Here is a 72089-nt window from a genome sequence, read left to right on the forward strand (position 1 = left end):
GAAGGTGGTATATTTCCATCACGAAGAACAGAGTACATGTTAGTGCCATTTTTGCTCATGTTTCTATGGTAATCTCTTTCCTTTTCTTCATACTTTGAGAACAAAGCATATTTCTGTTTGGGGGTAGTATAGTAACATTTTGTAAAAACTAGACATTTATTATATAGCAATTTTTATATTAGGTATATTATTATATTTCTTTCTTTCTTAAAATAATTTCGAAAAGACCAAAAATATTTTCCTGTTTAGTACTAAAAGTCTTGTTTTCCTTTTTCTATGTTGAACAAATGGTTTAGAAGTCTCATTATAGCAATAGAGTAAAGATTCACTCTTCGAACTCAAACTAATATACATACAATAGTTTTTGCATATTTGAATGAATGGCATGCATTAGCATTTGACTGTATATAGCAATAAGTTTTCGAAGCCGAGGTTAGAACAATTAAGTTCCGTATCCTGTGAGAATCTAGCCAAAAGCCTCATCTGAATGATTATTGAGTGATGACACAAAGGATGTCTGGATAGAAAGATAACACGTCCACTTGCTTGATCACCACGCCATATCCTAGGAGAGAATTTAGGCCCTTTTTGGATCGATATAGCCAAATAAACATTAAAAACTCAAAAAGATAGTTTTTCCTCTAGTTACCCCCTTGAGCCTTCACCAATTTCTAAAAACCTTTTTATTTCTTCGCCATCAATCCTTGAACCGTTACTACACATAATAAAAAGCGTACCCAGCTGACGAGTTGAGAATTGAATAAACAATAAAAAGAGAAGAGAAGGCCTTGTACAAAAACAGAATAGTTAGAAGCTTCAAAAAGAAAAGAAAGAAAAAGAAAGAAAAGATTCAAAAATCGAAATCTCCCAAAAGTTCAAAATCAAAAGGAGTCGATTTCAAAAGAAACAAAAAGGTTAGAACTCCCAAAAATCAAAATATATATGGAGTCACAAAGCCAAATGGCTAAAGAATGAATCACAAATTCATAAGCAAAAGAACAAAACGAGGTTCTACTCTAATTACAAATATCATGAATACTCAATTTCTCAACTTATCAGAGTTTGTTTTCCATTCCCTTTATTTCTAAACCACTACCTTATTCCTAATAAAAGACCTCTAGCTCAACTAGGAATAGGACCCCGATTTCTTTGGACGTCATTCGTGTATGTGAGGAATATAAGTGCCCTCTGCACTTGAGAAAATGAAACTTGAGTGAATCTATCAGAGAGTTATGATTGGAACACACCCTTGTGAGAACCCACCTTAAGGATGCTCTCCAAAAGTTTCAAAAACGACTCTGCTTTTGCATTTCACCGCTCATGTTTTGTATATTTATCTTTAGATGATTAAATTACTGTGTATATATTATTCTGAGTTCAAAGGAGCTTTTCTTTATTCCACCGCTAATGAGATGTATAAACTTCTGAGAATAACAAGGAAACAAGACCCTTTGTACTAGATAGAGAAAGTTTGTGAGTACCTTCTATGGAAAACTCTCACTAGGCTTAAGCTCATCCACTAGGAAATTCCTAGTGTTTTAAGGCCTTGTTGCATATGGTCAATGCAATCACACTCCGTAAAACCAGACTAGTATAATAAATCACACATTTGTGATCTTAGTTTTTCTCTCTCATTTTTTCTTGAGGACAAGCAAAATACTGTTTGGGGGTAGTTGATCAGTCCCCAAATGTGTGTATTATTCCCTTTACATTATTATAATTATGCCCTTCTTATACTCAATGAACAAATAACTTATGGCTTTTACTGCCTTTTGCAGGTTATAGGCCATTTATCATGAAGGATGCATTCTAGCACCTAAATGTACGTTATTGACGCTTCTTATAAGGATTCAAGATGATATGGAAAGTCCAAGGAAAAGTCAACGGTCCAAATCAACTGTCAAAGTCAACTTTGAAGGACTCAAAGCAAAAAGCTGAAGACTCAAGGACTTAAAGCCAAATCAAGAATTCAATTAGATGGGATTAAGTCAAAAGCCCACAAAGCATAATCTTATCCTCAAGAAGGGGCAAATATGTAATTAGTGTCCTATATAAACCAAAGAGATGTAGAGAATTAGTTATCCAATGTATTTAGGATCCAAACCATTTGGTTTGTAGCTTTATTTTTCATACCCTAGAATTAATTTTTGATTATTATGAGTAGATAATATGTTTTAAATTAATAGTGTAATTTGTTATTTACTTGTTTTCCATTTTTATGTTCTTGAAGTTTTAGTTGTTAAATCAAGTTCTTATTATCTTCAATACAAGTTTTCAATCTTGTCTTCAATACAAAGTTTTCATTACTTTTCTAATATTTGATTCAACCCCAAAACACTAGTCATACTCATTTGACAAGTTCAAATGAGTATAACTTTGTGAGCAAGATATCCATCAAAACCATTTTCATACATGTTTTTTCTATCAAATCAATAGTTTATTTAAGACTTCAACCCATTATAGGTAAAGAACTAGTGTTTCCACCATTAAAACATCAAGAACAAGAAAGAAAAGAAAGACTAGAAAGTTTAGAAATAGATTTTTCAACCATCAAACCATTCCTCCAAACAAAGGATTTAAGATGAACAACAAAAACCCCAACACACCACTATTCTCAACTCTTCAATTTCTACCATCACCATTGACAAGGCCATCTAGCAGACCAAAGACAAATAGAAAAAAAGATGCAGAAGAAGCTAGGGCTCCAAGCATACTACCAAGGTAGAAAAGACCTATGAATTAATGCAGTAAGTGTAAATGTGATGGGCACAACATACATACATGTAAGGGTCCAAATGTTGTTCAAAGGGCTATAAGAGATGCTCAAATTGTTGGAGGGGAAACAAGTGGTACTGAAAGTAGGGGGAGAGGAAGGGGTGGGAGAGGCAGGGGTAGAGCATATGTAGAAACTGATATTGGAGTTAATGTAGGAGAAAATGCACCAAGTTATGCAACAAATGCAAGTAGCCTAGGAAGGGTTCAGGAGAGAGCAAGTGGACAAGATGCAAGTGGTCTTGCAACAACTTGTAATGGACCACAAAATGAGAGTGGAAGTACTGTAGAAGTGGGACAAGGTGAAGGCTCATCAACACCAAGAAAGCAATCCCAAGCACCAAGGACCGCACTCAGCAAGGGTGGTCTAGGAGTGTGATTAGTTTATGTTATTGGTTGTTGGATATTGTGTTGTTATGACTAGTTTATGAGTACGTAGTTTAGGTTTGTATTTTGGACTGATGGATGTGGTGCACATGTAGTGCTTTTGGTTTTTGTATTTCGGATGGAAATGATGCACATGTAGTGCTATATTGGTACATGTACTTAGATGCTTATAATGCTTTCTAATGTTTTAGACTTTGCATTATATAATTATTTAGACTGTGTACTTTAGACTTTGCATTTTTTTTTAAGTGTTTTAGATTGTGCAATTTAGACTTTATGAATAGAATACATAGTTGTGAGACATTCAAAACATGGATTCATTTATATTACTAAAGACAGGGATACATTGAAGACAGTGGTACATTTATATTACTGAAGATACATTTTTGCAAATGCAGACAATGCCATTGTGATTGCAACAGTTGGTTTACTGACAGTTGGCTCACTAACAGGTGGCTCACTGATGTTGTCACTCTTATTTTTTGCCTCCATCTTTGCATCCCTAAGCCATTGGTAACTTCCACATGATGGGCATGTCAGATATTTATTACTCCCAGCTTGCAAGCCATTTCGGGTAGTCTTTACTATTATGTTTCCATCACACATTTTGTTATTATAGTGACAATCTACCCATGGACATTACTTCATCCAATGGGTTGTTTCCCCACACTTAAAACAGTCATTGCTTGATTCTCCAATTCCATCTTTTCCTTATGAGATTGCCTCGTCAAGCCATTGAAGTCCAGTTTTACACTTTCCATACTGACACTTCAATTACTTCCTATTAGGATTTCTTGAAGTCTGTGATAGGTTAAGCATGTGAAATCCATCACAATTAGGATCTTTGCACGTGTTATATACCCATGGACACTTGGAAGTTGGATGACCTACTTTATCACACATTTGATATTGAATCTGTAAGAGAAAATACAACATGTGTTATTACATATTTTCATTTAAGGTACCCCTTTACATTTGAAAAACCATTTAAGACACACATCGTTCTAGATCCAAAAACCATAACTACCAACATGAATTCAAACAAAGCAATTCATTTTTTTACATAATGATATCAATACGAACACAAAACTTACCAACATTTCTTCCTTAATAGTGTTATTGCGCAACAAATTAGTTGTGTAGAGATTTTAGAGATTAGAGATTTCTTCTCAACCTTCAGATTGGAGCTTTAATGGCGAGAGATTTTATGATGAAGAAAGGAAGAAGAGATGTTAGTATGAGTATTTGTTGTTGTTCAGTAATTCATAGCAATCTGAAAAGGCAACATGGAGTCTATATTGGCAATTAAGGATATCTGCAATCTTTCTCCCAGGCTACATGGCTACACTCGAGTAATGCCAAGACTACTCTCCTCATGGGGAGTATGACTGAAGAAGATGGCCAAGAACTAGCAGAAGCTATGAACATTTCTCTTGTTACACCTCCTGTCACTTATCTGGGATTGCCACTCACTGCAACCAGACTAGGTATTAGAGAATGTTTACCACTCATTGAAAAGATTACAGGGAGAATTTCAAATTGGAAGAACAAGGACTTGAATAGAGCATGTAGAGTGCAACTTGTCAACTCAGTACTCACTTCTTTTCAGACTTATTGGGTTAAGACGTTTGTGCTACCAAAGACATTGTTAGATAAGGTCTCAAAGATTTGCAACAAATTCATTTGGTCTGGTCCTAAGATGGAGAAAAAAATGCATCATGCAAATCATTCAATCCTGAGACTAACCAAAGAACATGGAGGCCTAGGATTGGTGGACCCAAGGGTTTGGAACCAAGCTGCCTATTGTGGATTAGTGATGAAATTGGCCCAAAAAACTAATTGTTTATGGGTAACATGGTCACGGGAGAACTATATCAAGAACAAACATTTTTGGACCATGAAGGTGATAGGGTTATATACTAAAAGCATTACTTTTGTATTAACTCTAATTTTTTATATTTTGAATGAGAATCATATGGGCAAATGTTATACATATTATATATGTTATTAGTTATACACATGTGTCTAATACTTTATGTTGTAGATGATATGGTGTGAACACACAGAAGATCATATCATCAGTACCTTATAAAGTATAAGTAATCGTTCACAACCTAGATAGATTTGGACAAACCATTGGTACGGTTGTAGTATAATCTGGTATTAGTCTATCTTGACTATAGGATTACACTAGTACACTTTGTGTGTATTGAACAGGACCAAGTGATTGTTTCTCATTATACTGACTATATAAGAGAACAAACGCCTCTGTTATTATGGATGTTTGTCCTCCTAATCCGGATATAATAACGGGCACTTACATGCATTGTACATTGCTTTAAATCATCAATGAGTGAGATTCATTTGTGAATCAACAAACCCGATGGATTGGGTAATGACATTGTATGTAAGGTGTGCTGTTGATTATAGAAGGAATCCGTGTCCCGCAAGAAGTCGGGTTGATGATGTCCCCCTCGAGGAGCTCAAAAGATTGTCATGTAAACCCCAGTAGGTGGATTTATTCCGACATGACAATGAGGTTGAGTGGTACTACTCAAGGACATAAGAAGTTGATTAATGTAGTTGTCAGTAACTTGACTTAATCAACGGACATTCGATATCTTAAACACGGAGAGATCAACGAGCATATAATATGGAGTCTATAAACGCTGACACGTAATTTGGGATTAGGGCGATAGTGCAACAATGGCCTTTAGTGGAATAAGCCATTTGTTGACGGACTTGGGCCGCGGTGTTACGGGCTTAACATGGGAAGCCCAAGCCCGTCAGGAGGCCCAACCCTAATTTCTCCTCATGGTCCCTGTTGTAGCCTATAAATAGAATAATCTCTCTCTGGCCGAAATTGACTATTCATTGTTCTGAAAAAGAGGCAAGAAAAGTAGATCTGAATTCATTTATGATCTTGAGAGAAAGAAGGGGGTTGGTAGATCGTTGTCCACACAACGTCCAATCTATTCTAAAGGAAAACAACGGAAGATCAGGAGGTAGATTTCGGATTTCATAAAGTTTGGATTCTCAGAGTTATCAAAACCGATTCTCAAAGGTATGTTTTCCAATCACAAATCGTGGACACCCATTAATTCCGCTGCGCGTGGTGTTCGCAGTTTGTAGAAATAGTTATTTTGAAATAACGGTTTCTACAGAAGGTGCCAAAGGTTTTTCATGGGTGTGGAGAGGAATATTAAAGCATAGAGAAATAGCTTGGAAATATGTGAGATATAGCATTGCAAATGGATACAACACCAGTTTCTAGCATGACCCCTGGTGCACAGGTCCTTTGAGTTTGAATGTCCAAGCTAAGGAAGTCCTAGCCCACGTGCCAGAAAATGCTTCAGCTGCTTCAGTGATTGTTAATGGAGGATGGAGCAAGTGTATTACTGACCTTCCTGATTGTGAAGCGAAACAATGGATCATGGACACAGAGATTAATTCGTACTTGCCAGAAGACAAAATAATTTGGACTCTCTCAAGTTATGGTAAGTTCTCGCTTTCCTCGGCATATGCTGCTCTTAAGAATGTGAGGAGCAAGGTTAAATGGTTCAAGATTGTTTGGGGAAAGCTCTCAGTACCCAAACACTCTTTCACGATATGATAATTATTCTCTGGTTCACTTCCCACCCAAAATAGACTGATGGCCAAGAAAGTGATAGGGGTTTCGAAGTGTTGTTTGTGTAATGCTCAAGAAGTAAGCTCTGCTCACCTATTCTTTGATTTCCATTACTCAAAAGTTTTCTGGAAAGACTTCAAGAAAACAATGGGGTTACCTGAAAGAGTGAGATCCTCACATAATGAGTGGTACTACCTTATGAGATTATGTAGGGGGAACTCTCGGGCTTTAACTTGTGCAGCTGTGCAAGCTATATGGAATGAAAGACACTGGTGCATCAAAAGAAAGAGATTCTTATATGTTGAATCTGTAAGCTTCAAGGCACTGAACAACATGAGAGTGTATCTTGGGAAATCACTAGATAAGGTAAAGGAAGATGGGGCTATTAGAATGGTGTGGACAAGGTTAGGCATCGGAGTAAATTTCAAATAGAGAAAAGAACAGTGGGTAAAGTGGGAGAAGCCTACCACTGACATGTCGACTTTAAACACTGATGGCTCGCTTTAGGATGGGAGAGCTGGTTATGGAGGGGCATTGCGAAACTGGAATGGGGATGTGCAAATGCCGTTCACTACAAGCTCAAAGAAATTATTAGTTTTACATCAAGAACTGTTGGGAGTACTTCAAGGGCTCAAAGGGGCAGCCATGAATATCAAAAGATTGCAAGTGCAAGTTGACTCTATACGTATTGTGAAGGTGCTGACAAAAAAAGAGGACCCACCATGGCACTATTGTAACTTAGTTGCCCAGATTCTTGTGGAGCTAAAGAAGTTTGAAGAAGTGAATTTCAAACATGTTTTGAGAGAAGGTAACCAAGTGGTAGACTATATGTCAAAGCTACATACTAAGGATTTAGATGTAATCAGTGAATGTAATGAACCTTTGTACTTTATGCCCCCCATGGATCACAAAATTAGTGAATTAATCAAAGGGGATAAAGAAGAAAAGTTGTACTTAAGAAGTTGATATAAATAAAAGTTGGGGTGCCTAACCCCTAGTTGTTTAAAAAAAATAATAATAATAAAAAATAAAAAAATAAAAAATAAAAAATCATAGCATTAATGGTGGGTGGGGAAGAAATGGTCTCCAATGGCTAGAAAAAGGGAAACAAATCACAATTGTTTGGTTTCGGGTTTGGGCATCAACGAAGAGAGAGATTAGAATGAATTGATCTGGACCGTCAACTAGTGTGTGATGATCAACAGTTACTCTTAGAGCTGATGTGGACTTCTCTTGCCACATTGGCATAACCTGATACTGAGTTTAAGGTTAGAATGGTCATGAAAACTATTTCTATTGTTAGGGGGGGGGGGGGTGTAATTCAAAAGTCGAGATCAAAGTGGGGGGTATCTCAAATTATCCCTAAACAATAATATACAAAGCTTTATGTATAATCATCACAAACATTTCCAATGATTTTTGACCGGGTATATTGAATTCCGGCGTTTCTACATGGAGATGAACAACGCTACGGATTATCTAGCCTCTCTGTACCTAAATAGGACTAACTTTACTTTGATGTTTTGTCCTCCGTTCGATGAAAGGCTTAATAATATTGTAACCACAAATAGACTAGGAACTGCGTATCATCGTGTTATCAATTAATGAAAGCCAGGGACGCTCACATCCCTAATTTAAATTCAAAAGAGTAAAGAAAGTCTTTTCATTTTTGTCAACCATATCCAAAAAGGAACAACAGATTCTACATCTACCACTTTAGAACAACAATGACAAAACAGATGTATATATAAATGCCACCATCCCAAAGCTTAGACAGCTATATTTACATCAAACTGAAGCTCAAAGGATCAAGCCCTGTGGAGATGAGGGCTTGTGAGGGTGCTCATCTTCTTCGGCTTTTGGCGACTCGGAAAGATGAATCTTGGCATAGTCATCCACCATTTCTCTCCTCTGTTCCTCCTCTGCCATGCCAGCCTTTTCTTTCGCTTTCTGACTCACCTCACCAGCAGCTTTTGCAACCTTATTGAAGGCACCAGTTACCCATGATGCACTAGTAAATACATAACGATTCTTCATGATGGCAGATCCCGCAGTACTGACCTTCTGCTCAGCAGCAGCAAAGGCTGACTTTGTTTTCTCAGAAACCTGAAACTTCTGGTCCATTTCCTTGACTTTGTCATTCACAACTGATGTACCCATACTTATCTTCTCACTAAGCCCAATCTTCTTGTCAAGCGAAACAACTTTAGCAGTCGCAGTGGATGTGAATTGGTGTTTCTCATCAAAGGTTTTTGCCTTGTTCACCGCATCTTTACCTAAAACGAAGCCCTTCGCAAGCATGGTGCTGACAACGTCCTCAGCCTTCTGGACAGCAGACTCAGCACCACCTGAAACCTTGTTCTCCTTCGCCAGAAGAGAACAGGAAAAAATCAGTAACTAGCTCTTCATCTAACCATGCAATTTACAATATCCACTCCAAAGGAATAAAACCTCTAATCATAAAATCTTACAGTAGGTGGAGCAGAAGCAGCAGGTGGCAGCTGGTAATCTGGAGCTGGAGCTATAGTCACAGACAGATCGACAATTGTTGCTCCCTGAGATTAATGGAAATGCCTAGTTATCTTTCAGAAACAAGCAGAGAGAGTTTATGCTATACTGAAGTGTACTGTAGCACAATATTCCACATAAACTGAAGAATGTACTAATCAAGGATCAGTCGCAACTATAAGATTTCCTAATGTGCATCCAACAAGGTTACTTATTATCACATAGTAAACCAATTATTCTCCCTTCTGTCTTATTCTTTATTTTCATGTAAGGTAAGTCAGGCCTAAATTGGTTCAGTCATTGTTGCGGAGAGGTTCTGAGAATACAAACATTCAGGTATGTGAGTTTTTTTAATATACAAATGAATAATAAGAATAAAATACAGACAGCCACGTTGCATGCCTGCAAGTACGCCTGCAGTGCTATTTGTTACTTGAAATAGTTGTCTTCGCTTTATCACAGATTGGATAGTTGTCACCAATACGGCAATACAAATGGATAGTTCAGTGTCTAATAAACAACAAATAATAGCAATGATACTAATTATTATGATAGATGCAATAATGGTAATAATAATAATACAATAGTCGTAGTAATAATAGTAAATACGTTCAGATATGTTACATGTGCCTGCTAGTAGGCCTCCAGTGATATTTATTTCTCGATATAATGAACAAAAGAAAGACCAAAAATATCTTCTTAGCATCTGGATGACAGGTCCTAAGTTCTGAAAAGTACAATGCTGGAACATCTCTCCCATCCATGCCTTTTCTCTGGAATATTACGACTTCAATAGTCCGTTCTCTGAATGGGTAGCTTTAAGACATTACATAAGGTGAACGAGATGGACCAATGGATAAAGTGAACATCAACACAGGCACAAAAGTTAACAGCATCATTGGTGTATTCACCCAATGAATTGTTGGATAAAAAAGAAACTTAAAGGGTACCCGAAAGTTTCACCCACGAAAATTTCGGGTAGCTTTAAGTGTATAGGCAAATTCATCATTTAGGAATAAATCAGTTACAATCTAAACAGTATTACTGATTGATATTGATATTCTTATTATTTCCTGTAACAATAACATTATTATTGTATCAGTTTTATTACTCTTGTTCTAATTGATATCATTCTTACAATCTTACTCTTATTATTACTAGTAATGGTAAGTCCATTATTGTCATAACATTACAATTATTAAAATCATTGATATTATTACATTTATTGCAATCATTATTATTACTATGACATTATCCTCTTATTAATATAAACATTTTGCAAGACTTGTCCCAAACCTATATCAGCATGGTCACTGCCACCTAGGCATCAACATCACCAGAACAGCAGTGTTGTTTTATATAAAATCGCTTTCGGTTTGGTCACCTCCACATAACAAGAAAACTAGTGCCAAGGTTATGAAAAGAGGCATCATTTGCTAACAAGGCACTAAGCATCAACTTTCACGTTCAGGTTAACATTTCACTATTTCAGTCTACACATTAAAGGTAGGTTTGAGCTAAAAGAAAAACATGTCCCACAATTGAGAATATAAACAGTAAATATGTAACAAAATATTATCAACTTGATATTATACTAAAGAACACTACATTTACATAAACATGATAAGAAAGTCTAGAGAGGGGAATGTACTGAAAGGAGAAGTGCAGTCTCTGCCCCCTGTGAATCCTTGAAAGTAACATACGCAATTTGACATCGTTCATTCCCACTGCATTAAACAAACAGAGACCTTAGCTATTGATAGAATTTAGTAAACAAAAGAGAAAGGGAAAAAGAAAGAAAGAGAAGGTATTTCTCAAACTCTTGGATACACTGATACTAATACAATATTTCCTCAAACTCTTGGATTCACTGGATGCTAATATATTCCATAATTCCAGAATTCTAGGTTCATGAATTATTCAACTAGTAGATAGAGGGCATTGCCTTAGTCTATAAATGGTTTGGACTACATTATTTAACCACTATAAACAGTAAGATCTCTGTTTGTGACAATTCTAATTAATGTGTGAGCTTGCTAATTTAATTGTCAACATCATTAACTTGATCCATATGAAAGACCTGCAAAAATCAGCTCATTTCAAATTACTAACCTAGACCAAACTTGTTCTCAACTTCTGGAATTAACTTTTTCTGTTTTGGTAAATACAACTTTATTCCCCAGAAACCTTAAATTCCTCTGCCATGCTGAAGGTGCAATTTGATCTGAAGATCTAGGGCCCAACCTCCCAAGGCTTGACCAGTGGACCAGTAAAAACCTCTTCTGGGTCAATTTACTGGTTCAGAATATTCGATTTTGCAACACAGTATTGACCATATTAAGAGTCAGAATTAGTTGATTATGTTGTCTTCCCAGAAAATCAGCTTTAATTCGTTGTGCTCGAACATTGCTCTTAAAAAATGATAACGAAATGGAAAAGGAACCATTGAATATATAAACCAGACCCACTCATGTAGGTTTTGATTCTAAAAAAGCCAAAACTTTACAAATCCATGTTATTGTTGCCTAAGTGGTACCTGTCCACTACAGATAGTAAATGCATAGAACGAACTGATTTAACATTGCTTACATAAATTTGTCTTTGTGGCTTACATAATTTTTTCAGGTAGTTCTTCCCAGACACTAGTAACTTCTTATGTCATCATTGCATTCTTCAGACTGATTCTGAAAAGTGTATAGGCTTGGAATTCACGAAATCTCTTCATTCATATAGAATGAATATGACCAGTGGGAAACTGGTCAAGCCTTGGAGGGTTGGATCCCAAGGTCTTGACATCAAATTTCACATAAGGGTCAAAAGGGGGGTGGGGGTGGTTAAGTGATTAGAAACTACATCTAGGATAAGTTTTGTAACAACAATAACTATGAGTCTATGACACGCTTAAAAAAAAAGTACCTCTGCATTTCAACATATTCAATATCACCAGAGAAGGAAAAGAACTCCTTTATGTCTTGCTCGGACGCGCCTAAGGAAACATTGCTCACTTTCACTGTTCTTGTCTACAACAGGAGGGATACAATCAGCAACAGGTATAATCATTGAATTTAACCGCCAAATATATGGTTCTATTTCTCTAGCAACCACAAACCACAATCAGATCTCCTAGCGGTAATTATATGCTGCCTAATAAAATATTATAAAATTTCCTTTCTGTTTACTGCAAGTTACATAAGAAAAAAAACAGCACGAATAAGAAAGAAAATAATGTTTGGCACATCATGACAACAACTACCATACAAAATCAGTCAGATGCAAATTCCTATCCACAAGAGGCAGATTTTTTGACCTGGTAACAGTTCAGTACGTACACTAGCCCCTTAGATTGGAAGAACAAAAATGCCTCACCAAAATATGTTCAATGAAATATTTAAGAGAACCACAAAATGCAGAGATACAGACCAGGCTAAAGTTTGTTCACATTCATGTATACAAAATCAGAATGTTCAAGCTTCCAGGACACAAGATAATACCCAAAATAAAACTTCCTAAAGTTTGGCTGGGTTGAGGTCAGCTTGGTCAATTTTGATACAAGATCCAACTCTGGTGGATATTGCTGGCAATAATGTTTTCAGTTACTGCTTAAGCACCAATGATATTAATGAAGAAGTTTCAAATCTATACTGGAACCCCACTGTTATTTAACTTTTAAATGTTCTTTTATATGCTCAGCTTTTCGGTAGTTAACATTCTCAAATTTCAACTGCAGGCTGTAAATTACAAAAGGCAAGCAACTAATCAAAATCTACTAATTCAGAAATGAAGATTTTTTGAAGAGCCGAGGGGCATGCATGCTTGAAATATACTTAAAAAGAAAGATGGTGAAAAACTTCCAACTCAACTGCATCCTAAGCTATACCAATCCCCAACTAAATGAACTCCAAAAAAACTCCACCACTAGAAGAAATGACTTAAACGGCTTTATTTTGGTGAAGATAATCTCCCCACGATAGAGATCATAATCACACACAAAAAAAAAAACAGCTCATTTGAAGATGTCTAACGCAATAATGTTATGGATTTATCCAACGATCCCGGTTAGACATTAACGTGAGCTGATTCTTTTAAGGGTGATCTCCAGTGTGGAAAGATTATCTTCCCCAAAAAGCAGCTCTCCTTTCATATTATAGGGTCACTTTTGGTCGTGAACTCGTTTGGAATCTACTAGAGGTGGAGTTCATTCAACAGCTTCCATATATATCATTTCTTATCCAGTTTTTGAATGGACTAATAAAAGATCTATGAATCTCATCCTTGAAGGTAAGAGTCACTAAACACCAACGAAAAGAACTTCCTGGATGTCAATAGTGATTGCATGTCATGCCATCTGACTTAATTGCATATTAAACCCAGATCAAGACGGAATACTTAAAAATGATTACTACCTACCAGTGGATTTTTCCAGAAAGTAACTAAGAGCTTAAAAGAAAGGTGGATTACACCTTGTACACAGTTAGAACTTAGAAGTGAGATGCAAAAGGTACATATTAAATGATTTGTCAAACCAAAAGCTCGTAGTACTTGCTCATGAAGTCAAAATGCATCAGCCATATCTTTATTGTTGTCAACACAAAATGCAGTTTTTATCTGATGGGTAAAATGAAATTTTATTAAAGTAGAAACACAAAACATTACAACCAAAAAAGGGTAACATGCCTCTGCATGGTAACTATGACATATCGAACTAGGTTAGAAGCCCTAGCCCACTCCTCATTTGCCATCCCATCTCTAGCTCCTTATGGCAATAAGGTAAAACGGACAACCCAAATTACATATTTACAAAACAAAGGAGTCCAAGTGGACCATAAATTCTTGGACTTTCATCCCCCTTTAAGGTTTGAAACTTGGAATTATCAAGGCCAAATCAGAGTGAAGTGCCTTCGATGTCAATAGAGAGTTCATGTTGACATGCAGTAGAATCTGTTAGGGGATGTATCATAGTTACTCTAATGCCTTGCAAAGGGAGTAAGAGATGGGATGAAAAGGATTGTCCTAGTTGAAAATTGAGATGTCTTAGTTCCTACACAGACGCCCACTGACCCTTCAATCAAGTGTATCTGCTAAAGTTTGTGCAAATCAATGAAATCTAATTTTATTACATAAAGAATGTGCAACTCCTGAAACAACATCTGAAGCAGCATTCAATCTACTCTGGAAATAGGTATCTGTTCTGAACTTCGGTAGTATGTTTGTTTCTATACACTCAATTTTGAACTACATTAAGCAAAAAACATAAACTGTGGAATCTACTAAATTCTTATTACTGGATTAAACAAATCCTTTTGCCTACTAAGGAGAGGAGGGTCCTAAGTCGGGTATTAATGAACAAAACTGATAAACCCAATGTACCAACTACAAGAAGCCACCGCTCCTTCAAATATTATTTTATTTCTCTCTACAGAATAGGCAAATATCCCAGGACTGCAAAAGGTATCAAGCACAAAAAGATTGATCCTACTCCAAGAAAACTCTCAAATTCCAAAAGACTGCCAACTACTTGATACCTAGTAGACCATTGACAAAAGAGTAGAACCATTCCAGACTCACCAAGAAGGGAAAAAGAATGAATAAATGATTCACAGACACACACCTAAATAGCCATAGCATAGAGGATAAAATATTCTAAAATTGCTTCCTTAAAGTGCATCTTCAGAAGGATATATATACAGTAAGTGTATGATCTAAGGACGCACACTAGAACAAAAAAGACAACTACAGGAGAAAATTTAGAGGCCTAATAACCCTGTATAGGGATACTAAGAATATTAAGTACCAACACCTAATGTAAAACTTGTCAGGATGACCAACATAAATGCCCAAACACCAAAGCATTACTTGCAACATGAGCGAGCAAAATGCCTAAAACAGTTCTCAATTCAATCTAAGTATACACATGCCAACATCATATACACATGTATTAAGTATTAACACACTAGCTAAGTAGAATAGATAGTAAATAAGAAAGTTCATAATTCACCTTAGCATTATATGACGATGGGTAATTCTGATCCATGACAACCCTGTTAAGAAAAGAAAAGCAAAAGTAAATATAACGAGCGTCTTATATTTTTATTATTAAGAGAATAGTTTCTATCAACTCACAGATCTGAACTCTTATTATTAATTTACAGGATTGGGACCAAAATGTTAAGCGTATTAAAATAGTAGTGAACATATAATGAAAAATGAAATGGTGTTTTATTACCGACCTGAATAATAATAATAATATGAAAGATGAAATGAAGATGGTTTGTCTGAGCGAGAGAGAGACGGTTTGTGTCGGTTTTTCTCTTGTGAGATTCAATTGAAATGAAGAACGACTATAATAATAATAATAAATGATGATGTGGAATCAGGATTTTATGTCGTGCTTGGATGTATATGTATATTAACCGTCAAAGTATCGTTTTGTTTTCCTACTGCCAAGCAGGGCTTTCATTTCTTTTTTTATGTCGCTTTACACGTTCTAGTGAGAGAAGCCCCGTATTTGCTGTCTCCACCCCAAAACCCTGTTTTCACTTTCCAACTTTCAAATTATTTTCGACAATTCAATACCCTTTGTTATTACAAACCATCCATTGATTGCATGATAAAGTTCGTGGACTAGTTTTTGTTTTTTGTTTTTTTAGTATCTAAATACACTAGTTTTCGAACCCGTTCTATGAACGGGTGCCGTTATATTAAATTATTATGAAAATTATAATAACTATGTGGAGCTGTGGAGCTATGAGGTATAAATATTATATTGGTTTTTACTTTGTTTTTTTATGTGGGTAGTTCTTTGTCTTTTCCAGTTCGATTGTGTAAACTGTTATCCACATATTCTATGTAGAGCTATGAGATATGCATATTATATTTTCTTTTACTTAATTTTTTATGTGGACGGTTCTTTATCTTCTCAAGTTCGATTGTGTATCTGTTATCCACATGTTATATGTAGAGCTATGAGATATGGATTTTATATTGGCTTTCACTTAATTTTTTATGTGATTCCTATGAATATAATTAATTAGTATATCTCGCTGTCACGTAATATTGCTTCAATCTAGTTATTAGATAATGATACTGGGCTACACAATGAATAAATTATGATTGAGCATTTAGTAATGGTTTCTTGCTGTTTAGCAAAAAAGTGTTAATCTTTTCAAGTTTACATCCATTATCAGCTATATTTTGTGTGTTTATGTACATCAATTGGGAAATAAGTGATTATTGACAGAATAGAGGTGTAAATTGAAGGTGGCCGAAAACTGTAGGATTTGAGGAGAAAGGTTATTTGGGGGTTGCATTATCCCACAACTCTTTCGTTGTACATAGAACTTGTTGTTGATTGGACATGATGTTATTTTTCAGTTTTTTAATGTAAATGGTGTAAATTTATAAAATTTTGTAATGGCAGAAAGTAAGAGCAACGAACAGCAGCTGTACAGAATAAATGTTATAAATGCATCTTTGTTGCTCTTTCTGATTATGTATTGATCTTATGGGATAACTTGTTGTAAAAGAGACAATAACTGATTTTCATATTTCACTTTTCAAGTGAATTGAAGTTTTTATTTCCTCTTTCTATGCATGTTTCATTGTTCTTTTCTAGGATAAAATAGAAGATGATGTAAGGAAACCAACATGAATATTTTGTGCCATGACACTTACCTTATCACCATGCTGAAATCACTGGCCTCATTGTGTTGATGAACTTGGCTTGAGGTTTTATAAGGAATGGTGAATTTATAAGGAAGGGCGGGAATAATTTGATGCATTCTAGGCAAGTGTTACCTCCTTGTGCACTTTACGTCTATCTTTATGTTTGCCTATGGAGCAAAGAAGTACGCATATATTACTCGGTGTCATTTGCCAACAGGGCATAATTTTGCACTTTGGAGCAACATTACTATTTTCCTTTCTATATTGGTACTTGATGTTTAAATTTTGTTGTTTTGGTTTATTTCGTTTATTTCATTTGTCATTGGTTTTTAAGTCTAACGAATGGTGGGTTGTTTGAATTATTAGGATTAACAACTATCTTAACTTTGATGTATAAATTTGCACTTATTAAGAGTTTTGATACATCAGTAGATTTAAATTGTAGGTTAAAATGTTAAATAAGTGGCTCGGTGTAAATTTACTGCTTTGAAAATAAGATATATTGTAAACATTTGTCTATGAGCTTCAAATGGGCTTTGAAATAGGTTATGTTATTTTGGTTTGGTCTTTAGTTATTTTCAATATTGTTTTTTCGGTTTCTTTTGTTTCTTTTATTTGTCATTGAAAGACGACGTTAACTGAGATTTAATTGTTTAAACACACAAAAAAAAGAATTTATGATGTTTGAAGTTTGTTTCGGTTAAAGTGTAGAAGTTCTTTCGTCATCATTCCTTACACCTCCAGCCACAAACCCATTTCCCCAAACTCCTAGTTGTCGTTCTCTGCTCTCTTGGTTTCATATTCGTTGTAGTCTTACTTATCTACTACCGTAGACGCCATGGATGGGTAAGTTTCTTTAGTCAAATATTATTTTAGTCCAATTGCTTAAGATACTTAAGAGACAAAATGGGCTAAGTTGTATATGTGCATGTGTTGGGGACTTGGGTGTTATCTTTATCCTAATTTATGTTTTATGTTTGATTTGACAGGTTTAGTAGTGGATCTGCGTAAGGAGTAATATTTCAGATTATGGATTTGGAAGACAACTGTGTGGCTTTGCAAACACAGAAATGTATAGCAAAGTCCAATGATGAAGCACATATGGTAGCTTTGGATATTGTTAAGAAATACTAACTGCTGTTTTGTTAGTTTTAAAATTTTGGTGTTAGTTTTTATGTTTTGAAATGTAATATGTTTTGATACTTTGCAAGTTTGAAAAAAGCTTATACTATGGCTTATATTATTGGATATAGCTTGGCTACTGGTAGAGTATATGAGAAATGGTTTACTCACGATCTTTGAAAACGAAAGAGATAAAAGAGCACTATTCTTGATCTTTAGGCATTCTTTTAGGCCCATATATATTTCTAAATATGTTTTTTTTTAAGTTATTGGGAGATGATGTTCGGAATCCTCAAGTATGCACTTTTTGACCCACTTAACTACTCGTTATAAGATTTAATTTTTCATTGCTTCCTCCACTAAATTTGGATTAATGTCCGTCTATTTTTAGGTTCATTCGTTTCAGGCATGAACTTGAGTGAAATCAGAAGACTTCTTTTGTAATCTTTGCCGATTCGAATAGCACATTAACTACAAATATATTTCAAAACAACATTATTTTGCTACAAATGAAGTAAATAAATGAAATTAATGCATATCTAAAGTTTAAAATAAGCGTTTAACAGAAAAAATACTATGTGACCAACATAATAAAATTTTGGTATTCAAGTACTAATCCTCATAGTTTTCTTTTCTTTATTATGGAACTCTCCATGCCCTTCATTCCTTTAATTTTTTCTTCGAGATAATATATTTTATCTTTGTTGTGTTTATCATCAACCAAACAATTTAGCATAATATTTTTGAGGATGTCGAGTTGATTCTATTTCTCTTCAACTTCTATTATTTTCTTCATAAGTTCTTTGAAATTGAAGTCTTCAATTTCCATATCACGTTCATCCTTTATAAACTATATTGTGTAAAAAGCTGCTGAATCCTCTGCTTTTGCAACAGAATATGTGGTGTTTCCATCAATTTCTTTAACAATGATGTCTTCATTGTTAAAGAATAAGTCTTTCGGCACCTTTAATGTTATAGTACTTTTGAATCGTCCGGCTCTCTAATTTTGTGTTGTAGACTGGATCTTGTTGAATGTTAAGTTCTGCTTCTAGAATTTCCTTTAACATTTTTTTTTTACATAAGCTGTAATTTTCATACGTCATTATCTGCAATAGACATAATAAAATGAAGTCAATAAATAATTGTAAATAATGGAGAAGAGGAAAAAAATAGGCTACTTGGTTTTTCGATATGTGTAGTTCAATTGTTTTTTTTTAAGTTAATAGATTATGTTTTACTAAGTGATTGGAAGTTCACTTTTTGTAGGATTCTAGTTTTGTATATATCTTAAATTTTGATATTTTGGAACAGCGAGTTTCTCTCTTTTTGCAGTCTCCACTCTATTAGGACCCAGGATTATGACACGTGTTGGGTAATTTGAAATGTGGATTTTGAGTTTTATGGTGTGGGCACGTGAAAAACGTGTGAGGGGTAGTTGTGGCATTTTGAAAGGGCATAACACCAGACACACCACAATAGATGGTCAAACTTGGTAAATGATGGTTAACTAACAATAGGGTTACCTAAAGCTAAGAAATGTAAAAATGTGGGTCCAACGCAAATACCTATATTATTGGGACGGCCTAAAGCTAAATCACCTTATTTTAAATTAGATTTTTTTTTTTTTTAATTAGGTAGAAGCTTTTGGGTTTTAGAAACCTCTAAGTTTACTATTACTGTTGGGGTTAGGCCCAACAAATTTGGTAACATATGTTTTAAGCGGGTATTGTATTTCAAATTCTATTCAAATTTGACTTTCTATCTCTTTTTCACACTAAATTGCTCCAATCTTCATGGTAAGATATGTATCTGATTATGTGGATGTGTTCTCAAGAATTGGATCATTAGCTTTTCTCTTAATTTTCTCATTCACATTTTTTAGGCAACGGGAAGTCTGTTATGGAATGGGCAACCAGGTCTAAGGTTGCTGCTGGTGCAACTCAATGCTCAAGTGAAATTCTGATTCAGATCAACTTGCTTAGGGTTCAGGTTATCGTGTCAAGAATCTAGTGGTCCTATGCTTCACTGCACTACACTGCCACTCGATTACTTGAAATCGATAAAAATTTGAGACCAAAGAAATCCTATCCATGAAAATTCATTCTCTATTTTTTGAAACGTCATGACTCTTTAAGTTTCAGCATTCATGGCGTTTCAAGCTCAAGCTAATGTATCGTTTCCTTCTCCATTCCTTCTCCATTCTAGATTCTCATCTTCTCCATTGAAATTCAAGTTTGAGAGGAAAAAGCTCACACTGAATTCTAAAGCGAAAAAAAAAGACAAAGAGGTATTGGTTTTCACTCATTTTCATTATTACTGCTGTTGAAACTGAAATTGCTATTGATTTTGTGCCAGGATTATTTGATTGATGCACCTGTTTCTATTGGTGATGGCTTTTCTTTCAGTGGATGTATTGCTTATCTTCATGAGGATTGTAAGCACCGTTTTTCTGATTTATAGGTTTTAATTAGTTAACCCAGAAACTTGTGGTGGTTTATACTTTATAATCCATAGGTGGAAGACTTTCAATCTCAAACAGTGGACCTTCACGACCTGATCCTTGGACATGGTTATTTGAACACATTTCTGTTCAGTTCATTATATCCATACACATTGTACTGAAACAAATTAAAAAGATGGAGAATAAGAGTTATACGCTCATATGACCCAATCTTGAATGTGCAGTACTTCTTACATTTCCGTGATCTGTGTTTGTTAAAAATGGTTTAAGAGCTGTGTTGCACGGGTACGACTGAGACACACCGGGGACACTCCAGAGATACGACATTTTCAGTTAAAATATGGAGTGTCCGACTCGGGTACGGCTTCCATTTTGCAGTACCAGCGCAACACAGTTTAAGAGTATGGCAAGGTAAGCTCTTCCTCACAGTATTTAAAGGTCATATAGGATTATTTGTTGCCAAAAGGATTTCTTTATGATATGCTCCTTTCTCAGGGAAAATTCATTCTGACTTAACATTGCCTATATAAGCGATAAGTGCTTTTTTTTTTCTCTTCACATATGTCAAATTGGTTTTCATTTATAGCCGTGGAAATTAAGATTATAGGACTTCATATTCAATTGTGGTGGACTATCGGTAGCATTTGTTTTGTGGACGAACTGGGATTCTTTGTATGTCCTCCATCTTTAGCGGGTAATATGTTTATTACTTTTATTCTAACCCTTTTTCCTTGAGCTCGGTCGACATCATGATGTTACTCGAGTCTGAAAGGTTGAAGGGCAATTCGAAATCTCTATGTGATTATCACGCCCCAACCATAGAGCAAAAAATGATTCCTTTGTTAAGTAATTATTTCAAGTGAGTTGCCAATCACCTGTGATCAAACTAGTTTTTACATGACAAAATTCTGTTTTGAGGAAGTTGGATATGTAGGTTTAAGTAAGGTATGGCATGGAGATTGGCGGGCCAATATTTGTTCCAGATCAAGACTTAGAGATGGGATTTGAAAAGATTGTAAAGATAGCACATGCTTTCGTGGTGGTAACTATATAATTTGGAGGCTCTTAAATGAATCTTTATTACTAATTCTTCACCTAAAAATTACCAAATGAAAACTTGTACCGCGGTTTGTAAAAGCGGCGGGATGCTCTCTCTAAATTGAAGGTTGAGGTCGATTGGGTTGACCAAATTTTTCGTTTTCTTCTTGTATAAGGAGTATCTGAAAAATGTGATATGTTGTTTCAAAAGAGGGAGCAATCGATTGGAGAGGATGGATGCATTTCTCGAGTGGTCACTTCCATACCGGGATTGACAACCATGATGCTAATCGCGGTAATTTTGTTCGCCATTATGTTTAAGCTGGCGAATGAATAAGAGTTTGATTTGTACATGCATGTTTAAAAGGCAACCGTGATCTATGAGAGGAATGAATTTCTTATCTTTCATAGCTGACTGTACCGCTATATAGGGGCTCACTTATGAGTTATCCTCGATGAAGAAGTCATCCTTAGAATACTACGGCAAGTAACTCATCTCTTACTTCCCATTGGACCGTCTGTGTAGATATAGCCGTCATTCAGCTATGTTGGTGTTTCTATTTGTCTGCGTTTTACCATAGGTGTATTTATGCGAGGTAGGACAGCTGGTAAGTGATAAGTTATAGAATAATATGCTTGAGTGATACTTCGAAGCAAGCTATTTCGTACCAACTGTTAGTGTCCTATTGGCAAGAACCATATTGACCCTCACCTTAAATACAATCCTGATTTATTTTCAATGTGATGGCATGAGTTGTCTATTTGAAGAGAGTTCATGTATAAACTCATACCCTTGTGTATCTAATTAACTGGGTCCTAATAGCTCAGCATGTACTCCAAGAAAATATTGGACATGTATTGAATCTTTAGTTTTTGCTATAATAATAAAATGATATTACTTCCGAGCGTAGTGACTTCGATATATCCAAGGTCTCAGTTTTGGTTATCTTTACTAACTGGATTGGGACATTTCAGCCTTTGTATTGCATGCAAAAACAAAAAACTGTTGGATGATAGGTCTTTTGAATATTCAATTTCCATATATAGACATTATGTGTAACCTGCATATATTCCATGGAATATTAGGTGGATGAATGGTCAGCATTTAAGAGCTCTACCTTCAGAACACTTAGTCAAGCTTTTGGGTGAACAATGGAAGGTTGCTGGTATCCTCGTAGAATCAGAAGAAACATTTGTACAGGTTGGATTATGGATTCATTTTTTTTTTACCTTAAAACTGATTTTTCATTATTACTTGCTATTCAAAGTGTTAATCCTTTTTATTAACCCCTTAAACATGAAGGCTTTCTTTGAATCGCTAAAGGATGGTATTGATTTGGTTCTGATTCAGATAAAGTTTTATCAAAATTGCTCTCGTGATCCCTTGCATTCTACTTTGGCTAGGTACCCTATCTTTTCTCCTATGCGTACTGTTTATTTTTATGCTGTTGTCGAAGACAACGTAAATAGTGTTGAATTTTGAGGCCAAGGTAGTCTTAGAAATCTGCTTCTTAGTTGACTTGTTCATTTAGTATAGTACTTATTATTTTGTGAATGCATATTAGAAATAGAAAAATGTTGTTTGGAGGCTCAAGGTGTCTTTAGCAATGGGGTATTTGCAGTCCCGGGGTAAACCTGTTTTTTTAGAAGATAAGCTTTGAAGTCGCTACCCATCCGTTATCGAAAGATACGACAATGGAGAGCTCATTTGTTGCACTTGAAGAAGGTCACACCGGTTGGCAGAAATGGGTTAAGAGCTTTGGCAAATCAATGAAGCGCAAGGTTGGTTTTTAGTAGATGAACTACCAGAGCTTTCTTTTCTCCTTACCACCCTTTCAGAACATGGTTTTGTTTTTGTGCAAAATACTTCAACCCAGGAATATTACTTGTGCAAGAATTGTATTGATATTGAAAGGCGGTGAAGGAAAATAACATTACTTGTGCAAACATTGCAGGCGGTGAATGTCAATGTCAACCTTAATAATTATTTTGTAGCATAGTTGAAAGGAGTGGGTATAGAGTTTATCCCAGAATGGGAAGTAACTTGAATGTCAATGATGTTCCTGTTTCTTACCTCTTCCGTTGACCGTGTGCTTCACCTCTTCGATTGTTGTATCTGAGTTGTTTGTTATGTGGGTAAAGTGATTGTCCAGTTGTAAAGCGTCAGCTAAAGCAATAGGTTCAAACATGATATATAATCATTTTGTTTCGTATGCGTTTACAGGCATTGGCAGTGTTTATTAGTTTTCTCTGTTTGCTTAATTACATGGATATGCACATTATTAATTGTTTTACTATTTTTTTTTTTACATTGTTATTAAGGTTTGGAACCATATTTATGTAACTCTTACTATATCTATTAAGGTTTTGGCGACGGGTGTCTGACTTAAATGTTGTTCTTGTTGACTGCTATATTGGATATATAAGTAATTAAGCATCGTTTGATGCTTTATAAACATTTAGTTATATCCTGAGAAGCGTTATGGATTTGTTGGTACAGTTGGTCCCAATTGACAGGTTTTATGGGTTGGATTTTGTAATTATTATACTTGAAACATCTAACATTTTGCAGAGAAGGCTCAAAGCAGAGCAGGGCCTTGAGTAGGCAAAACAAAAGGGAGAAGAAGCTTTCCTGAAAAAGGATTATCTAACGGCGATAACTTGGTATACTAAGGTAACCAAGAGTATTTTTTCAAGAATACTTTCTACTTAAGGCATTTTTTTTTCTTGTTCATTTTAAAAAAAATTAGCTCTAAATCGCTAAGTGCAGATTATGAAATAGGAACATTATTCCTATATCCAATATGATAGAATACACAAACTTTTAAATAGGCACACAAACAAACTTTGGAGTGAGTTATCCAAAGTAGAAAAGGGGTAAAATCTAGTACATTCTTCCCATACTTTTATTATTGATCGCCCAATGTCACTACGGGACATGAACTTGATGCCTAAATGTCGAATGAATGACGATGGACAAACAACAAACATGTAGTAAAACACGCTCGGTTATCATAAAAATAAGACCAAAACAACCAGTCAACCATATAAAAATTGTAGCTGGAGATACCTGAGTTGCAAATATATATTGCAGTATAGAGTGTGTTAATGATAAGATAGTGTTCACCATAAACAGATATCTCAACAGTTTGTACTTCACCAAATTGTTATGATAAAAGATAAGGCTGCTGTCATGGACGTCAGAGGTTCCCACATTAATCTGTTTTTCTAATATATTCCAAGTAGACACTAAAAAAGACCTCTGTTTTTGGCCCTTTCGGAGATGGGGACTGTGTTTTGCTGTCTTTTCACCCTTTAATAAAATAAAATAGTGCAAAGATCTTATTAGGATCACATCAAAATGTCTAAGTGAGAATGTAATTTGGGGAATTATAATATAATTGACTGGAAAAATTAACTCTTCGAACTACTAATATTCTCTAAACAAATAGTTAGAACTAACTTCAACTCTCCAAAAGCCATGTAGTTGACATCCTTGCAACCCTTTCTCTATAGCTTCTAGCTCCTGAAAAAGACATAATTCCTTCCAGAACCACCACAAAAAGCCAAGACAACTTCACCTAGATGGTCGCTTGCAGCACCACCATATCCAACACTAGTAGACCTGTTTAGATTAAAGTAAACACTCTTTTACAAATTGTATCCTAGACTTACAGAAGAGACAATCAATCTAATTCCCAGGAGATCTGCTGCCATGTCATTGTATTATGCAAGAAATTAATATATATTTATTTAACTTGTTTTTATTTTAATCTTGTATGTGATTCATCTTGAATGTAAAATAGCTATATTAGGACATACCTTGAGTTGATATCTTCATATTGAATTGAAAACTTCTTTATACACGATGTTCTTTGTGCACCCTTCGGGTTCATTTCCGTCCTTTTTTATTAGGAATTTCAATCCCTTTCTTGAGGTGGTTCACGAGACAGCAACATATAACTGGCTATGTGTGAAAATTGGTCTTGGTAAATAAACACCAACCTTATCAAAAGTCTGACCTTGACTTTTGTTTATAGTCATAGCAAAACAAACTTTGACAGGAAACTGTTTCCTCCTGAAGACGAAAGGCCATTTTGTGTCACTTGGAGACATAATCATTCGGGGAATAAAAACTGGTTCTCCTATCTTTGTTCCAGTAATAATTGTTGCTTTTATGACTTTTGGAGCAATATTTGTCACTGTGAGTCTAGTACCATTACACAGTCCTTCACTTTGATTCATGTTTCGCATCAGCATAATAGGGACTCCACGCTTGAGCTTCAGATTGTGGTTGGGTACTCCGGAAAATTCCAAGTTTTGTTTAAAAATACATTTGGATCTGAGAACATCTTGTTCATTGCACTTTCCCGGATTGGACATAGAGAGTCTGCACTTAAGTAGCTTTTTAAATCTCCAGGAATTTTTGAAACAACTGCAGAATTTATTTCGTCTACCGTGTCATTCTTCGGTGCTAGAATACTCCTCTCTTTCAAGTACTTAACTTCTGTATGTTTATTCACCAAATCTGGATAAATGGTGTTGATGATATCTTCAACTGAGTTGTCACTTTCTGGAATGAGTAAGTCATCAGGTATTTTGATCCAAGTTGGCTCTATTTCTTCGTTCATCGCCTTTGCAGGTAGGTTCCCATCTCCTAAATCTAGAATTCATTTGCTAAACTCATCTACAGAACTAACAGTGTCATAGTCCATCACGTCACTCTTGAGTCTCATGTTTTCACTCAAGTGAAAAACTTGGCAGTTTTTCCAAAGTTTTGATTTGTTAATGGAAGCTTTAACAACATCAATTCTTTTACCTCTTGGTATGACTGACAAAATTTGTGCGAAATCTCCACCCATGAAAATGTCTTTCCACCAAAATCTCTAGTATCCGGTTTCAATATGTCTTTCGAGTCACGGTCAACGGCCTCAAAGCCGTGCCTATGAGTCATTGGAGCTTCGTCCCACACAATAAGGTCAGCTTTTGAAATAAGCTTGTGTAGTTTTGAACCATGAGAAATGTCACAACTTGTGGTCTCATCTGTAGGTATCATAATTTTAAACCTTGAATGCGTTGTTCGTCCACCTGGTAAAAGAAGTGATGCTATTCCCGAAGAAGCAACTGCAAGAACAATTTTACTTTCATAACGGAGTTTTGAAATGATAGTCTTGTAGAAATATGTTTTCCCAGTTCCCCCACTTCCGTAGACAAAAAAAACACCTCCAGATTGCGTCTCAACTGCATCAGTTACACAGTTGTAAACATTTTTCTGTTCATTGTTGAGACCGTTATAGAGTTTGATATGTTCGTTGTGCAACTCTGAGCAGTTGTAATCCAATTCTTTAGCAATCAATTTGTTACCATAGGATGCTTGTGAAGAAATATTGAATTTAGGAAAACCTTCAATATCTGTAAGTGTTTTCCCCCTACGAACCATGATATTCTCAATCTCGCAAAGAGTATCATTCTTTATCTGGTCATCACTTAGCTGGAGACTTTGGTTGTGGTTGGTTTTTCTGTAACGAAACAAAATATCTTCACCAAGGCTTTTCTGATGATTTTCAAAAAGTATTTCTGGAGATGTAACCTCACACAGCAATATTAAAGTGCCAAAAAGTTCTCTTAAAGAAGCTGGATTTGCCCACTCGCTGGCTTGCTTCATAGCATCATTCCATTCACTGTCATCCTCTAGCAATCTGTATGCCTGTAATCCAAAAATGAAAGATTACATAATATAAAATGAAAAACTTGATAATCACATTTTAATTATCGTCAACAGTACATTATCCAACCCCAGATCCTTGGTTAATGGTTACACTCTCTTAGATAAAACAGACACTGAATTGATGTTACACTAACACCTAAAGTTCCAAATCGTGTAGGGCTCTAGCTCTCTGTTTAGCTCAGTTGTTTTCAGTATGTAAGCTTTAAGTTCTTATGGTGCCTACTGCCTACATTAGTTCAATATGATCATATTAGGTGAGGTTGATGCCTGATGGTAATAATATAATATGGTATGTACGTGGACATCTTATCCGGCTGCTTGTATTTGATAAAGAAATGTGAAATGATTCTAAGGTATTTGGTTTGCACTGTTGACAAATAAAGTAGCAGTGAAATTGGATCCATGTTCCAAACCTGGAGGGGGGGGGGGGTCTTTTTGTCCAAAGATGATGCTTGCTCAAGATTTTTGAGGACTAAGTATTTTATGAGAATAGGAGATATCATTAAGTACGACAGAATATATATTTTGATGTCAAATGACATATAACTTTAATAATAATGTTAGACTTTTATTGGAATATAATAATGGTCGAGAGGAATATTGCTTAATATGTTACTTACTATATCACAAAAAAGTTGTTAGTAGTAGATGGACAATTGAAGTAGTTGAAAGATTACCTGACACACTACTTTAAAAGTTGGATGTGGGGTTCCATTAACTGTACGAATATCTTCATAACTCCTAGGTCCTTTAACAACATTAAGCAACATTCTTAAGTAGAACCTTTCACCTGATGTAGGATGTGCGTAGTAAACTTCGTCCAACCCGATATTCCTCGTTTTAAAGAGTCCACTTATTATACTTTTTTTTCCAAACAAATTTAGTTGGGAAATCAACATACGTAAGTGTCCTGGCTAATTCATACTCTTCATTTGCCTTGAACCATTCTGTAAATTTTGTTCTGGACGCTTTTTCACGACGCACTACTACTTTTGGATCATCTTTCTCGCTGTAGTATACCATATTCTGACCTTCAAGATGGAATGGCAACCGCTCGACACTCGGATTTCTGTACTGTATATCAAAATTTAAAAGCCTCCAAACTCCTTCAGAAGAAGAAAGAAATCGACAGTCTAAGAAGTTTGATATTTCATCAACATCCCTGACAATTTGTTCCTTACTATTACTGTCAGTCACTACATTCTCAACAATCATTGCAGATGCTCTATCCTTTCCCTTGTTAATATACTTGAATAGGTACTTGATTGACCTTGCTTTGTTGCAATGTTCAACATTTATGTGGGCTTGGAACTTCACAATCAAGTCCACATTGTGTGGAATGACCCATTTGTTATCAAGAGTTATTCCGTCTTTTTGTGTAGTTCGACCATTGTCTCTCCTCATATAGACTGTGAAGTCATTTTCGTCAATCGTTGTCTCGCTACAGAATGGTTTCGGATAGTGCCTAGAGCATTTTTTATTCCCATCATTAGTTTTTACCATGCAAGGAGAATCTAGTTTAGACTGGCCACATGGACCGTGAATCATGAATTCCACAACTGCATTATATGCAACTTTGTCAGCAGGGTCAGGCAATTCGGCAGATATAACTCTGTTGACTTGCGAAGGGTGGAAGGCTTTCTTTGAGTTCTCCAAAAACAGCAAGATATGAGCATGGGGCAAGCCTCTCTTTTGGAACTCTATTGTGTAGAGAGCTGCAATTAATTGGAAGTTAGTATCAGATTTTCATACTTTAATAATATAATATTTACTAAAAATTAACAGTAAATATAGACTTTCCAACAAATTGTTTACAGATGCTATGTAAAGAAGTTGCAAACTAACAGAAGCAATGGAAATAAACTAAGAAGTGGACCACTTCACCACTCTTTGATTGACTGTTCCTTTTGGTATATTTGTTTCAAAATTATTAATTCTTCATTGTAATTTCTTATGTTTTCGATTGATTCTCAGCATTTTAGAATTTTCTATTCATTCCCTATTGAAGGGGTAGCTTTTCTGTTGCACTTATGAGTTTTGACAATTTTTTGAAGCATGTGGAAAGGAGACTAAGAAATAACAGGGGTACCCGTCCTATTCCTTTAGAGATTGCATCGGCACTTGTGTCCTGATCGACCTCTATTCTCAAGTACCCCATGCACATGGATTAAGAATATAACTCTTCTTGCTTCTATATATGAGAGGTCAGAGTAAGGTAGAGCTCTGGTTAGTGCAAAATGATGGTGTAGTCTCTACCCTGACATTACTTCTGGACCTAAAACATTTGTGTTTGAAGTCATGTTGGATTTCATCTGGATGCTGGTAGTAGTGTGCTAACCCGCCTACTCTTTTTTTGCTATATAAACAAAAGCCAGCATGAATCTGAATAGAATGGATCATGGACACTCTCTGTGTCTGTATATTCTTTTGTGCCCTTGTATTGAGCTTTTGGGGTAAAAGTGCTTTAAAACAGGGATGGCTCCTAGGAAATGTGATGTTCTCTTAGTTGAACCATGCTTTATATATTTGTTTTTTGTTAATGCAGGACATAAAATTCAATCGTAGTTTCGATATTTGAAGTTGAGATAAACTACTAGTTTTGATCTTTTTGAACAGTTCCCATTGATGTCGGGTACCCTAAGACATTTTTATATCCTAGCTCAAGTGTCATATTCATGTCTTGACAGACTTGTGGTTAGATCTAATATTTGACAGTCTTACCGGAAAATGTATAGATTTTTTAAGCAAGAATGCAAGAAGTGTGTACCCTGTAATTCAGAGAATATTCAACCTTGATGAAAGAAGCAGCTCAGTTTTTTTATTCCGAAGATTTATTTTGTATCCAAGAGTTGTTTTTTTGTTATTCTAGTCTTCAATCTATTGACTATTTTATTTGATTTTTATATAGGTATGGTTCCATGGGTGGGAGTGTGGACTTTGTAAAGATGGTGGTGTCTTTGGGTACTTCATTGTTAATCAACTCTATAGTTATTACACTTAGGCAATGATAAAGTTAAGTTATTATCAGTTAAGTTGTATTAAAAGTTTTCAAGTGCTTTGACTGTGGTATTTGTACGTCAAATTTGATAAACTATTAATCTTTTCTAGGGAGTGAAGGGAGTAAGGTACAACATGAAGATAGAGCTAGAAGACATGTAAATTGGCATCTGTTAAGTTTGTACACTACTTTTGGTATGTCATAATCTATGAAGGCTAGTATGTCGTGGTCAAATCATGATCCTTTTATTGAGTATATTGGATATATACTTTTGATAGGAAACTGTTTAAAATGTTTTTCTAACTGTGCTGTTATCTGGACAGCTTACCAACAGTTCAATTACTGATGTTATTAAAACTATAGTGAAAAAGGATGGGTATATAGGGCTTTTAAGGGGATGGAAACCTAGGATGCTATTCCACATAGCCATATAGGAAGTACATTGGAACAAAAACAATTTGTAGACTTATTAGGATGAATTTGTGTGTATCTATATTGAAATTTACTGCTTGATTTACTTGTAAACTTTACTGGGCCTGGGCTTTTAAAATAGGTGTCAATAGTCTTTCATACCTGACTTGAAAGGTAATAACATAAAAATTCTGATTCAGTTGTAAGGAGAAAATTTATACTCTTATTCTTGATGATATCTTTATGCGTGTGATAGTTTTTTGTCAGATCACTCCTTTGAGCTATATTAACCCTCATCATCTTTACTTTTGAATGTGTTTTAATGTGTTCATGACTTATTTTTTCCTCTCTTGATCTATTTGTTTGATGTTCACTGTGATGTTTTGCTGTGGTAGGCTGCTAAAGTCTGTGTAGAAACTGCTTGTTCAAACTCCAAAGACGAATGTGAACTGTACATAAACAATTTTGTTGTGTAGAAATTTTCTTGAAGATGTTCTACACATATTTGAAGAATGAAAAGTCTTTGCCACATGGTATGAATGCAATAAATTATTTAGGTTGAAAGTTATATAAGTTTTGTGATGTTTACTATTAGGTTCCCCTGGTTCAGAATGACTAAAGAGAGACTTCTGCAAATATTGCTCTTTGTTGGGGACTCTAAATGGGTGACATTGTGAGATGTAAGAGCACTCTTGAGGGCAAGGATCATGGTTAATCTTTCCCGGTCCGAAAAAGTACCGAAATTAAACAGGGCAAGAACTAATCTCTTGTATGGCTTTTCGGTATTGTTTGTAGCTTTTCTAGTATAACATCATATCCGGGACTTCTATGTCATGTCCCTATGTTAGTGGTGCGGGTGTTTACGTGAAGACTTTCCACCACGATTGGTCACCTTCAAAGAATCAAGTCTGCCCTTATGACTACAGGTACTTTGTGTTGCAATAAAGATTTATTTGTTTGTTAGGTAGAATTCTTAATACCAATTTCATACTCCTTCAAAACCCATTCTCCAAATCATTATCAAAGTTTACTGAAAATAAATTTTCATCCTCATTCACAGCTTCTTACCTTGAAAAGTCATGTGGTCTATCCATCCATGTCGGCGCAAATCTTAAAGCTTCTAAAAGAGTTCACTTTGAGAACGCAACTAATCCTGACTCAGTTTTGAAGTTTTTTCAACAACACGGATTCACCAATACTCAAAGATCAACCATGATCAGTAAATTACCGTTGCTTCTCTTGTCTGGTCCTAACAAAACCCTTGAACCCAAACTTTAGTTTCTCAAAGAGGTTGGTTTTTCTAACACTGACATAGGTAAGCTCCTTTCTAAAAGCAATACCTATCTCTTTGACATACTCGGTCTTAGCATGGAGAAGAGGATTGTTCCGAGGTTGAATGTTATTGAATTTCTTATATCAAAGTGCTTACTTGAGAAAGACATGGACATTGTTAGTCCATTATTTTTGACTGATGCCAAGTTCATCTAGAAATATGTGGCCAAGTATGAGGGCAGAGCTCCTGAACTTTTGAAGTTGTACCAAGGTAAGCTTCGATCAGTGTAATTCTCGTTCCAACTTTTTTGTGTTTTAATGTTTGAGGGACATCAGACTTGAGTTTCAGAAAGTGAATGACATTGTGGATTGTAGGATGTGAATTGATCTTAAATTGTCAACAAAGTATGCTTCATTTGTCAATTCATTATACTTTCTTGTTATGAGCAATTTGGTTACATGAAGCAAATTTCTTTTATCTATTTAATTTTCTTGTAGAATTATTAGTTCTCTTAGTTGCATTTTATTGTTTGGCAAATATGAGTGTTGCTTTAAAGGGAAATCTTGGAATCTGAGAATGGTTCACATTGAAAATCCGGATTCATTAGTGCTTGTATTATTTATCGTGGTGATATTTGTTATCTAATTGTATCATAAGTCCATTACATCGGCACTAAGAATTGTCTTGGAATTTGAAAATTAATTTAGCTCGAATAATTCATACTTGTGTAAATTGTTTGGTAAGCTTCATTTTTCTTTTTTTTTTTTTTTACCGGTTTTGAGTGATGAGTGAAGTCTAGGCTTGAGTATATAGAAAGAGTCTTGGAGGATTTCTGCACCTATTTGCATGTTTATCCGTGTCCAATTGGAAAGCAACTAAACCCTTTTTTTTGTGCATCTCAAAGCACTAAAGATGTTAGAATTCTTTAGTAATCCTTTATTTATTTATCATGCAATGGTTTGTCTGTCAACTTGAAAAGATTTGATTCATGTTGAGAGATGTTGACCCATTTTGTAGTTTCTCCAAGTCTGACATTCAGATCCATTTACGATTAATCTTGTAAGTACTTATGTTTCTTCATTCATTCAATTCATGTGGTTGTTCACTTGTTCTAACTCTTGTAAGCACTTATGTTTTTTGGTGTTTGTAGCTTTCCCCCTAAATCCAACAACTAACCCAGATGCTACGGAGCCGACAAAACTTGTATCATTCATGTAGATTTCAAGAGCTCAAAGCTAGGTATGTGCCTGTCTATATTACAACATGTTATCATAGACTGCTTTCTTGTTTGGATCATTTAGGCATATTTTTTTTTTCAATATTCAGCATTTATTTATAGATTAATTATATATTTGAAGGGGGAGATATTTTTTTTCTTTGCAATATGATAGTCATAAAGTCTACAAATTAACTAAAAAGTTAAAAATTACGAAAGAATAAGTTATAAAAACAACTAAATTAGTAAATTACTTACCCGCCCAAGCTTTTCCGAACCTTTTACGTTTTTGCAAATCCGTCATAAGTTCATGCAACTTGATCTCAAAAACTCTAACGACAATTTCGGGGAAATCGACGTGTGTATTTCTAGGAGCAATCTTGTCAATACATTTTTGAACTTCAAGCCATTTAGGATTGCAAGTAAAAGTTATGAATAGATAAGGAGATCCAGCCCATCGACAAATCGTAATAGCGTCTTGGTAGTTTTGCAGCATATAACGTGGACCTCCGGTGAAAGAAGATGGTAGAACTATTCGCCTTCCAACAAAACCTGGTTTTGAATCTCCAGAAAGTACTACATCAACTAATCCTTGATAAAGCTCAGCACGAATAGTCTGCTGGTTATTTCTAACCCAATCAACTCTAATATGTTCTACAGCACAGTAAGAATCAACAATAAGTTGTTGTTTCAAGCGTCCACCAAGAACAATTGTTTTTCCTTCTTTTAGTCTCATTTGCAATCTGAAAGCGTAGAACTCCCTCATGCTTATGTTTGTCCTTTTCCCAACGTTGACATTATTCCGATAAGGGATATCAATCCTGTAACCGTCTTCAGCATGAGGAAACAAAAGAGGATATTGCATGGCCATGAAACTTGGGTGCAATTCATTTATTCTTTTCAGGCCATATCCTTTTTGTCCACCACAATATCACGGTAATTACCAAATTCACTCTTCCTCAACAATAAGTGCAGCAACTTCAGATGATGTCGGCATGTTATAAAGTCTCCCATCCTTTTGTCTTGTACTAATAAGCTTTATACTGAAATCACCTACTTTAGACTCTTTAAACCTATCCCTTGCCATTCTATAAGTCTTAGTAAGTTTGTTTGTATTGTTTAACATATCTATTAGTCCCTTCACAATATCTGGATCCAACTCTTCTTCAGACCCCCCGTTTGTCAAAATTTTCTTACTAAGAGAGTTCATTCTGTTCACAACTTCATTATCAGTATCATATATGTAAAGTTGGGAAAACTTAGGAGGTAAACCTTCAGGTGGAAGCAAGGTGCCAATTTTGTGGTGGTTTTGCCCTTTAATCTTGTAGACGTAAGGACCATGACCATTGTTTATTGATTCTTGAACATCACCTCCCATTGATGTGAAAGCAAACATGCTGTTATATACTCTGATATTTTTCATAAACTTTTTGGATCTGGAGCCAGAATTGCAGTCCATAAGCTCATTTAAAAAATCAGGTGTATCTTTCAAAAAAGGTAGCTGAACTTTCCCTCCACTGCAACATATAAAGAACTTTGGATTTTTAGGATTTTTCGTTTGGTCATTCCTTTCTTCATACCAAACAATGGCATCACAATGAGGACACATTGATGTTGGTTCTCCAAAATCCAATGGTTGGAAACAACGCCCTGAATTAAAATGAATATTAAAAACTATAACTAATAATATAAAAAATAAAATAATATTAAAAACTATAACTAATAGTATAACTAATATAATACTTACTTTCATGCAAAACTTCACTTGGTTTCTCATGGGAAACTTCAACTTCCATATGGTCATTTGTATCGTTTTCATCTTCTACTTCTGAATCATTCCCACTGATTTGAGAATCGTAGTCATCGTCACTTTCTCCAACACCGTCTGGTTGATATAAGTGATTTTTTTGGGAATAATGGATGTCATCTCTTGTTTCACCATCACAATTAACATAACCATGAGTTTCAACTGGTTGGATTTCTCTATTACTCAATATACGTCTCCTTTTATATCGGCTATTTTTTGATTATTTGATTGCCGTCCATCCACTGTATAAGAATAAAACATGTTAAGTACAACTCAAAGCCAAGTAACAATGAACAATGAAGAATGTCTTACCAAGTTCATTAGGAAAATGCGGTGAAGGAAAAAAACCATCAAGTTGATGTTTAGTGGATGTAGCATCTGTTGACAAAATTAAACAACATTATAATTATAATGGAAGAAGAAAGGATTTTTTGGTTACTTGTCCATTAATAATTAATCAAATATTTTTTTAAAGAAAAAACTTATACTTATTTGATTGCCATGAAACTTAGGTGCAACGAAGAATGTCTTACCAGGTTGATTAGGAAACGACTGGGAACTGTGTTTATCTTTTTTGTATTTGACTCGACGATTCCTGAACCAATTCTTTATATTATCTTCTAAAATTTGACCATGTATTGACAGTTCAGTTGTCAAGAGTTTGATTTCTTCTTTAGTATAATATGATTTTTTTTTATTAAATGCACTTTCAAGTATCTGAAGCTGCATCGCTGTTGCGGACCAACATTTCTCATAAGGAACTTCAACTTCAATATAGTCATCCACTGTATAAGAATAAAACATATTAAGTAAACAACTATAACTCAAGTAACAATTAACAATAAAGAATGTTTTAACATCTGTTGACAAAATTATAATGGAAGACCTTCCACTGGTCCATTCTTTCTGGATCTCTCCCGTTTGTTATAAAACCACTTATTCACATTTGTTTCTGTAACCTCACTATGTTCTTTCAACTGATTTGTGATATCTTGGATTTGCAGTTTAGTAGGTTGATTGAAATGATCGAAGGTCCGCCCCAAAAGATTTGAATCTGCATCGTTGTAGGACTCCAACATTTTTTGGTCGTCATCTAACAAATTAAGGCATTGAAAAATTAAATTAGGGAAATTGTCAAAACAAGGTAAGACAGGTGAGGAAAGAATTATGTTTTATAAAATCGGCATGAGACAGTGATGTATATATAACCACACACGAAGTGTTTTTGTCTTAGAAGTCTAATACAATGGAAACTCTAGTATATATGGACATATATACACACTAAGTGTTTTTGTCTTAGAAGTCTAATATAATGGGAACTCTATTATCTTGTTTTTGTCTTAAAAAGATTGCTTTTGTTTGCCCGAATGTGCTGCCTTGGGGCATATCTAACTGATAATGATCTTTGCATGCTTAAGCTATTCTGGGCCTTTAAGCTATTCTGTTTTTCACACTTTGCTTGCCCATCTATTCTTTTGGGAGTCGATACTGCTTCTGGGAGTGGGTGGTCGTGGCTGTGTTTTCAATTCCTAATTGTGTATACCTGTTTTTTCCTCTATTTAGGTTTTGTCTTGTAGAGGGTGTGATTGCGGTTTTTGGTTGTCCATTGTCTCTTTTGAAGTTGTTATTGTCATTTCCCCGACTTTCCTATCTATTGGTTTATGAATAATTTTTTTCTTTGATGTTATGAAGTTTCATTATCTTTGGCAGGATTCTCATTGAGAGCGTATGAAGCTTGTAGAGACTTTTTGGGCGTTTGAAAGAATCATTGGCAGTTTGGGGAATTAGCTAGATTACCAGTTGATGCCAGGTATTTACATTGCTGCTGTTATTTGCATTAAATATTTGAACGGTTAGAAAAGAAATGGAATCAAGCCAGATGGAAAGAAGAAGTTCATTAGTCAACTTCAGAAGGATCGAAAAAATTGTAGCCATGGTCGTGATGGAATCAATGACACACTGCCTTGGCAAAGCATTAGACATTGGAGTTGCCATGGGTGGAAGTGAAAAGTATCAAAAGGTAATCTATGTGGTGCATTTGGTAGGATAACTTGGCAAGATGGAATACACAATGTCAAGATGCCCATTGCGGCCACACGATTAATGTTTGATGTTTGTGTTTCATATAGATAAAAAGTCTATTAGAGGTATAATTTATTATTACAGTTCGGTGGAACCATTCTACTTTGCTAAGGAATAGAGGGTGCTAATCATTCTACTAAAATTTCAATAAACATTCACAGGTAGGTCAGCCACAACTACTTGAACATTTTTTTTTTTTTTTAATTTCTTTTCAGTTATATTCTTCGTATGTCAGGGGTTCCTCTTGTCTACTTCAAATACATATGAATGTTTGCACATACACATGATGAGGTCTAAGAACGGCATGAGCTAGAAGGTCAGAAATTGCAAACTATTTTCAAGCTTAGATGGTTTGTTGAAACAACAGTCCGATCCTTGCTCATTATAAGATGAAGAAGCACCAGTACTTGTTGACCCAAAAGAAGTTAAAGCAAGAAGTTGGGGCTCAGGGTGTGTAAGTTGCACAACTGGAAGGATCAAAACAAAATCGGCCTTGCAATGGTAGATCCAAATCTAGAGGAGTCGAGTTATTCTACCATTATCGGCGGACACTGATCTCTATAGTAAAAGATTATTAAAGAATTGTTAAGCTTTATTTTGATTATGAAAGAAGATCTGTTAAGGTTTATTTTGAAAATAATGAGACCAGTCCAATATTAAATTTGGTGGTACTCTTACTTCGTAGTTTATTCCTCCTTTTTTTTCTCTTGATTTCCAGAGAGTACGTTTTTCCTTTCCTGGCAACAGATAAAAGCTTTCTCAGCTTCCAAAATGTGGGCATGTTCCCCAAATGCATCAATGCTGGCAGAATAGCACTCTGAACTCATCTTTCCTTTACAATGATATCTTTCAAACCAAGACAACGACTTCTGGAGCATCCCAGCTTCAATGTACTGTACATTCTAGTTAAAGTAGAATGCATGTACTCGTCAATCTTGAGATAAGGTCTTCAGCTTCACCAACCATATGCCTAATAGAAAAAGCATATAAAAGGGTACGGTAACTCACATAGTTTGGTTGGAGGCCATTTTCTTTCATCTTTGAAAAGTAGCTCCCAGTTGAAGTTATATTGTGATGCTTTGCATGTAGAGAAATTAGAATGTTGTATGTTCTCGTGTCAGGAAGACATCGAAGTTCTTCTATCTTTTTTATCAATGAATCAACCTCTTTGAACTTCCCATTGTTCCCACATATGTGAATTATTGTATTGAAAGTTACGATGGTGGGGACAATTCATTCTCGTAGCATTAAAAAAAATGTATCGATGCATCTTGGAGTTGGCCACCTTCCCGCATACATATCCATTAAGGTATTATAAGTGTAAGAGCTGAAAGTTAGCAAAGGTTCAAACTTGGTATTATTAGTATCAGCAATTTTGCCTATACCGTTAGCCATGTTCTTTGATCCATTGTCATTTATACTCTATCATACTTGTCTTTTAACAACAACAATATAAATTTATGGTACAGAGGTTTTTTATATGCTAAATCTAGTAAAGAATTTCCTAAGATCCCATTGTGTACCATGTCTGGAAGAAAATAATAGAATAAATCAGCTAAGCACATGTGCAAGTACTAATATCAACATGGATAGAATGGTGTTCATTAGATCATACAAAGCTCTAAAGAGCATGTTAAAATCAAGGTCAGAGTGCAATAAATTACAGATAACTACTATTCAATTTCCTTCCTTGCTAGGTGTTTTACTTACATGGGCATGTCGACAATTGCTCTTCAAGTTGCATGAGAATGTAAGAGTTACCAAATGGTCTGATTCTACCAAGAACTACTTTCTTCTGAAGTTGTAGATCAATAGCTCTGGCCTTGACATGAGTTGTATCAAGAACTTATACATGAAGGTATACCTGGCATACCCTTGTGGTACCTCCATCATGGTCCAGGGATGAATTGTCTCCACATCCAGGGTGCACTATCAGTTCTATCTCTGCAAGCATCTATGAACTCCTTCGCATCTCCTTCAGAGATTGTATACTTCCAAAGTCTACTGCTATTTTGTAGCCAACAATTTTGCCTCTGCAGAGGTACAGGACTTCATCTGCGGAGGCAGTATCTTTGGCCCTTATTTCAGCTGGTTCCACACAAAGAGTTGTCCATTTTTAAGAGAAAGCCTTCTGCCAATGCTCAGAAAGTTTAGAATAGATTCATGAGAACTTAAATTTTTTTAAAACTTCTAGAACCGACTGGTCACCAGAGAAACTAATGTTCTTAAGATGCAGATACTTGAGGCTTGCAAAACAAACCGAAGTAGGAACATTTACACCAAATCTTTGTGTCCCCTTTTCGAAAACCATGACAGACTCAATTTTCAATATCCTCAACGATTTAAAAGTGAAAAGGCAATGGGGAAATATGTAAGGATGCTTACAACAGTTGTGCATGTACAGGCTTGCAAGTAATTTCCGACCTCAATTCTTCTCGGTACTTTTCTAGGAACACCCAAATTAAATAATAATTAACAAAACAACACTAACGTAAGAGAGGGGGGGCCCTAATAAGTCCACAATGAGCTTGAGAGGTTAATTTCCCCAGTTTTAAAGCCAAATTTTTAACTTTTCCTCTAAATCCTACTCCATCCTTCTCTAGAAAGGCACCATAATTCTCAAAAGGATATATGTAAATATAAATATATATACAATTTAACTCAAATATATATATTTGCTACTAACTTTTCTTCATTATTTGAACTTCGGATACAAAATGACTCAAGTTAAAAGTAAGGGAAACATCGATGAACTAATCTCAAAGTCAGAGTGAAGGAGAAACACGGAAATTCTTGGCGGTAATGCCACATCATAGACCAGTTTTCATGCAGAAATAATGTACGAACACTTATCTCTGATAAAGTAACAATAACAGTCACGAAAACAAAGACTCCTTCGCAAGACACCAAATTTACTCATGATGCCGTGTCTAGCATCGCATGTTGTATGCATAATTGAATCAACAAAATTCTATGAGTGACTACTCCACAAAAAAAATTCTATAACTAACATAACAGGCTGTATCCGTAGAAATAGAGCACAATGACGCAACAAAGCTCACATTTCCCTCATGTGTTGCAACAAAACTTGATGCCTATTGTGAGAGTATTTGTTTCATCTGCCAATCTAGCTTTTTGCATTTTTATATAGACCTATGTTGGCATCAGATCACGTGACCCTAGATATCTATATTTGTGACTATTACCTACAAACACACTGTGTCTGACAATAGAGCCAATTTGTTGTATCCTTGCTGCAAATGAAGTGGTTGCGCTACACGAACCCAATGCCCAACTGCACTGCCTTCATACACATAAGGCATGTTAGTGTGCACAATAGCAGTTACCTAGTGAATGTCAAGAGCATGTAACAAATGACATGCAGGGACACATAACCTATACTAAAGTGAATCCTTTTCAATTTTAAGGTAACCTAAGTTTCTGCAGAAGTAGGTCCTTTTTCATATGTGACTTTCTAAGTTCAGCATTAATTATGATTTTTTTATTGTCGGGGAAAATATGACTTACCTCTCCCTTCATAATTTTCTGATTGCATCTCCTGCAAGTAGCACCAGGAGCATGTGAAACCTCGATACCACCTACATTAGCAGCAACAATGGTAATATTTGAGGAAGAGACACCACCCTCTATATACTTCCTTATCATTTCCTGATCTTCCCATCGAAGTGAGTATATGCCTTCAACATCATCAAGTCTGAGATTATAATATAGGGCAATGCAAAGTCAATTACATAAAGGACAATCAGCATGAAATCCCATTTATTCATTTTATTTTTAAATAGAGATTCCTACTTAATTGGAAATCATCAGAATTATACTTCTACGATTTGATCCGGGTTTTCATTCCTCAATATGCAAGTAGCATGATTCCACATCAAGATCAAAATAGAGATATAACTCAATGTTTTTTTTTTACGTAACTCATGATTTAACACGTCGAATGCATGTCCCTTGAAAGAATAAAGACCAAGCTTTGTGAAAATGATGTGATCATTAAGAAAACATGACGAATCAATCTTTAATGAAAAATATAAAATAGAAAAATGGTCGGAGTTGAAGGAAAAGGTTTACTACATGCACTGGCCCATCAAACTTTGAGGACTGAAGCATTTTACCAAAACGTAGTAACTCTTTAGTAATGCAAAATTCTAACCTGCTAAATGAAGGAGAAACAATGTACTCAAACCAAGTTGAAGAGTACCAATTCATAGAATAAATAAATAAAAAATAAAAAAAACCCATAAGTTTCGCAACAATTGGCAAACACAATAACTTCTTCTTCACATATAGTTTAATTGCGAATTTAGTTTTTCTCTTCTTTTGTGTGACAATTATTCAATTTACCTCGATGACTTAATTGTAGCTGACCATTTATTGAAAAAAGTGCTTATTCTTATAATTTGCCTGTAGGTTGGTATTAGGCCATGCCATGGATCCCTCACATTTGATTTCTTAAATTCAGAGAGGGGAATCTAAGTTCCAATTATGAGCATATGAGAAGCCAATAATATGAAACTTTTATATTAACTGAGTTTATGAGCACAACTCTCTCTCTCTCTCTCTCTCTCTCTCTCTCTCTCTCTCTCACACACACACACACACACACACACACAATGTACTATGAGACAAATGTAGCCTAAGTTGGCCAGTTAATTATTAAGTGACCTTCTTGCTGGGTTTGGCCGGAACTTCGATCGTAAGAGAAAATGCTACACATTAAGAACTTACATACATTGATCATTCCCCAATGTCCCTCTCTCTAAGCCTCTTAATGCCCTGGTACCTTCCAAGCATTAGCAAAGTACCCATGGGACTTGTACTCAAAAGATCACTCAATGCAGAGGCATCCACAACTCTTAATCCTTCAACTCCAAACACCTTATAGTCCTTATCAATAACAGACCCAACACTGCATCCTCCATGACCATGTAAATAAGATATTTTATTCATCTTGCAAAATTCTCTCAATTCCTCTTCAGTTGACACCCCCTTCTTTGTCTCAACATTATGTTCTTGTTTTTGTCCTGAAATGATTTCATCCATCCTGTCGCAGTACTTTGTTCCTAGAACAGAGTCCATAGACCGAGCAATCTTTTTCATCTCGTGAACCATCTCAGCGAATTCTTCCAAGTCATTTTCCTCTAGAAGATAGTTATATCTTACCGAAGGATTTTTGGGATCCAGTACTATTCAGCTCTAACTTCCCTTTAGAACTTGGATAGGCATTGCTCCTGTAGACAACACCACATCGCCCTCGGATTCTGAATTAGATGATGGATTCAAGTTTACCTCATAGGATTAAATTCGATTCTTTATATATATGCTAGGAAGAACCGATCATTCAACTTTTTTTTTTTATAGAAGTGATGGACGGGGAAGAAAGGTTTTTTTTATGCGACTAATTGTTTTTTCTTTTGGGTCTAAGTGTTTAACTTTTCGTGGGGTTTTTGGTTTAAATCGCGGGGTTTTTAGGTTTAGGTTTGATTACTCTAACAGTCGAACTTTATAAGTGGCTTGAAAGCCTTGAGAAGGAAAAGCGCACAACCATGGCTAAAAAGACATTGACTCGTACTTTATTTTGATAACGGAGACATTCTTTCGGTGTTTTAAAACGAAACAAAGATTCGGTGGGTTTTGCAGACTTTTTAAGGTGTTCACAAGTTTTTTCTAATCCATCCTGATTTCTCGTGAGTAAATAGGGTACTTAAAATTTGCCTATGTGGACACCCTTATAGGCCACGAAAAGGGACTGCTATTATATATATATAAAGACTACTACAGCTAGCAAGAACTGTATAGATATTGAGGAGGGTGCATATGGCCCAGGCCTGGCTCTAGGGACAGGCCACCTAGGCCCCCCATCTAACCTAATACGCACTAGACTACAATTAGATTTACTCCAGTCCAGTCCAGTAATTGCAACAGACCACTCAAATATTGGACCCAACGACCATTTGTATAAAAAACCTCAGAGGAAAAAAAATATATATATAGGCCCCATTAAAGAAACTCGCCTAGGGCCCATCAAACTTCAGAGCCGCCCTTGATATGGCCTATGCACTCTTGAAGAAAGTTAGTTCTTGTATTGAGTATTAGCAGCGTGAAGGGGTATATATCTATTCTTGATGATCCATGAATACTATGTGGTGTCCCTTCATGAGTCGGACAATACTAACTAGGATTTTATAATTTTGAGTTAGAACACAAACCGGTTTGTGAGGGAGTTGATGACGGAGGATGGGAATGGGTGGGATATACGTGAGCACGATTGACTACCACCTTCCGCCTTTAATTACTCACAAAATCCAATAAGTGTTGATAAGAACTTAGGAGGTTGAGGTGGACAAAATCAATCGTTGGGACAAATAAAGATAGCAAACTGAAGTGTTGTCAACATATAATTTCTTTTGCCAAGAAGATTGGCTTGCCATGCTAGACTATCAAGAGTAATAGAAGGCTATTCTGCCTTTTAGAACTCAATTGTTTATGTAGAAAGCCTATAAGTATGGTCTAGCTAATTGTGATTTGCTGGATAGAATGAATATTTTGTTCGAAAGATGGGTATGCAATTGAATGTTTAAAGTGTTGTGAACACATGGAACTTGGATTTGCACAAATTCATTGAGAAATGAATGAGTAATTTGTCTCCCAAGTTACCCCACTTGAGATGAAATGATTGAGAAATGAGTGTGAAAAACACATAATCCCACATGGGGAAAACACCAGAGAGTTGTTGAGTTTATAAGGCCTAATTGTAGCTACTTGGGTTGGGCCCCAAGTGGTACCACTAATTTCCCGTTGGGACGAAACATAGTCAAGCTCAATAAGACACACACGCACGTGGGCGCACTACCGGCCTGGACTGGGAATGGGAATGGCTAGGTGGTGTGTAGTGTATATTTTTTTTTAGACAACCAATTTCTTAACAAGGCCCATAAGGATGTTCATTTTCTCTTGAAATAGTAAAGATGAAAGAAAAAACTATTTTCGAAATGGGGCAACAGTTCGAAACGTTGCATTATGACGAAAATGTGCAACCTTTCGAAAGATGCAACAGTTCGAAATGTTGCATTATGCCAAAAAGATGCATCATTTCGAGAAGTGTGATTGTTCGAAAAGTTGCATTGCTGTTTCGAAAAGGTTTTCGAACATTCACCACTCTTCTATAAATATCAAACGTTTTTGCATGTGCATGAAGAGACATCCCTTTCAACTCGTCTCCTCTCGGTTCTTAGTCAAAATACAATTTAAGTTCATTGATTATGTGGAATTGACACTAATAGAATCCAAGTAGGTGACGCTTCATTCATGAATCAATATATATATATATATATACCGGCCTACTGGACTGGGAATGGGCATGGCTAGGTGGTGTGTAGTGTATATTCTTTTTGGACAACCAATTTCTTAACAAGGTCCATAAGGCTGTTCATTTTCTCTTGAGACAGTAAAGATGAGAGGAAAAAATATTTTCGAAATGGGGCGACGGTTCGAAACGTTGCATTATGACGAAAATGTGCAACCTTTCGAAAGATGCAACAGTTCGAAACGTTGCATTATGCCAAAAAGGTGCATCATTTCGAGAAGTGTGATTGTTCGAAAAGTTGCATTGCTGTTTCGAAAAGGTTTTCAAACAATCACCACTTTTCTATAAATATCAAACGTTTTTGTATGAAGAGACATCCCTTTCAACATCTCGTCTCCTCTCGGTTCTTAGTCAAAATACAATTTAAGTTCACTGATTCTGTGGAATTTACACTAATAGGATCCAAGTAGGTGACGCTTCATTCATGAATCAATATATATATAGGTAGGCTCTCTGATAGACTCCCCCGTAAACGAGCTTAGCTAAAGAAGTGGATTCTCACGTTAACTTTATCTCGTAAAGTCTTTAAGTGGGTCCCTCATATTACTCTCTCACATAATAATCAATTCTCTCTCCTAGTATTATTCCTCTCTCTTTTACTAAACTCTTTCTCCTCATGTAATAATTCATTCTCTCTCCTGGTATTCCTCTCTCTCCTACTAAACTTTTTCTTCTCACGTATCTCTCTCTATCTCGTCATGATAGTGGATATTGAAGTAAAATATTGATGAAGAACCTGCAAAACTGCTGGAATTAAAATCTCGGGCATTTTATTTGTCTTTTTAAATGAAGGAATTCCGTTTTTATTTATTTATTTTTTTTAAGAGACCTTGCGAACACCTAAAATGGTTTTCAAATTATGTGAGCTTGTTCTTCTGGAATTCAAGATTTCTAATACATTATAATATTGAAGTGAATTAATTTCATGTATATTGAGGCAAAGGTTTCTTAATAACACCAAGAACTAAGCCCCACTTGATTCAAGCAACCAGATCAGAGAGGGAGAATTTGCATAAACCAAAATCTCCTGCTATTCACGAGGTTATCAATTTCGATTGGTCTGATTTTCATCTTAATAAGAGAGAGAAAAAAAAAATGTTCAGTAAGTGGAGAGGAGATATAAAAGTGCGTTGGTTTATATTGGAAGGGCCCCACTCCCACTTTATACAACAAAAGTACAAAACTACGTGACTTACCTTTTTTTGGTTTGAGTCCGTTTACAGGCGTCCGTCTGAGAGCCTACTTAATATATATATATATATATATATATATATATATATATATATATATATATATATATATATATATATATATATATATTAGCACTCATTCATGTTGTGAGACTGCCCATACATTGAACTTTGATTGTTTTTTGTTGCTTTTTGGTGTTATGTGGTAGTCAATTAGCATTTCAGAATCAGATCGACTTTGAGAGAGTACTCTATGTCCCCCACACTTCACATAGATGAACATCCTGACCCATTCCTAATGCACCCAAGGTACCACAGACAGACAAAACAAATCTGGAACAAAGTAAAACCTAACAAAATGGGTATCCTTCTACCATTTTTTTTTTTTATAACTAAAAAAAGGAGGCTCAACCATCCTTTTTTTTTGGTAAAACATACAAACCGTCCTAACTACCACTTGCGAACTCAAAATCTGTTTCTTCAAAATTCAAATACTAACTGCTCCAACTATCGCTCATATGCTTTCTTCAAACAATAATCGTCCGATCTACGAAATTGTCATTATAAATACAGAAATTGTTACATTGTCACAGCCTAACTTCTTCTCTGACTTCCCAATTTCTCATGTGGCATCTTTTTTTTCCCCAAATAAGCTAGGGTTAGGCAGACCCCCACCTATATTAATTCAATTTTTCCTTATATAGATAGTCCCACTCGCATCTTCCACAACACCATAACAGCTTTTTTGTGACGCCTATTTGGCGTTACAAATAATAACAAATTTGGCGTCTCAATTTGCGTCACTAAATTTTGTGAAGGCATCTTGGCGTCAGTAATTTTTGTGATGGCCTTTTGGCATCACAAATTTGTGACGACATTTTCACATTTGTGACGGCATTTTGGCGTCAGTTTTTGTTGTGACGGTGTTTTGGCGTCACAAATTTGTAACGACAGTTTCACATTTGTGACGGCATTCTGGCGTCAATTTTTTTGGGACGGCGTTATGGCGTCACGAAATGTGTTTTAGTTTTTTTTTTTTTTTAAAAAAAAAATTATTTTGCTATATGAGCAATTATTTTGCAGTTTTGTACCTTGTAGAACTGTCAAAGAGACAACTTATTTAAAAAACAATGCAATTAATCTACAAAATACACAAGTATACTTTCAACACTCAAAATTTCATTATAACTCAAAATTGCCAAATAATCTATTTCACATTTCAAAAATAGTCTACAAAGTACACAAAGATGAACACTCACGATTTACTCTATATCTCTCAAAATTATTATCAAATAATTTCATACTTATCAATTTTAAAGTGCAATAATATACAACTATAAGGTATATCTTCTTCGCAAGTATCCAAGGTCTAAGAAAAATAAAGCACCTTCAAAGCTCCCACCAAGTGAAAAGAACTTGTCAACTCTAAACTTGTCCTTCACAAAGTAAGAAGAAAACTTCATTAATCAACTAATAAAAGATGAGAAAGTATAAATCTCACCAGAGTATATTGAATATGACAATTGCTAACCAAAGACAAGACATGAGATATGCTGAAAACTTAATACTGAAATGACTTAGTCTAAAAATAGTCATAAGAAAAACAAATTAGTCTAGAAATAGTACTGAAAATGTTACGATACACACACACAAGCTAACAACACACTCACATTACCAGACAACAACAAGGTGTATCTTAATTCTATAACAACCTTGTTAATGAAATGGTAAGTCATCTTTGATTTCCTAATTAGAGCTACAGAGAAAGAAGTCACTCTTCTCAGATGGCTCGACACATTCTACACAAGTATTAGCAATCACTATAAGAAAATAGGTTTTTGCCCACGGTCCAAAACCGAAAAGCCCTTTTTCCCACGGTTTTGGACCGTCGGAAGACCGTAGGCTTTTTGTGCGTCGGAAATGGTCTGCTAACAATGATGACCGTCGGGAAAGCCCACCAATAGCGACGGTCTTTGCAACGGTAATTGCCGTCGGTATTGCCACAGCCTAAAACCGTAGGAAAAGCCGTCGGAAAAGGTCAGTATTTCCCACGGTTGTAATCTGTGGGGAACAATTAGTTGTACCGACGGTTATAGTCCGTGGAAGAAGATAGTTTCTACGGTAAAAGACCGTGGGAAAAAGTACTTTTGTGACGGATATGAACCGTGGCAGAGCAATTTATTTTTTTTAAAACAAAATTAATATTTTAATTTCTGGGTCATTTCACCTGCACCCTTTACCAATCAATAATAAAACGAAAAACAGTGAAAATCCCAAACAAAATATAAAGATTACAAGACACCTTTTACCGAATCCAAAAATTCCATGAACCAAAACAATAGGAGGCAACAAATATGATAATATGATAATAGAGATATTAAATTGTGCAATTATTAAAGTTTAGTATAATGCAGTTGGTAAGTTTGTCTTCTAACACATTTATAAAGTAGACCAAGAAACAGATGTAGTACATAACACAGACCTTGCTGATTTTAAAAATGTCCATTAGCTGGTCTTGATATTCAATTACATTACAAGGCTCAACTTGTTCTATAACATGCAACATTGTCGAAGTTGCCAATTCAGATGGGCACCACGTTATTTTGCGACACTAGCCAATTGAGAACCACCTGTATAGAGGAGAACTTGTTAGTTGACTTAAATATTTACAATGAACTCGTAATTAGATCTTTTTGCCGGCCAAATCAGTTAGACCAATGGTATGGAGAAATGGCCATCCCCCAACCCCCTCTCTAGTTTCACGAGTCAATGTCAAAGAACTTCCAGTTTCCTTTCCTTTCCATTTATATGACATCACTGGACAAAGGGCAAGGCCCTATTGGGCCTCAATGGATGAGGTACTTAACTAAACTCTTCTTAACTAAATAAAAGAAGGCTACTAAGGCCATAAAGAAAATAGCCGTGTACTTCGGTATTACAAAACCCTATCTTTTCCTTCTCTGAAGAAAACAACAATACACTAGATGCAACATTCAATACACAATGCTTTCGCATGTTAATAGGAAAGAACCTCCCGTTTGCTTCTCCATACAATACAGAAAGTTGAGATGCTAACCAATTCATAGCTTCAACTAGGACTGGACAGTTAAAACTTAAAGCCCTCACATTCCCCTCTTTAACATCTTTGTTCGACATTGACTCATTTAACCAATGTGCTTCCACTGCAACCGCTTTCAAACAAAGTCTCAAAAGCAAACATATATGATCCCTCATAGGCACATCAATAACAACCCCATAATTTACATCAATAACAACCCCCTAAGAAACATACCTGGTTGATCCCTCTCCTCCATTCTTGTCAACTAATAAAATGGTATATTCATTTCATTTGAGTGTCCGACTGCCGTACCCGTATCCTAATTTTTAAAAAAATCCCGTATCGTACCCCGTATCCGTGTCTATACTCGTACCCGTATACGTGCATCATAGGTCCAATCTCTTTTTTCTATTAAGTGTGTTCTTGTTGGGGGGAAGCAAACTGGTCGACCCGCCCAAAATTTTAGAGCCCTATCCCCATGGTTAATACACATAGAATAATGGAATATATAAGGGAAGGATTTGTACTTACAGGAGATCCAATTTCCATATTCTCAGCCGTAAAGTATTGACGATGTTCCCCCCATTCACCACTAGCATTTTCGTAACCTGCGCTGAAGCACAAATGAGAAAAATGGCTCAATGAACAGATTCTCTACAAATATTTGGAAGGACGTCTTATAGTTATTAACCTTTCAAAACTCAAGCAGCCCAATGATTTTCTTAGGCCTGAATGACCCAATGCTTGTAATATGTGCACATTCAAATGCTTAGAAAAAGGAAAGTCAGTAACTAATTACAACTAAGCAAATTAACTAGGAAATGTAAACCAAAGTAGAAATGCGTGTATAAAACTAAAGAGTGATCTATTCAGTAATTTATCTTAATCAAATGGTGCTAATCAAAATAGAAGTAAAGCCTACATGCACCTTGTTGACCTAAGATCTGGAAAAAAACATGTTATTAAAATCTGAACTTACAGAATAGTTTTCAACATCTGCATCACTTCCTTGATGCTTTTCATCAGTCTTATTCAATAACTTAAGTCTACTCTTTGAAGGGCGATTACTGCAAAAGGAAAAATCAGCAGACCAACTCGTGAAGATAATTGCTTATGATTGCAATGATATACCAAAATTGACTAAAATAGAATTTTTGCAACACTCCGACAATTAACAACGGACAAAACTATAATAATGAAGTTTCGGACTGGAAAAGAGATGTAACGCAGTAACAATGTTTACTTTGTTTAGTCTTTATCATTGCAACTGGTACACTGAATGACTGAATAAATAAGATATGGAGGTGCGTCTAATCATGCTTTCTCCTACACATTATAGTAACTTCCATTTTAAGTTAAAAAGCGGATTAAGGAATCTACATGACTGTCAACTATAAATAAACTATTATTCACTGGTGCCCGATAAAATATTTAAATGCTCTTTAAGTATAGTGCAACGGGACTTGATGATTACTCAAACAGAAATTACCCCTGCATTGCACTATAAGAGCTCGTATTTCTAAATTGGTTTGCATACATTTCTGATGGAATTTTATATTTGTTAACATTCATCTACATCAACTATAGAAATCACTCGATTTCTTGGGGTTTTCGTAAAATATCAGCTACTCTTCCATATTTATATTTGTAAAACTGTAGACAGATGTATAGGATTCAATTTCTTGACATATAAAGAGTGATGCAAGGCACTAATAATGACTAGTCTATAATTACCATCTAAACTATAATAAGCCTATCGTGAACTAATAACAAACATATCACGAACAAAAAATAAAATAAACTTATTCTAGAGAGAGAATCCTGTTAAATCACATAAGACAGTTCATATTCCAAAAGATTAAAAGACACACGATCTATATAGCAACATAAAATTAAAAATACCATTCGGTATGATCAAGGGTGAATCCTAATTCCTAAACTTCCAACACAGACACTACTTAACTTAAAAGAAACTGTCACATCTCTTACAAATTCAATTACCAACGGGGTGCACAAGCATCGCCATGCCTTCTATCGGGCAATAATTTGTGAGTGGAAGCCCCCTTGGCGGAAGTCAAAAATACTGATCAAGCCCGACCGACCTCTTTCATGTCTTGCACAAGACGCCTCGTGATTTCTTTGTCATAACTAAAGGTAGTTAAGCGAGTCTCGTCCAAACTGTTTATACTAATCCTTGTAAATGACAAAGACATCACATCAGATCTAGCCAAGAATAAAGAGAAGAAATCACATATTAGAGGACACAGAGCAGTGTCAATTTCTCTAAGTGGAAAGTGAGTGTAAAAATAGCAATAAATGATTCTAACACAAACCCATGTCCCAGGTCACATAATTCTTAGATTCTGAGAAATACAATTAAATGAAGACACACACACACACAAAACTCCATGATATCTCTCTTTATATATGCCTTTAATAACTCCAATGTATTTCTCGGCAGTCCATGGAAAACATCTATGGAAGCAAAAGAAAATATGGATTAAGTAGCAATCAGACTTTACCTACTTGATCCAGCTTTTGACCCGATAAAATCAGACTCACTGCATTAGACGAGTTATAATATCTCTCTAACTATAGTATAATATCTCGTTATATAAGGGTATTATGGAAGTGAACTAATGATCTAGATGGTGTTCTGAGTTCTACATCAACGAGCATCGATTCTCAACCCCGTTTAATTATTTCAAATATTACAAAAGTAGTTTTTATAAGTGTTGATTAACAAAAATAAAATGTATATCAGAGCTAACTGAATAATGCATTATATGTTTCTCCTTGTACTAATTATCAGTTTATGTTACTAACAAACAATGAAGACTTGGAAAACTTAAAGCAGTGGAAGGAACCAATCTCATACACACCTGAAACTCGAGACCTTATGCAGTTAAAGGAGACCAAACTCAGCCCAATTATTATAGTTACATCTCTACAAACAAATAAATTTTCTTAGGCCTTATTCATTAACAATTAGACCTTATAGAAACAAATAAATTTTCAGTATGTGAAACACACTTACCCAAACTTACCCAAATCTGCAGATTTATACACTAGCTTGAAACCCCAGCAGTGACAAATCTAATTAGCTATTCAAACACCGAAATCCCAACCTTACTTTATCAATTGTCTATTATTAACATATGGAAACATAGTAATTAACACAATAAACACTAGAAAGGCAAAGCTACAATCATTAAGTAGAAGAGTAAAATAAATGAATATGAAAACCTTTGAAGAAACTAAATTGACCTGGGTTTCGGTCAGCAACGATTCCAAGTTGAGACGTTGAAGGAAAAAAAACGTGTCTTTGAGTAGTGAAGAGAAACAAAGCTTGTAAATCCTAAAAAAAATTAAAATTGAAATTTTTTGTCAAATAAAACCCTACACAAAAAAATCGGTGCTTGAAATAAATAATTTTTTTGATTTCATTACCTTGTTAAGATGTGAGAAGAAGAAAGAGTGAAAAAAAAAATAGAAAAAAAGAGCAAGTGGCTAATTGTGGGGAGCGGTGCTGGGGAAGTAGAAAATTGACGGTTTCTTTGTTTTTGTTTTGTAAAGTTAAACAAGTGATGGGGAAGCAAGTCAAGCAACAGTGGTCTATTCGACCAATTTACGATCCTTTAACCCACGGTCAAAAAGCATTGGTGTGAATCTACAGCCAGAAAAAATGTACCCAACGGTTTCTCTCGTGGCTGCCACCCACGGCCCAAGAAATAGATAAACCGTGGGTAAAGGTATTTAAGTAGGCCTACCGAAGAAAAACTACTACCTACAGTCAATAATCGTGGGCGAATCAGCAAGGGTTCATAATTGTGGCAAAAAATACCGGGCATCCGTGGGCAAAAATCCGTGCTACTAGAGCTTACAATAGTGCTTTGGTACAATTCTAAGGCAAAAGCTTAAACAGTAAAGTAGGACTAAATAGTGCATTACTGATCAATCAAAGATGACTCAAGGCCATAATAGCCTAACTTAGGGCAATCAAAATAATTACAAGTCATGATGCTCCCCTTAATTGGTATCCACCAAGGGTTTTGATTCCGGTTTGTTTTTTCATTTCTACAACTCTATTGAGACTTATAAGTTCTTAGATTTATGGTGAAGGTTTTAAAAGGAAGCCCAACCTTTCTCCAAATAATTTCAGCATGCCCACATATATAACTATTATGCAAAATGCAAAAGAACAGTTCCATCACATTGTCAGAGAACTAAATAATAAGGTTATATATCGTAAATAAATAGTACAATGAAAAGTTCAAAGAACCAAACGAAGAAATGACCATACCTAGCACGAATCTCAGCTTCTGTGTAAATCTTTACACCATTCTCAAGATCTCCAAGAGCTTTCTCAAGCATCTGCAAGAAAAAAAAAAAAGAATGTTACAACTTTATACTAGCACCAGCTCGTTGTGATTTTTCGAAACCGGTCCCAAGTTAGTGCTTAGTCTGAAGTTAAGCATACCACTTAAAATACCTATATAACATTAGAGCTAGGTACCCTATATATCCTAAAAACCAATGACACAACCTGGAAACCAGTCCTCAAGAGACTAAACAAACACCTTGACGAAATTTTGGGTTCAACCAAGGAAGTTGCACTAGCAACCAAAGTAAATATATTTACACTAAGATTTAAAGAAAATCGAACTAAAAGTAAAAATATATTTATACTAAGTATTAAAGAAAAGTATCGATAATTTGAAATCCGCTACGTATTGGGTGCATCAGAGAAAAAGGTATACACTATCAATTGAATGACAATATATGTTGTTGCCCCTAAGACATATCAAACACACAAATTAACCAAATTAAGCACTTACAGTAACATACATACAATACAAAACAATGATCCATATCACAAAGCTGGAACCATTTTATTTAATTTCATCTCCAATCCAATTGGATGCAATTGTAGAATATAGTAACATAAAACAACGAGCCAAGCCGAGTGCCTGCGATCGAGAAGATTTCGCTATCCCAACGAGTACCAATATTTTTTGTTATTTTCTTCTTTGATGCTTGAGTCTCTAATTCAGTTCTCAAGTAAGGGATTCTAAGTCCATACAAGCTAATGACATGCTTAATGGCTGGATTAATTATAACATTAAGGGACTGATGAATAAAACTGAGGGGCATATGATTAAATTCTAACAATTTCGTCAAAAACACTGATTGCCAAGCCAACACAATGCTACCAAAAACAGTAAAAGGGGATTGAACTCAAGTAAACCTCGCCACTACATTTGTTCAAAAGCCGTATCTCTGATCTTTCATATTATATGAGCTCAACTATTGTAGTTTTGTTTCTATTATGATTAATTGTGTAATTTAAGTTATAAGGCGAGATAATAAAAAAGGTTATAAGTTATAAGGAGTAGTAGAAATGGTGTTATGGCTTCTTAAATTCTGAAATGAAAGAGAGAGAGGGAGAGAAAACTCACCGAATCTATTGTTGTGCAAGTTACTCCTCGCAAATGGAGCCGCACCAAAACTTAGAACACTATTGAGAGAGAAGAAAAGCAAGTAGCGTGTTAGATAGAGAAAAGAAGAGCGGCACAGAGAGAGAGAATTACTTGCTAGTGGAGGCTATGGCTGGCGGCTGCGCTGCGCTGGTATTTTCGGGTTGAAAACGGTGATGGAGAAAAGAGGCGAGCTTGATGGAGGAGAAGAGGTCGATAAAACTTGGAACTGATTTAGGAGAGAGATTTAACACTCGATGCATGACCTAGCCACGTGCATGCTTTAAAACGCCTAGATGCCGTCACAAAGCTTTTCAGCATATACTGAAGAAAAATTCAAGTAATTGTTTGATTTTTTCTTAACGGTTTTCATCCATTAGTGACGCTAAAACATCCACAAATGCGTTCTGACGCTAAACAAATGGTATCCTGCTTTATCTAAACAATCGTTCCGCAACGTTCACGGCGTCGTGTCACAAATATATTTGTTATGGTGTAGTGCTCGTTTATAATGTTCTGTGCAATAAAATCTAGAAGATGTGCAAAGTGAACAGTAGTAAACTCAACATTTTGGTATAAACTAGCAAAATAATTAGCTACCCGATTCACTATCCTGCAAAAAAGGTTTGATCATGACTATCTTCAGTCTCTTCTACAACACTTACCAGATATCAATTTTAAATGGACACAATTTTATCCTTCCTGCATTGTTTCATCGTCTCATTATTTTATTGTAATTGTTTTTTTTATGAAATAGCAGTTCATTAATTATACTTTCCAGAGTGATGGAATACTTTTTTGTGTAATTTTTTTAAAATCACTATTGCATTTTATAATCTTTGTTTTCCTCTCAAAATTCAATGAATTATACAAAGACAATACAATACATTACTTCTTAAATGAAGAAGTTTGCTATATATATTCCCTTGTGTTAAATATTCCTTCCATGGTATATATTTCTCTAACTTTAAAATTCTATAGGTTTCATTCGAAATGACAACGCCGGGATATCTTCCTTTGTCTGACATAAATGACCATATTCAAAACTGTAGAATTAAGTTCCGCGTCTCTAGAAAATGGAGCATCAAAAAAGAATTGAAAGAAAAAGCTAACAGATTTGACATGGTTTTGATAGACGATAAAGTTAGTCAGTTTCATCTGAATGGTACAAATTCCCTTTCAATTATTTTTATCAAAACAATTATTAGCTATTTTCATATATTTTGGTTCCAGGGAAATCAAATGCGTGCAATTGTTCCAAAAAAGCAAGCAGAAAAATTCTCAAATGTTATCCGAGAAGGATGCGTGTATCATGCTGAAAATTTCATTGTACAAATAGTGTCAGATTATCGTCCTATTGAACATGAGTTTATTATACTTTTTAAATGGGACACATTTGTTATACTGTTAAGTGAAACTCAATGAGAAATTCCGCGATACAAGTTTGCTTTTGTTGAATTTGACAACATTAGAAGCCGTTTAAAAAATATCACAAATCGAACAAGTTCCGTTTACCATACCTTTTATACCATAGTTTATACCATGCCCCACAACTTCACTTACAAGGCGAATTATAACCTAGTTTTTTATGGATGTGTTCAACTAACCATGAAGAGCACCTCTATAAAATTTTAACTCATTCGATAATGTTTAACTATGTCAAAAGATGATTGCAAAATCAAAAAATCTTAACCGTTAAAAAAAATTCAAAGTTTACAACGACTTTTAACTAGGTTAGAGATTTCCAAATGAGATGAATTTTTGTGGAGATATTATCTATGGTTAGTAGATCATATTCTCAAATTATTAGTACTTAATTCATCCTGTAAGGGGGTGTGGTATAAACTATGGTATAAAAAGTATAGTAAACAGAATCTGCTCGTGTGTGTGTATATACAAGGCTGATCTTAGAAGTACATACTTATTTTAAGTTAAAAGTAAGAATGTAAGTAAAACTTCACCTAAACAATGAATTCAAACGTAATTTTTTGTGGATATGATATATTCACCATAAATATCATCTCCACAAAATTTTAGCTCATTTGGAACCCTCTAACCTAGATAAAATATGATTGCAAAACCTCGACATTTTTGAACCGTTAGATTTCTTCTTAAAGATGACATCAATTTTTATCTAGGTTAGAGGTTTTCAAATGAGCTAAAATTTTGTGGAGATGATCTTTATGGTGAATATATCATATCCACAAAATATTACATTTGAATTCATTGTCTAAGTGAAGTTTTACTTACGTACTTATTTTAACTTAAAATAAGTATGTACTTCTAAAATCGACCCTGATTTATAATGTCTATCAGATGTATATGGCGTGCTTGAAGGAATTTTAGACATAACATTTAACAAAGGAATGAAACAACTGAGAAATATTCACTTGAGGAATGGTAGGTCATCTTTTAATTTGGTTTGTTTCATAAATATGGAAAACATCTTACCTGTATCTATACTCACAAAACATTAACTACCAAGTGGAAAAAAAAATGAGAATTACACTATGGGAAAATAGAGTGGACTTGTTGATAAAGATATCGTTAACTCTACTGTAGATCAACCTGTGGTCATTGTAACATCGTTGACTATTGACATCTATGATGGTAAATAACATCATTATTACGAGTATAATTCTACACTATATATCACTATATTGTTCCTTCACCTTGGAATTAACTACTTTTTAAAATATTTCAGAAGTATGCTATCTCAATTCAACCATGGCAACAAAAAATTATTACAACTTGGACATTCCTGAACTGAAACATCTACTAAACAGGTAAAATTCTCAAATAAAAAAAGGACATAGGCTCAAACTGAATGGACACATTCAGATACTTTACATTACTCAAATTAAATACAACTTTAACTTTCAAATTTTCAGTTCCAAGAACAAAAAAATTGCGCTGCTTGAAGGGTCATCATCTACTTATCATATATCAAGTAACCGACAACTCAAGAACAGGAAAACTCTTTCTGAAATTCTTAATTCATTGGACAAAGACACCATTGTGAGTTTACATTACAATTTTGTAGAATACTTATTTGTTTTTAAACATCAATTCTTACTATAAAAATCATTCTTTTCAGGGGCATGTTATGACATGCAAAACTTCAATTTGCGAAGTCATACATGACTATGAGCCATACTATTTGTCCTGCCCTAAAGCTGGGTGTCGAAAGAAAAAAGTATTGGTAAAAGGTGATAGCTATTGGTGTAATATATGTAATGAGATTATACCATCTCCACTTACAAGGTAAAACTATGAAATTTTATTAAGAATTTCACTTCACTTTCAATTATTGATATTGACATTCAATGATAGATATCAAATTCGAGTCTGCATTCAAGATCACACAGATGGTTCAACTATGACCATATTTAGACAAAAAGCAGAAGAACTGGTTAAACATCCAACATCTGAATTGGAGGGGATGCTTAAATCGGTAGATCTACTCTTAAACATTTCAGTAATAACTTATTTGCTTTTAAACACATCTCATTCAGGTACATAAACTTTTCTTTAAACAGGAAAGTGGTTCTCAAGTGGTTAAGAATATATTGAATGAGCTTATAGGTTCATCATTCATTTTTGAAATAAAAATTAGTGAATACAACATCAAGGATAAGGTCACAAATGGCTTCACAACAACTAAAGTTTTTCCAGTGGATTACAAGCTAGAAGGAAACCTAATGCTCACTCACATTGAACAGGTAAAAAAGATAAAGTATAATTGATATATTTAGTCCTGATCTTAGAAGTACATACTTATTTTAAATTGATATAAGTATGTAAGTAAAACATCACCTAGAAAATGAAATCAACTCTAATTTTTTGTGGGTATTACCTACACACCATAAATATCATCTCCACAAAATTTGAGCTCATCTTTAAAAAGAAATCCAACGGTCCAGAAATGTAGAGTTTTTGCAATCATCTTTTGCTTAGGTTAGATGTTTCGAAATGATATGAAATTTTGTGGAGATGATATTTATGGTGAGTAGGTCATATCCATAAAAAAATTAGGATTGAATTCATTTTCTAGGTGAAGTTTTACTTACGTACTTATTTTATATACTTTTAAGATTGGGACTATAATATATATATATATATAGTATTAGAGAAAAAAATGTACATACTGATATGCCGTCACATAGTCGTTAGTGCGTGAGTTGTTTCATTTGGCTGTAAATTTAGATGGCTAAGCCAATTTTAATACCTTCATATTAAGTTCCTAGAATAGTAAAATCTTGATATCAGGGAATCAATATTACCATACTAATCTGCTTTATTTATTCTATTCTCGATTTAGATATTACCATTTGAAAATTATGCTGAAACACCTGGAACCTCAACTAAGGAAACAAAGTCTAAACGGATACGTAGAAAGTTGGAATGTCTGGTAAATATACAACCGCGGTGATTGTTTACTATGTGCTTTTATGAATACTTAATTCTTTATAACTAACACGAAAAAAAAATGTATTTATTATGTTCGAACATGAAATTTATAACGAAACCGTGCAAACTTTAGACAAGGCTGTGGCATCTAAGAGAATCCGCAAACTTTACAAGGTTAGAAACTTTAGTTATGGTCAGAAGAATGTTACACTTACATCTATTGTGATATTTAGTTTTAATAAAAGTTTGATTAAAGAATATGTGGTTATATGACTAAAGGTTGGTGATGGACTGGAGCATGTCAACGAGATTCATTATAAACAATAAATAAACTTTGAACTCTCTTTGTGAGAGACTGATTTTATGTTATATTTTTTATTTGTGGGATTATAAGTAACGAACATCTATAGTATTCATGACTTTAATGTATTAGTTTACCATATGAATTTGCTTATCCATGATTTTTGTATAGTCAATTACAATATTTGTTATTGTTATACACCCTTTTGTAACTAAGCATTCTTTACAAACCTCTTCTCTTCACTTGTATCGATATATTAATTGGATACTCAGATAGAAACAAGAAACTCAATTATAAACAAACTTCATAACTTAGACAGGTCATGCTTTGAAAAGCTGCTCTAGTGGTTTTTTAACACTAATATTTTTCACTTCTCATTTTAACACTAAAAATAATTGATCTGATAAATTATGCCCACTTTTGCAGCTCCACCAAACAAAAAATCAAACGAAAAACTATTTACGTTTTTTCAGGACTTCAATTCACTTGAATCTAATAAAGTTGCTCAGTCCAATACACAACCTCAAGAACCAAGTTATACCAACAATAACATCCATGTCAACTCGAGTCATTTGAAAAACAAACATCTAGATTCGTACCTTTTCAAATATATTTATTCAGCATGTGAAAAAGCAAAAATTTGGATGACTAAAGATGAAGTTACTGTTGGGAAAAACAATTAGTGTCTCCAAGTTCAAATCCAAAACAATAATGCTGCGAATTATTGTACTTACAATTTTTTTTTATTATTTTGTCATATTAAATTCTAAATGAAAAAAAATTAACTATATGACTTGCATGTGCCCATTTACTAGTGATAAGTTAATCAGTTTTCTAGCTTTAGCTTTACCCCCTCCCCAAGCCCCACTTCTTTCATCTACTGTGCCCCCCCCAAGACCATGACACATCCAAATCAACTGAGTTTGATTGTTATCTTTTTGGTCAACATGTATAAAAAGGCTTTAATGCCCTTCCTAAACATAATTACAAAAATACCCCGTGATAAGCACCCAAAACTGTAATACTAAACCCCAAGAGACATAGCATTTTGGTTAATTATGTGTTTAATAATCATGAAATAATTATATTTTTGTACTTTTACAGGTTTTCTCAGTTAACGTGAATATGATGATAAAACATGCATCAAAGTATGGGAATACTGTGCATACTTGAAGTCTTCCCACTCAGCCCCAGTGAAGCCCAACAGAGTCTGACTAAAGCTGAAGATTCCAAAGGGACAAAACCAGTGCAGAACGGGTCCATATGTAAAGAAGCAGCAAACTTCTGAAGCTCACATCTTTCAAACCTGGACGCCGATTTTGGCAAGTGAACTGCCAGAACAACTAGGGCGACGAGCTCTACGCGAAGACAGAAAGTTGTAAAAATGCCAAAATCTGAGCCACCACTAGACACAGCACGTAGACTCACTCTGTAGGCCCACAAGACATGATAAGTCATCATGCATCGACAAGTAGCAAGACACTTGTGTGCCACCTTGCAAATAAAGAAAAGACAAAACAAAAATTATTGCATGATTTGATGTTTGCAAATGAAGAAAAAAACAAAACAAATTAAAACAAGAAAAGACAAACTTTGTTAATACAAAGTTTGGATTATTAGTAATTGGAAAAAGACAAAAATATTAAAAAGGCTTCACGTGAGAGGGGGTTATATATTTTCTGGGAGGCTAGAGAAAGACTTTAGATTTTACATTCTTGCATATTTCCTTCCGTAGTTTACATTTCCTTCAATAGCTTTTCATTTCAAGTGGTATCAAGTACTGTAAGTATTCACTTTAATAAAATTCATTTTTCTTCAAGTTAAATTCATGTTCTTCATTTACTTATTTATTGTATACAGCAAGATCAATCAATCCATCCAAGGACCATGAGCTAAAATCCTCCCAAAGGGGAGGGTTAATGATGCTCATGTGAGGATCAGGTTGACACTTTAACGTTCCTGAATCACTACTTAGGAATTGGGTTTAGATTATGCATCCAGTCCCAAAATGATTGAGATTGGCCAAGTTTGGAGTACTGACACTCCAGAACAGTCTTGTGAGAGACCTATTAAAGTCTCGTGCGGAACTCTATGGTGGCCGTTAGCCCTCTGGTTTTTCCAGCTGATGTAGAATCAAACCAGAAGCTGAAATGATATTCCAGAGATGGAATATTAGTTCAACTCCTTATGCTAGTGAGATGAATATCATAGATGAGTGCATCTCACTAGGGATTAATACTCGACGTCGTTTCGAGTTTGTCTATGAACTCGAGATAGCTTAGAGCTGTAGTGATATGGCACTCTAACTTTGGAAACTGATTTTGCATGATTATGATTAACCCTTTTCCTATATCTTTATCCCTGTTTATTTTACGTAGAAATCAATCGTTGTTATTTTATGTTATTTCCATTACCGTTAATTTACCTAAACCAGAGAAATAACATAAAATCCTACTCACTAAAAGCTGTAAATCCAGTTGTGAACCTTGCCGAGCCCTAAGGTATGGATGATCCCTTACTCGACCTATCCTACCAACCCACATGAGTAAGGTAACTTGACTAAACGGACGTTTACGGACTTTGGACTTTGGACTTCGGACTTAAAAAGGAGAAACCCTAAATTACCGTTATCAAATGGCACCACTGTATGCCTAAGGACTCTGGACAATTAACATAACAATTGGAATACATCATTGGACAACCCCCTCTCTCCTACCCCCTCATTTTTTTTTTTTCATTTGTTTTGTGATACTGACGTGTTACGTACCTACTTGTACCAATTTTTCTTTTTCTACTAACAAATATTTGTGAACCAGATCTTGATTATCATCATTAGCACAGTCTAAGAATTCGGTAGGAAGTTGAAGTACTGCATTGATCTTACAGTCTTGGACGAGACTTTCTAGGGTAGCGTGCGAGACTGACCTGGAGTGTCAGCACTCAAGTTTTCAGGCACAAGTCACTTTCCTTCTCAGTGCTATTTTGGACTCTATGGAATTGTTTATCCAACTTCTAATACGTTCACAAGCTCAGACGTTACTTCGATCGTTTAATTCTAATAGGTGAAGTTGCGGGATGCCAGGTTTCACATTCTTAAACTCCTCAAACTTTGTCGAGGAAATTATATCGTTGATTGCTATAACCTGTTTTCCCTCGAATATTTGTATGTTGGCATGAGAACTCTTTGCATGTATAGAATTTTTCCTAAGTAAGTGTGGTTCGTCCTTACATATTGACATTAACACAGTTAATATGATTCGAATATATTTGGATGTCTGCGTGATTTCAAACCACCTTCTTAGATTATTTTTGTATGTGTATGTTACATCCATTCACGTATGCGGAGTTACTTTGCATGAGTTCGTTATCAACATTCTTCTAACTCGCATCTAGTTGCACGTATCAGTAGCTATATATTATTGCATGCGTAGGACGTGTTTCTATTAACGTATAAATAATATAGAATTGTATGTGTAGACTTCCTGTGTAAAACTAGCATGCGTTAGTTGCATGCTTAGTCATCTATTTTGGCATCTCTCGTCTTTAATTGCATGTTTCGTAACCCCTTCTCCATAATACATTAATTACGTAAAAAAAAAAATCTAATAATAAAAATTTCAACATAATCATATTAATAATAATTGCATAATACACAATCATCAATCATCATCATATTCTATCAGTGTCTAGAAAACGTGAAAGATTGAGGTTACCTAATTAAAGAACGTGCTAGCACAGACAACCTCCCTCAATTCTCTCATGTGACCTAGCTGCTGGAATATTCATACATTATCCTAGCTTACCTGCTCACGTTAGCAACAGCTCAGGAGAACGTGGCTCCCCTTCCTCCTTCCGTAATAACTAATCCTCATGTCATAACTCCTTATGAGCCTAGAATTAAAATTTGTGTTTGCATGAGACTATGGTTTGGTACTAATAAGGAATTAGAACATACATATCATCGTCGGAAGTATAATAAACAACTGCATAAGTTATCCCCTAGACATAGTTCTTCCTCCGGAAACCAACCTCGTCAGGTTTCTCAGTTACCATTACCTCCCATAGTTATGGCCTAGGAAAATCCCACAGTAGAAAAACCCCTTTCGGACTTCTATACTGTAGGGGTGGGAATTTGGCCCTAATGACCCTAACCCGGCCCTGATCGACCCGACCCTAAGCCCTATAAAGCCCTCACAACTAAAGCCCTCACAGAGTTTAGGGCCGGGCCGGGCCGGCCCTAATGCCTTCTAGGGCAGGGCTAGGGCTAAGATTCTAAAACATAGACCCGACCCTAATTCAGCCCTCATTAGCCCGACCCTAACCAAGCCCTAACCGGCCCTGTTTCACACTTTCACTATAAATACACATACCATAATTGTCCAACTCTTTGTTAAATATTTTCAATTAAAATAACATTGTCCTTTGTAATTTATCACTTACACCCAAGGGTACTTCCAATAACTTGTCTTATATAACAAAAAAAACTGTCAACTTAATGTACCATGAAGAACAATGAGCACTAGCCTAATAAAAAAAATAAGACTTTATTCCTTTGATCATCAAGTCAAAGTCCATAACTTATTATTCTCAATTTCTTTTCTCACTTATTTCTTATAAATTATATTTTTATTCACATCCAAGCCAAGTCTAAAACTAAAGATTTCCTTCCACACCATTAAAGCAAAATACAGAGCAGACATTTGTAACATAGAAACCAAAAAACAACCTTTGTCAGAAAAATGACATTTGTAATCTCAAACCTTTCTCCATCACTTGTTCAAAAGCTAATATTTTAATTTCCATATACAAAGCTTGAATCACTTTTAAATTAGAAGAAAGGTAATATTATATTTGTTTGAATCTATTATAGAAATAATTTATGATATTACAAATAGTTTAACAACTTCCATGACCCTTAACCAAAACTATTATGTTTCTTCTTTATATCTATTACTTCTTCCTTTAAAATGATAATATAATTATTTGTCTATGTATTTCAATTTAAAATGTAATTTTAGTGAGGTTTGAGTACAAGGAAGAACAAATTCCGAACTCTCGATGTACTTTAGTTCATTAGATTGTGGATGTGCATTTTAAATTTTTGGACTTATACAAGATTATTACTAGATTGGTTCGACTTTGAGTTTGTAGATTATTGTACATTTTTGTAATATAAATGAGTTTTAAAACTGATGTAGTAAAAAAAAAATATATATATATATAGGCCCGGCCCTAAAGCCTTTAAAGAGGGCTTAGGGTAGGGTAAGGGCTTGAGGTTTAGACTTGTGACCCGGCCCGAATTCTAGCCCTATGCTGACTTTTTTAGCCGGGCCGACCAAATCCTAATATTTGAAGGGATTTAAATTTTAGGGCCGGGCTAGCCCGACCCGGCCCATTGCCCACCCCTACTATACTATCTTATAGGAAGGACCTGCTTCCTGCATTAAACTTAGGGCTGTCAATGGGCCGGGACAAGCCCGAAGCCTAATTGAATCCGAACCGATAAGATAAGGACTTAGATTTTAAATTTAGCCCGATAAGATTATTGGGCCAGGTCTGGACATATCTATGTCCGATTCGATAATGGCCTGACCCGAAATCTATAATAGTTTTATGTGTTTTATATTTAATAATATTAATATATCTATTATATTTATTGAAAGTAGACATAGAAAATTGGAAGCCATATTGGTTAGTATTGTGTCTGCCACACAAGAGATTTGGGTTTGATTCTTGTCACTTACAAATTTAATTAAATTTTAGAAAAAATAATAGTTTCCAGGTATTGTTAACGGACATAGGCCTGGCCTGAATCCGAACTTGCCCAATAGGACCTAGGCCGGGATCGGACTCAAAATATCAAATATGATTTGGGCTGGGCTTGGACCTAGGTGTGTCCTGTTCAGGTCCGACCCGTTGACATCCCTAATTAAACTCGATGAGATTGCAGGTGATTTTTGCATTCCGCCAAATGTTTTCAGATTGTTACCTGTTTACCATGGTCTAGACCATGAAAAACCATACAATCACCTTCGTAGGATCCAGCAAGTGGCCACCACTTTCCACCATCCGACCGTTACCAATGAACAAGTCTTGCTTAAGTTGTTTCCCTTCACCTTAGCTGATAAAGCTTCAATTTGGCTCGCGGGCGAAACACTGCAATCCCTTGACACATGGGCCAAGCTTGTATAAGCATTCATGATAAAGTTCTATACTCAGAAGAAAACTATAGAGATGCTTCAGAAGATTAAATTCTTTTGCCAACATCCCCATGAATCCTTTACGGAACGTTCTCCCCCTTGTACAAAATTAACAGCTTAAAACACATTGTATTTTCAAGTCCATAACATTCTCACCCTTCTCATTGACTCCGGCCCAATTCAAGCACTCCAAAGCACACGTGTGTGTGACGTGTTGCCACATAAAATCACACGTGGTCATAACTGATGACTAGGATATTATTATTGACACCTCAACATCACGTGCTTAATGCATGCGCCCATCTATATTTGTGAACAAGTGATTCATGCAAATTAGTTTATCCTTTCTATTATTAGTTCCCTAATTTGATATCCAAAACCCTAAGTCCCCAATTTGATTTGATCTCCAAAACTGTAATTTCTGTTTAATTGACACGTGATTGAGTTCAAACTGAAGATCGGAATTAAAGAGCGAACTAAAGACAACTAAGTTGGAAATTATTTTTCTGGGAACAGTAAGTTTTGTTTTTCAACAATTAAAATTTTATGTTATCGATGAAGATAATAAAAAAATTGATGTCTTGAGGGTTGTGTTGGATTGTTTTGTTTGCTTTTCTAACCTTCTGATTATTTATTTTAATGTAGTGGACAAATTTCTCTTGGAATTATACCATGGAGGGCACTTTAGGACATACCCTACTTTGAGTTATGAAGGGGGTGCTGTTGACTATATTTATGATGTTGATCCTAGTAAGTTGTCTTGTAGTACTTTGAGGGGTAGTGTTGCAAACTTGGAACACAGCAACAATTGCAGATTGCATTATAAGGTTCCTGGTATGAGGCTGACTAATGGATTTGTGTTAATTACTGACGATGGCAGCATTAGTAGAATGTTAGAAGAAATTGGGGTATTTGGTTGTATTGAGGTGTATGTGGATGAGTCTAGAGGTGATGAAAGAAGTGCTAGTGATGGGTTTGTAATAGTAAGTGAGGAAGATGGGTCAGAAGCCGAGTCAAAACCTGCAAGTGCAGATCATATGTCATCAGATGAAGAACTATTAGAAGTTAGGATGAGGATGTTAAAGAATAAATCTATGAAGAGTAATGCAGACCCTTGTATTCCTATTACCTCTTTTCTTGAAGTGGCTGATGACGATGTAGAAGAGTTGCATGTGGTGAATATAGATGAAAGTGATAGTGAATATGATGGGTCAGATGAATATGATAGTCCTGTGTCAGGTGATGATGGTGAGCTTGTAAGAGGTAAGTCCAAGTTTCCAATATGGGATCCTAAACAAAACATTACAACCTTTGAACCAGTTCTGGGTTTGAGGCTTGCTAACTCTAAACAATTAAAATCTTTTGTAAGGAGTTATGTTATTGTTAATGGTCACCCAATTACTTTTTCCAAAAATGAAAGTGGTAGGGGGCTTGCTATATGTGATGATGGTGTTTGTACATGGAGGCTTTTTACTAGTTGGATGGTTTTGAAAAGAGTTTTCAAATCGAATCCTATATTAGTGAGCATAATTTTTTAAGAGTTTATGAGAACAAAATGGTTAATGCAAAATGGCTTGCTCAAAGATATCATGATAGGATTATTAGTCAACCAGATTGGAAGTTAGAAGATTTTAGGTTTGATGTGTTCAAGTCTTATGGAGTTGAAGTCATAGAAATGATAAGTTACAGGGCCAAGCAGATAATCTTGTATAATGTGGATTCAGCATTAGAAGATGAATATGCCAAGTTATGGAATTATGCTAGTGAGGTTAGAAGAGCAAACCTAGGAAGTACGTACTATCAACATTCAAACTCATAGGTATGCTCTTGTAGCACAACCTAATCCTGAACAACCAAATGTAAACCAAATGAATCCACAACAGCCTCTACACTTTCAAAGGTTGTATGTGTGTTTTGAAGCTTTGAAAACTGGTTGGAGGCAAGGATGTAGACCAATTTTAGGGTTAGATGGTTGTTTTTTGAAAGGTTATGTTAAGGGTATGTTGTTGACAGTAGTGGGGAGGGATGGGAACAACCAGATCTTTCCAATTGCATGGGCTCAAGTAGAAAGTGAAAACAAGGATTCATGGATATGGTTTGTGAATCTTTTGCTTTATGATGTTAGTATCATAGATGGGGAGGGTTGGACAATAATATATGACCAACAAAAGGGCCTTGTGGAAGCTATTAGTTTAATGTTGCCATTGGCTGAGCATAGATGTTGTAATAGGCATGTTTATGTAAATTTCATGAAACGGCATAGTGAGGCTGAGCATAAAACATTGTTTTGGATGGCATGCAAGTGTGGGACACCTCAAGAGTTTTTCCTTATCATGGATCAAATTAAGAAGATATCTGATGAAGCATATGATTATCTACATAATGAATAGAATCCCAAGAAATGGGCAAGGGCTTTTTACTTTACTAATTATTATTATGAAGCTGTAGAGAATAATGTGTGTGAATGTTTCAATGGACAGATAATTGATGGTAGAAAAATGCCTATTATAGGTATGTTTGAGTGGATAAGACATTACATGATCAAAACTATGAACAAAAGGAGAACAACAATGAGTGAGTGGATCAGGAAATTGTGTCCAAGGCTAAAAAAGAAATTGGAAGAGAATAAGAAAAGTTATAGGTATTGGGCTGCACAATATATGGGTGCTGGGGAGTATGAGGTAAGAAATGGGAAATCAAGTGATGTTGATGCCTTCTCTATACACACAAGCAAAAGGACTTGCTCATGTAGAATGTGGGATCTTTCTTTTTTTGCAGGCAAAATGTGAATATATTAATATAAATATAAGGTTACATGGTGAAGAATCGTTAACATGTTACATGAAGGGTTCCCACCACCGAACAAAAGGACTGAGCGTACTCTAGCTAAATCGAAAGTACACCTGATCAGGGCTCTCAATTTTGGGTACAAAAGATGGCCGTGATGCACTCTATTCCGATGCATCCATATCCAAAGTCGCCCCATGCTTTGCTGCGGAATCAGCACTGAAGTTGGCTTCTCTCCAATTGTATGTTATCCTGTAGGAGAGCAAGTTCTGAGTGGCTCTTTCCCATCTAGTTTTTAGTTTCCATGCAATGTGACCATTTGCAAAAGACTGAGCAACCGATTGGGAGTCTGTTTCAATCCATATTACCCTCCAGCCATGAGCGATTGCTCTCTCTGCTGCTAGTACAATCGCGATGCTTTCTGCCTCATAATTGGTGACCACCCTAAGTCCTTGTGCCAGAATTCCAAGTAAGTTGGATTGGTAATCTCTGAATGTTAAACCTGCTCCTCCTCGTCCCGGATTCCCAAGTGAACATCCATCACAGTTGCTGCCATACAATATCATCCATTCATCATATGAAAGCTGACCCTAATGATTTTGTATCTACTTGCTATCTAGTTGAGACAAAAAGAAAGCATACTAGTACTTCTTGAAACCTATGAATGGGCAGAAATTATGGGAAAAACAACCTAGTGAAATTTTCTTACCCCCAATAGCTAGAAGAATGGCTAGCAGGCCAAAAAAAATAGGAGAAAGCTGCAACTAAGTCACCAAAGAAAAGTCATCAAATAAGTAGAAAAGGAAGACAAATGACATGTACAAGGTGCAAAGCAATGGGTCACAACAAGAAGACTTGTACATGTGTTGAACAACAAGGCAATGGTGGTATTGATACTTCAAAGAAAACTATAAGTATTGATTTATATTTTCATAGCAATTATATTTTTATATCAATGTAATTTATACTAATCTAAAGTCAATTTGAAAGGGTAAGAGGAAGTCCAAGGACAAGGAACCAGCAACTACAGCCAATGTTGATGCGCATGACAATGGTGCCAATGACACTACTATGAATGACATTGCTGTGAGAATTTATTCATTTATTTTCAAATTTATATAGTGTGATATTATGTTATATTAATTCTATTAGTTCATTTTTGTAATAGAGGAAACCACCATAAAGGGTGAGAGATAAACCATATGAGAAAGCACCAGCTGGATTTGGGGTGTTCACATTTCCTAGTGGGAACACATGGACAAAGGTAAATGTTTATGCATATATTAGTTTATTAGATTTATTTGTTTATGTGTAATTGTTTATGCATTTCTAAATTGTTAATGGTTATGAATTTGAAGCTTCCCGGTCAAAAGAGAGGGAGATGGGCTAGGAATGAAGCTGCTGCAACAACTAGTGTACCACTTAATGGCAAGCCAAGTGAAACTCCTTTTCCAAGAAATGAAGATGTTGTAACAACTATTGAACCACTTGCTGCCAGGCCACCTGCAAGAAGTGCACCTCTCATGAAACATGCTTTTGTACCTCCAAGAAGTGCACCTGCTAGGAAAAACTCTAGAACAACTCAACCATCCACATAGACATCCACACAAACATCTACTCAGACATCCACTCATTCAACACCTACAACAAATGAAGCTCCATCCCAAGCTAGAAGATCAACTCATTCACTAGTTACAAGATCACAAGCTCAAGGTAATAGTCAGTCACAAGTTACAAGATCACAAGCTAGAAGCAGCAACACTTACCGCAGGTGGGATAGCTAGAGGACTAGCTTTTTTGTTGGGAATGTAGGTCCCATGCAACTTTATTGTTGCTGGTGTTTTGTCTATGCCAGTACTTTGTTTGTTATTGGATCCATTTCTTTTGTCTATACAAGTACTTGGATGCTTTGTTATGCTTTGTCTATGTCAGGTTGTGTTTGTAAGACTATTGTTTTGCTGGTATTTCTAAAAGATATCCATTTAAGACATCTAAAAATTTAAGACTATTGTGGTTTGTACAGGTTGAGTGCTACAACTCTTACGAGTTGAGTATATGACTGCTATGAGTTTACTGCTATGATCAGAGCACTATGTGTGTCTGCAAAATGTAATAGAGTGCATTATAACAGAAGACAAAAAGCATTCATATTATCTAAATTCATCTAAGCTACCATTAATTCATTATGATAGAAAATTATATCATTTGTTCATCTAAATTCATCCAAGCTACAAAATTACATTATAGTTCAATTCAACAGAGTTTACATCGAGTTTGCAGCGCCCAACCACAACATCCATATCACAAATAATAGAAAGAGGATTGCCCAATTCTTCATTAAGTTTTTCTTCTGCAACTCCATGGTCTTTTTCTTCAGCGCCTCAATGCTCCTCTCCAGCCGTCCATTCCTCTGTTACAACTTCACATAATTGTCATTCAAGTCGTCGACTTCAATCTTCAAATCCTCATGCACTTAATACAACACCCTGCATTTCTTGCCTGGTGCGCTTGGTGGATCTATCCACTCGAAGAACAAACATTTTCTGTTTGGGTTTCTATAAATGATGCACCCATTAAACCTCCTTCCCGGGTTGTTGTCAGAAAATGACATTTGAATTGGTGAAGGAGAACCACAAAAACAAGATTTCGAACTATTTTCCGACCTAAGAGACATTATTAAATTGAAGTGTTCTAGTCGAAAATGAAGATAGGAAGTTCAAGTATGTAATGCTATGAAGAGATTACAAACCATGAGAGAGAGAATTTGAGAAATTGTAGAAAACCAGAAAAGGGGACTTTTAGTGAGGAAGACGACCATACTTGGTTTCTTATGGTTTGGGGATTTATCACTAAGAGAAGTTGTTGGGCACGTGATGTTGAGGTGTCAATTATGTGGCAACACGTCACCCACACGTGTGCTTCGGACTGCCTGAATTGGGCCGGAGTCAATGAGAAGGGTGAGAATGTTATGGACTTGAAAGTACAATGTGTTTTAAGCTGTTAATTTTGTACAAGGGGGAGAACATTAGTTGACCAAGAGTACAAGGGTTAAAACAGTAGTTTATCCTTTTTTCTAATACATTTATTGCAATCATTTAATATAATTTTTTGATGTTCGAAGTATACTCAGTATTGAATATACTCGTTTTGTGATTGGGTTTCAATTATTAGTTAAAAAAAATAGTTTTGTTTGTTTGTTTGTATGTTTGTTTGCATGTTGTTGTTGTTTTTTTTTTTTTTGGGTTGTCTAGCTTGGCTCAAATTCCTGGCTCCGCCACTGATTGTAAGCACTCATTATCATATATATACATGTATACACGTGTAATATATCAAGCATGCACACTTATATAAATATTATCATGTACACGTTTATTAGTTAATATATACACTGTATTAATTAATTCATAGTATACGTTCGTATAGTCGTTGACATTATTATTAATATTTATAATACACATATTCAATGTAATGTTACAAAATATGTATTTAACAATATATATTCACTATTATGCTACCCCTATATATTTAGTAGACTTTTACACCTAAAAAAAACTATATATTATAATGTTTGGGTTTGCATTTATGTAGTGTATTATAATACTAAACTTTATATATCAAAATCATAATAATCGGTTCTGGTTTCGGTTCGGGTACCCACTGGTTTTTTACTATTCGGTTCTAACGGGTTCAGATATTTATCGGTTCAGTTCTTGAAGACCCACTTTTAATGGGTCTAACATTTTAGGACTCAGAACTTCTATTATCGGTTCTGGTTCCAGTTCTAGCTCCGGTTCGATTTCGGATAATCGGATACCCATGCACACCCCTACTTCTATGAATTGTAGTTTAATATTTTCATGTTTAGTAAACTACTAGCGTTGAGATTTTACAATATACCAAAGTATCGAAAGCCGAAACTATCAGTTATATCACCTCCTCATAACTTGATTAACTATAGTTAGAGTCATAGTACAAAATATCGCGATAAATATCAAGAAATTGACAAATGATATGAGATTATCGAGGATATACAAGCAACATTTTCTAATGTAAAAATCATCGATATATCATGATAAATTTATAAAAACATGATAAATTGAAAATTTCCACGATATATTCAATGAATTATTAGTCAACAAATTTTTGATGCCCTTAAAGCCAACCAAATTTAGAATGAAACCCAGTT

General features: G+C 35.2%; 5 protein-coding genes and 3 long non-coding RNA genes across 15 annotated transcripts; 2 read left to right on the plus strand and 6 right to left on the minus strand.

Annotated features, from left to right (window-relative positions):
• Positions 1-8436: 8436 nt before the first annotated feature.
• On the minus strand, positions 8437-15682 carry LOC147524516 (binding partner of ACD11 1-like). 2 transcript variants are annotated; one of them, XM_086603627.1, is made up of 6 exons: positions 15523-15682; positions 15291-15333; positions 12212-12315; positions 10947-11022; positions 9259-9342; positions 8437-9151 (listed from the first exon to the last, which is right to left on the minus strand). In XM_086603627.1, the coding sequence occupies exons 2-6, from the start codon at positions 15324-15326 to the stop codon at positions 8588-8590; spliced, it is 864 nt and encodes a 287-aa protein (XP_086459753.1). In that variant the 5' UTR covers positions 15327-15333; positions 15523-15682; the 3' UTR covers positions 8437-8587. The 2 variants fall into 2 exon arrangements, with proteins under 2 accessions (XP_086459753.1, XP_086459763.1); XM_086603637.1 differs by having other exon boundaries at positions 15416-15528.
• Positions 15683-25520: 9838 nt separating this feature from the next.
• LOC147524517 (uncharacterized) lies at positions 25521-25823 on the minus strand. The gene has a single exon (XM_086575262.1). The coding sequence runs from the start codon at positions 25821-25823 to the stop codon at positions 25521-25523; it is 303 nt and encodes a 100-aa protein (XP_086431388.1).
• Positions 25824-25861: 38 nt separating this feature from the next.
• LOC147524518 (uncharacterized) lies at positions 25862-28076 on the minus strand. The gene is made up of 3 exons (XM_086575274.1): positions 27984-28076; positions 26415-27285; positions 25862-26241 (listed from the first exon to the last, which is right to left on the minus strand). The coding sequence occupies exons 1-3, from the start codon at positions 28074-28076 to the stop codon at positions 25862-25864; spliced, it is 1344 nt and encodes a 447-aa protein (XP_086431400.1).
• A 70-nt stretch (positions 28077-28146) lies between these two features.
• LOC147524519 (uncharacterized) lies at positions 28147-31796 on the minus strand. The gene is made up of 2 exons (XM_086575279.1): positions 31784-31796; positions 28147-29021 (listed from the first exon to the last, which is right to left on the minus strand). The coding sequence occupies exons 1-2, from the start codon at positions 31794-31796 to the stop codon at positions 28147-28149; spliced, it is 888 nt and encodes a 295-aa protein (XP_086431405.1).
• A 34-nt stretch (positions 31797-31830) lies between these two features.
• On the plus strand, positions 31831-36141 carry LOC147524520 (uncharacterized). 2 transcript variants are annotated; one of them, XR_015196981.1, is made up of 4 exons: positions 31831-32258; positions 33006-33047; positions 33139-33227; positions 36016-36141. It is a non-coding gene; the product is annotated as an uncharacterized LOC147524520 (long non-coding RNA). The 2 variants fall into 2 exon arrangements; XR_015196980.1 differs by having other exon boundaries at positions 33006-33227.
• A 10873-nt stretch (positions 36142-47014) lies between these two features.
• On the minus strand, positions 47015-49802 carry LOC147524521 (uncharacterized). Of its 2 annotated transcripts, XR_015196983.1 has the most exons (4): positions 49708-49802; positions 49260-49341; positions 48153-48300; positions 47015-47106 (listed from the first exon to the last, which is right to left on the minus strand). It is a non-coding gene; the product is annotated as an uncharacterized LOC147524521 (long non-coding RNA). The 2 variants fall into 2 exon arrangements; XR_015196982.1 differs by lacking the exon at positions 47015-47106 and having other exon boundaries at positions 48062-48300.
• Positions 49803-50864: 1062 nt separating this feature from the next.
• Positions 50865-54453, minus strand: LOC147524522 (uncharacterized). 5 transcript variants are annotated; one of them, XR_015196990.1, is made up of 5 exons: positions 54188-54422; positions 53032-53102; positions 51996-52086; positions 51766-51873; positions 50865-51675 (listed from the first exon to the last, which is right to left on the minus strand). It is a non-coding gene; the product is annotated as an uncharacterized LOC147524522 (long non-coding RNA). The 5 variants fall into 5 exon arrangements; XR_015196988.1 differs by having other exon boundaries at positions 50865-52086; positions 54188-54246; positions 54320-54453; XR_015196986.1 differs by having other exon boundaries at positions 50865-51873.
• A 12218-nt stretch (positions 54454-66671) lies between these two features.
• Positions 66672-67506, plus strand: LOC147524523 (uncharacterized). The gene is made up of 2 exons (XM_086575292.1): positions 66672-66906; positions 67037-67506. The coding sequence occupies exons 1-2, from the start codon at positions 66672-66674 to the stop codon at positions 67504-67506; spliced, it is 705 nt and encodes a 234-aa protein (XP_086431418.1).
• The last annotated feature ends 4583 nt before the right edge of the window (positions 67507-72089 follow it).

Source organism: Coptis chinensis, chromosome 1, assembly GCF_015680905.1.
Source record: "Coptis chinensis isolate HL-2020 chromosome 1, ASM1568090v1, whole genome shotgun sequence".
Taxonomy (NCBI): Eukaryota; Viridiplantae; Streptophyta; class Magnoliopsida; order Ranunculales; family Ranunculaceae; genus Coptis; species Coptis chinensis.

Excerpts from the sequence above, each read along its gene's own strand:
- LOC147524518 (XM_086575274.1), bottom strand. The coding sequence starts at position 28,076 with ATGTTGCTTAATGTTGTTAAAGGACCTAGGAGTTATGAAGATATTCGT. Across the intron at positions 27,286-27,983 it reads CTTTTAAAGTAGTGTGTCAG|GCATACAGATTGCTAGAGGA; the intron begins GTAATCTTTCAA and ends TTTGGATTACAG. Across the intron at positions 26,242-26,414 it reads GGAGATTTCGCACAAATTTT|ATTTAGGAGATGGGAACCTA; the intron begins GTCAGTCATACC and ends AATGAATTCTAG.
- LOC147524516 (XM_086603627.1), bottom strand. The coding sequence starts at position 15,326 with ATGGATCAGAATTACCCATCGTCATATAATGCTAAG. Across the intron at positions 12,316-15,290 it reads CATCGTCATATAATGCTAAG|ACAAGAACAGTGAAAGTGAG; the intron begins GTGAATTATGAA and ends CTCCTGTTGTAG. Across the intron at positions 11,023-12,211 it reads GAATATGTTGAAATGCAGAG|TGGGAATGAACGATGTCAAA; the intron begins GTACTTTTTTTT and ends TGTTTAATGCAG.
- LOC147524517 (XM_086575262.1), bottom strand. The coding sequence starts at position 25,823 with ATGAATCAAAGTGAAGGACTGTGTAATGGTACTAGACTCACAGTGACA.
- LOC147524523 (XM_086575292.1), top strand. The coding sequence starts at position 66,672 with ATGGTTAATGCAAAATGGCTTGCTCAAAGATATCATGATAGGATTATT. Across the intron at positions 66,907-67,036 it reads TAGAAGAGCAAACCTAGGAA|CTTTGAAAACTGGTTGGAGG; the intron begins GTACGTACTATC and ends TGTGTTTTGAAG.